Source organism: Microtus oregoni, unplaced genomic scaffold (assembly GCF_018167655.1).
Source record: "Microtus oregoni isolate MIOR12 unplaced genomic scaffold, Mior012 000033F_ref0000390, whole genome shotgun sequence".
Classification (NCBI taxonomy): Eukaryota; Metazoa; Chordata; class Mammalia; order Rodentia; family Cricetidae; genus Microtus; species Microtus oregoni.
The window spans coordinates 18208736-18263995 of NW_024543092.1; the positions used below are offsets into that span (position 1 = coordinate 18208736).

The 55260-nt window shown below is 46.1% G+C and overlaps 1 protein-coding gene across 1 annotated transcript; it reads right to left on the reverse strand.

Moving 5' to 3' along the window:
• Window positions 1-4264: 4264 nt before the first annotated feature.
• On the reverse strand, window positions 4265-45774 carry LOC121466558 (solute carrier family 22 member 2). Its single transcript, XM_041680335.1, has 11 exons — window positions 45361-45774; window positions 43320-43423; window positions 32103-32257; window positions 29072-29240; window positions 26307-26421; window positions 24680-24786; window positions 22054-22268; window positions 20667-20775; window positions 19951-20063; window positions 15446-15545; window positions 4265-4374 (listed from the first exon to the last, which is right to left on the reverse strand). Exons 1-11 carry the CDS (start codon window positions 45772-45774, stop codon window positions 4308-4310), a joined length of 1668 nt encoding a protein of 555 aa, XP_041536269.1. The 3' UTR covers window positions 4265-4307.
• Window positions 45775-55260: the final 9486 nt, after the last annotated feature.

Consider the following 55260-nt stretch of genomic DNA (forward strand, 5'->3'; position numbering starts at 1 on the left):
CTACCTCCAATGATATCACCACTGGACACCCTAACCCCTGACAAATAGTTTTTAAAAATACGTGCATTACAGAAACTTGAAAAAAAACCACCACAGTTACAAAAGTGAAAGTTCAAAATGATCCCTCTCTTCAATTTTAAGCCCATTTCTCTTTAACCATGTGGATGAAATTGCTTCTAAAATGTCTTTTGTTTTTCTTGCTCTCTGTGAGTTTGTTTTGGTGCCTTTAGAACAGTTGGCAAGCCCTCTGCTGCTTTGTGGGCAGATGTTAATATATTGTGCTTGAGATCGGAGAGCTGGTGATGACAGACCAGAAAGGGCATGGGATATTTGCCCCTTACTGAATGTTTCTGGGCAGCAAATGTTTGGGTTTATTTCTGGGTTGTCTCTTGGCAGATGCTGATGAAATCATTCTTACTAGATATTGCTTGCCTTGGAGTCCCCTTTAGCCTCTTCTCACATCTAACCAGCCATCATTCTTTCTCAAACCTCTTCTTTTCTATCTCTCCTGTCCCCTCCATCCACCTGCTCAGGCCTGGGTCCACGCGGCAATTCTTGAGAACTTTTAGCATCTTAGTTGAGGTTCTCTGGGGAGCTTTGTTCCAACTCTGCATGCAGGACTCAGCTCTGACTTTGTGAGCGCTGGGTCCTTCCTTCCTCTCTGATCATAGTGTGTTATCTATTCATTTATTTTCTGTCTCCGTCTCCAGTGGAGACAAAACCCATCCCTAAGTTGTCTGTCTTGTCTCGCTATTCAGTGTAATGCAGGATTATTCTTTAATAGCAAGGTTACTGTATAGGAAAGGTCAACACCACCCACCCCCTGGGATGTGGTTGTGGTTTCCTGTTACACCAGCATTGTGAGGACAGCATAGTTCTGGTCTGGCCTCATGCTGTGCCGGGGCCACGCTGTTCCCTGTGCTTGTGAGACCCGGGAGCTGGGGACTCTGCTTTGCTCCTCTTAGTGATCCCGAGGCTGACATACAGTCATTGAACATCTACTTTTGGGTACTTGCAACCTCTCTGAGGACGGGAGAGAACTTAGAAAACAGGTAAGTAAAATGCAATTGCATATTTTCCCAGTATCTTCTTACCAATATACACGGCAAGGAGACAGCGTCCTCATGGACAGTAAAATTCTAAAGTGGGAACGGTATCGGTAGGAAACTTTCAGGAGGTCCTGGGTTGTAGCCCAGCTGATAGGCTGCTTGCCTAGCATGTACCAAGCCTTGGGGTTCATAAACCAAGTATGCTTATGCTTGTAATTTAGACACTAGGGAGGCGGAGGCAGAAGGATCAGGAGTTCACAGCCGTCCTCAGCTACACAGTGAGTTCAGGGCCAGCCTGGGCTTCAAAAGCAAAACAGAACAAAATGAACCCCCAGGATGCTGGTGAAGTAGGATCCTAGGAGGAGAGTTCTGAGTGTCAGCCATCCACAGCAGGTACCTGGGAATGAATGCTCATTGCTTTTTAGGAGTCCTGGGCACAGGAGCCCACGATAACTCAAGGTGGAGACTGCCAATCAATTTCCACAGCACAGCTGTCTTGGTTTAGAAGGTCAGTGGCCTCATCCTGCGCGTCACTCACAGAGGTCCTCCAGGCCCACACGCCAGTCACAGAGGTCCTCCAGGTCCATACTTCAGTCACAGGGGTGCTCCAGGCCCATACGTCACTTACAACAGAGTCCTCCAGGCCCACACGTCATTCACAGTGATCCTCCAGGTCCATACGTCACTCACAGCAGTGTCTTCCAGGCCCACACGTCATTCACAGCAGACTCCTTAGATTCTGGGTCATGGGTAATGAATTTCTTGATAAGGGGCCAGAGAGAGCTTGGTTGGTGTCCCAGAGAAAAGCCATGGATTACCAGAGGCAGGTGGGAATGGGGCGAGAGGAGAGGTGGCCAGGACAGAGCAGCTGCAGCCAGGAGCAGATATGCCAGTCTTCTGCGACTTGAAGAAGGGTGTTCTGGAGGGAAAGCCCTGAGGTGTGTGGTCTACCATGCCCCAGACAAGCCAGGGAAAGGACAAGGCTAAAGGATGCCCAGATGGAGTGACATTGGCATGATCTTACTGTCCATCCTCCTGCCTTGAAGGAACATGGCAGAGACATTTGGAGGTCCAGGATCAACACAAGACCCAATAGTCTCCTGACCTCAGTGGAGGGACGCAGTCAGAAATCAGTGGCAGTCTCTCAGGCTGACCCAAGTTGTTTCAGTGTCCTTGGGGACTAGGGGGTCTCTGCTCAGACCTACCAACTGTGCAAAGAGAAACAGGTTTAGATATGCTATCTTCATCATCGAGGCTTGCGGATTGTCGATTGTGTTCTGCTTAGAATATTGCCATTGGACTCTATGGAAGCCCACACCACTGAACTCCATTGCTCCCAGGACAGAGATTCTGTAAGATCAGTGGGGTGGGTGAGGTGGCATCTCCCAGGCAGGCAGCCACGTGGTGGCTCTCTTTCCATGCCCAGACCGCCCTGGAAAGATTCTGGGTTCACTGTCTCTCATTGTGTCTGGGAATGTGACCTGGTGACATTCTGTCAGTGACTCCAACATGCATGCAAAACCCAGTTCTCCTTTTGTGACAATTTAAATAATTTAAAACCTCCAATAGATATAAATCGATAGAAATGTGTAGCTAAACGAGGACACACAGAATACCAGCTTTGTTCAGGTCTTTCTCTCACGGTAGATGTGATTGGCTGTGGCGTTCGTCCTACTTGGACTTCCCTCCAGATATGGATGGTGACCTGGATCCTGAACTCAGGGAAAGCGTGCCTGCTGTAAGTTGTTTTTCCTCGGTGTTTCATTGCAGCGGTAGAAATGGAACCAGGGCACACATGAGCACGCAGATGCAGTTATTATGGAGATATATGACATCCTGCCTTGTCTTCTTCTTGGGCCACCAGGGAGGTGAGCATTCTTCACGCCCACCTTTCTGTTGTAATAGGGGCGGCGGGGCTGCGTCCCCAGTACCCCCGGCCGCCTGGCTAGCTTATGCCCCGAAATAATTACACGGAAACTGTATTCTTTTAAGCACTGCTTGGCACACTAGTTTCAGCCTCTTAACCCATTTCTAATAATCTATGTAGCACCACGAGGTGCGCTTACCAGGAAAGATTCTAGCCTACGTCCATCCTGGGTTGGAGCTTCATCGCGTGTGTCTCAGAGAGCAGAGCTATGCGTCTGCCCGGGAGAGGGGAGCATGGCGTCTCTGCTCCAGAGAGCAGAGCTGTCTAGTCTGAGCTCACTTCCTCTTCCTCCCAGCATTCTGTTCTGTTTACTCCACCCACCTATGTTCTAACCTATGAAGGCCAGCTAAGCAGTTTCTTTATTGCTTAACCAATGAAATCAACAGATTGATATATGACACTCCCACATCACCTTTCTTGTCTAACACCCGCCCTTCCTGCTGGAACTTTCTCAACAGGAAGTTCTTTATTGGCTTTGGTTTTTTTGAGACAGGGTTTCTCTGTGTAGCCCTGGCTGTCCTGGACTAGCTCTTGTAGACCAGGCTGACCTCAAACTCATAGAGATCCACCTGCCTCTGCCTCTCAAGTGTTAGGATTAAAGGTGTGCACCACAACACCTGACTCTACTAATACTATTTTTAAAGCCCATTAATCTTGAGGGAAATTTTACTGAAGTGAAAACATTGTCATGGCTAATTCAGTAATGGCGGGAATGCCTCTATTGCAGTCCCCACCAGATCTTTTACAGAAAGAATGTGCGTGCGGTCACCTACTGTAAACTCGTGCAGGCTTGGTGACTGCTCAACTCATATTCCCACTCTTTTGTTTGAGATTCTTTTCAAGTGTGATCCACATAGTAAGCAGCATATTATGAAATTTCATCACATTTGTGATACTGAAAGGTCCCATTCCAAGTTCTTCATGTATGTTCTGTGATATCGCCTTTAGTTTTTTAGTTCTTAAAAAAAAATAAAATTACTTCTCTCAAGTTTATTGTTTTTTCAGATTTTTTTAATATCTTGTTGTCCTGACCCAAAGCTCCCTTGTGTATTTTGGTCTCATGTCATGGTTGAGAAATAAACCAAATAAAGAAATAAAAAGACAAAAAGACAAATCCAATAAAGCAATGGCCATTTTCCTGGGCCTGCTGAGAGCAGGGTGAGGTGGAAGGTCCCGGCTGGTAGGTAGAGTTTGTCACACCAGTGCAGCAAACCATGCAGGCTGCAGCTCCCCACAGATGGAGTGTTAAGGTAAGTGCAATTGGGTTGTGTGGGTTTCTGGTGTGGGAAGAAGCTCTGCCTCTGGTCCAGTAGGGCCCACACTCTTTCTCTTTAGCTTAGCTGAAGACCTGCTTTCTTGCCTTGGAGGTAAATTCTCATCTCTTTCTTTTTTATTGGCCTGCAATAGGAAACCAAATTAGGCAGGTGAGAAAGAAGTTATGAAAGAAGTATCAAGCAGGCAATAAATAAACAAAACAAATCAAAATTTAAGTGTAGGATTCGTCCAAGATCACATATGCTGTCTTCTGAGTGATGGTTTTCATGAAGAAATTGGATGAATAACTTGCAGGAGAAGGTGTTCCTATATCTCCCTCCAAGTGGTTCACCTTCCTCCATAACAGAGAATGTAGTTGAAGGCTAAATATAACTACGCTGGTTAAATATAATGATTGCAAAAATCCATATACTTCAATCAATTCTTGCACAGAATTTAAGAAATTATTTTCCCCAAGTTTGTTTCCACTATTTGATGAGTGAAGGCTGTGACTAAGACATTGCTCAGTTTTCTTACTGTCTTCTCCATGGCTATATGGATGCTGCTGATAATCTTTGGAGGAGGGCTTCTCTCCTTCCTCTACTGCTCCCAGCTCTGCCCTTTGTACATGGGCTTGTTTGTACTGAATCAGGCATGGACTGCCCCAGTTCCATTACCCCACATGGTCTCAGTTTCTAGAGCAGTCCCAGAGGAGATGTGGGTAACAGAATCTCATCAAATCACTCAGCAGCGCTATAGGCTTCCCAGTCTCCAGGTGGAGGGACAAGCAAATACACTGAGCTCCCAGAGTCTCCAGGCCCAACCACAGAGCATCAGTGACAGCAATAGCAATGGTGATGGGAGCACAAACAGCAGCAGCAGGAGCAGCAGGAACAGCAGGAGCAGCAGCAGGAGCAGCAGCAGTGGGAGCAGCAACAGCAGGAGCAGCAGCAGCAACAGCAGGAGCAGCAGCAACAGCAGGAGCAGCAGGAGCGGCAGCAGTGTCAGCAACAGTACCAGCATCAACAACAGCAACAGTGTCAATAGCAGTAACAACAACAACAACATTGAGAGAAGTACCACTGTCAACAGTGACAATAATAATAATGACTGCAGTGACAGCAACAGCAAGAACAGTAACAGCAGCAGCAGCAACAGTGAAAACAGCAACAGCAACAGTAACACTAGCAGCAACAACAGAAACAGCAGCAGTAAGAACAGTAAAAGCAGCAACAGCAACAGAATCAATAACAATGACAGTAGCAACAGCAACAGTGACAGCAGTAAAAGCAATAATAACAGAAACAACAGCAATAGTCACAGCAGCAGCAAGAACAGGAACAGCAGTAGTAGCAACAATGACAGCAGGAACAAGAACAGTAACTGCAGCAACAGATTTAGTAGCAGCAAGATCAGTAACAGCAGCTACAGTGACAGCAGCAACAAGAACAGTAACAGTAGTAACAGTGACAGCTGGAATAGCAACAGTGACAGCAGCAGCAGGAATAGTAACAGCAGCAACAGCAACAGTGACAACATCAGGAGCAGTAACAACACCATCAACAGTGAAGGCAGCAGCAAATACCATAACAGCAGCAATAAGGATAATAACTGCAGCAACAGAAGCAGTGATAGCAGTGACAGCAGCAGCAAGAACAGCAACTACAGCAACAGTTACAGTAACAGCAGCAGCAACAGTGACAGCAGCAGCAAGAACAGCAACAGTAGCAACAGCAGCAATGACAGCAGCAAGAACAGTAACTGCAGCAATAGTGACAGGGACAGCAGCAATAACAGCAACAGCAACAACACCAACAGTGAAGGCAGCAGCAAGAACAGCAACAGCAGCATTAAGAATAATAACTACAGCTATAGCAACAGTAACAACAATAACAACAACAGTGACAGCAACAGCAAGAATAGAAACAGCAGCAACAGCAACAATGACATTAGCCATAACAATAGCAACAGTGACAGCAGTAATGCTAACAGCAACAGTGACAGTAGCAACAAGAACAATAGCAGCGGCAATAGTGACAACAGCAACAAGAAGAGTAACAGCAACATCAAGAACAGTAACTGCATCACCAATAACAGCAGCAACAGTGACAGCAGCAGCAACAACAGAAACAGCAGCAGCAATAGTAATAGCAGCAACAGCAATAGTAACAGTGACAGAAGCACAACCAACAGAAACAGCAGCAGCAGCAACAACAACAACAATAGTAACAAGAGCCACAGCAACAGTCACAGTAGCAGCAAGAACAACGACAGTAGCAATAGTGACTGCAGCAACAACAGTAAGTGCAGAAACAGAAAGAGCAGTAATAACAGTAAAAGCAGCAACAGCAACAGTGACAGCAGCAACAAAAATATTAACTGCATCACCAGCAGCAACAGCAACAGTGATAACCGCAAAAGCAACAGTAACTGCAGCAGCCATAGTAGAAACAGCAGCAGTAAAAACAGTAACATCAGCAACACCAAGAGTAAATGCAGCAACAACAGTAAGCTCTGCAACAACAACAGCAGCAATAGCAACAGTGACAGCAGCAGCAAGAATAGTAACTGCAGCAACAGCAACAGAAGCAACAGCAGCAGTAACAGTGACAGCAGCAAAACCAACAGTGACAGCAACAACAATAGTAACAGCAGCAGCAACAGGGAAAACAGCAACAGCAACAGTAACAGTAGGAGCAACAACAGAAACTGCATCAGGAAGAACAGTAACAGCAGCAACAGTAACAGTAGCAGCACCAAGAGTAACTGCAACAACAACAGTAAGTGCAGAAACAGAAAGAGCAGTAATACCAGTAAAAGCAGCAACAGTGACAGCAGCAGCAAGAGCAGTAACTGCAGCAACAGCGACAATTACAGTGACAGCAACAACAGCAGCAGTGAGAGCAGCAATAGAATCAGTGACAGCAACAACAATAGTAACAGCAGCAGCAACAGGGAAAACAGCAACAGCAACAGTAACAGTGGGAGCAACAACAGAAACTGCATCAGTAAGAACAGTAACAGCAGCAACAGTAACAGTAGCAGCACCAAGAGTAACTGCAACAACAACAGTAAGTGCAGAAACAGAAAGAGCAGTAATACCAGTAAAAGCAGCAACAGTGACAGCAGCAGCAAGAGCAGTAACTGCAGCAACAGCGACAATTACAGTGACAGCAACAACAGCAGCAGTGAGAGCAGCAATAGAATCAGTGACAGCAACAACAATAGTAACAGCAGCAGCAACAGGGAAAACAGCAACAGCAACAGTAACAGTGGGAGCAACAACAGAAACTGCATCAGTAAGAACAGTAACAGCAGCAACAGTAACAGTAGCAGCACCAAGAGTAACTGCAACAACAACAGTAAGTGCAGAAACAGAAAGAGCAGTAATACCAGTAAAAGCAGCAACAGTGACAGCAGCAGCAAGAGCAGTAACTGCAGTAACAGCGACAATTACAGTGACAGCAACAACAGCAGCAGTGAGAGCAGCAATAGAAACAGTGACAGCAACAACAAGAACAGAAACTGCATCACCAGTGACAAAAGCAACAGGAACAGTAACTGTAGCAGCAACAGAAACAGCAGCAGTAATAACAGTAACAGCAGCAATAGCAACAGTAGCAGTACCAAGAGTACCTGCAGCAACAACAGTAAGTTCTGCAACAACAACAGCAGCAATAACAACAGTAAGAGCAGCAGCAATGACAGATTCAATAGCAACAATGGCAGCAGCAACAGCAGCAGTAACAGTGACAACAGCAAAACCGACAGTGACAGGAGCAACACCAACAGTGACAACAGCAACAGAAACAGTAACAGCAACAGTAACAGAAGTAACAGCAACAGTTCCAGCAGCAGCAAGAATAATAACAGCAGCAATAATGACAGCAGCAACAAGAGCAGTGACAGCAGCAGCAGCAACAGTGAGAGTAGCAACAGCAACTGCAGTAGAAACAGCACCAGCAGCAAGAACAATAACGGCATCACCAGTAACAGCAGCAACAGTGACAGCAACAACAGCAGAAATAGCAGCAGCAGTGTCAGCAACAGTACCAGCATCAACAACAGCAACAGTGTCAACAGCAGTAACAACAACCACAACACTGAGAGAAGTACCAACGTCAACAGTGGCAATAATAACAGCATTGAGAGCAGCAGTGTCAGCAACAGCATAGACAATAGCAGTAACAATAACAGCAGTAACCACCACAGCAGTAATACCAACAACTGCATTGATAGCAGTGCCAACACTGATGGTAACAGCAGCAGCAACAGTAAAAACAATAGCAGGAGGAGTCGCAAACATGGCAAAGACAGCAACTGCAGCATCATCAACAGCAGCAGCAATGATAGTAGTGATAACAACAGTGACTGCAGCAGCACCATCAATAGTAGCAGCAGTGGCAGTGTCACCAGAGAAAGCAACAGCAATGATCACAGCCCTAAGGACATTAGCAACAGCAACAATAAGAGCAACAGAACTGATGGTAACGTGAAGAACACTAGGAGCAGCGTTGACAACAATAACAGTACCAGTGACCACAGGAATGACCACAGCAAAAGAAGCAAGGATGGTAACAACAGCGCTACAAGAGATGACAGCCACAGCAACAATAACAGCAGCAACATCAAGAACACAATAAACAATAGCCACTGCATAAAATGTCACAGCAGCTTCAGCAACAGTAGAAGCAGCATTAATGTGAGTGACAGCAGCAACAAGAGCAGTGTAAAGAGCAGCTGTAATAACAAAAAGGAAAATAATAGCAACAAACACATTAATGTCAACAGTAACTGCAACAACAGTAACAGCAGCAGCAACAACAGTAACAGCAGCAACAAGAATAATTACTACAGCAACAGTAACAGCCCTAATAGCAGCAGTGACAGCAGCAACAGAGCCAGTAACAGCAGCAGCAAGAACAGCAACTGCAGCAACAGTGACAGCAGCAACAGAGCCAGTAACAGTGGCAGCAATAAAAATAACAACTGCAGCAGCAGTAGCAGTGACAGCAGTAATAGCAACAGTGATGGCAGCAGCAAGAACAGTAGCTGCAGCAACAATAACAGTGATAGAAGCAGCAAGACGAGTAACTGCAGTAATAGTGACAGTTACCGTGACAGTGGCAACAGCAACAATAAGATGAGTAACTCCAGTAACAGTGACAGTGGGAACAGCAACAATGATAGCAGCAGCAAGAATAGTAACAGCAGCAACAGCAACAAGAACAGTAACTCCAGTAACAGTGACAGTGACAACAGCAACAATGACAGCAACAGCAAGAACAGTAACTGCAGTAACAGTTACAGCGACGGCGACAACAGCAACAGTAACAGCATCGGCAAAAACAGTAACAGCAGCATCAACAATAGAATCAACAGCAACAATAGCATCAGCGAAAGCATCAGCAAGGACAGTAACAGCAACAAAAGTGACAGCTACATCAAGAGCAGTAACTTCAGGAATAATGACAGTGACAGCAGGAATAGCAACAGTGACAGCAGCAAAAACAACAGTGATTGCAGCAACAGTGATAGTGACAGCAGCAGCAGGAACTGCAACAACAGCCATAGTGACAGCAACAAGAACAGTAACTGCAGCAGCAGCAAAACTGACAACAGCAACAAGAATGGTAACTGCAGTGACAGTTACAATGGCAGCTGCAACAGTGACAGCTGCAGCAAGAACAGTGACTGCAGCAAGAAGAACAGTGACTGCAGCAAGAAGAACAGTGACTGCAGCAAGAAGAACAGTGACTGCAGTGACAGCAACAGTGATAGCAGCAGCAGCAAGAACAGTAACAGTGGCAGCAGCAACAGTGACCTCAGCAACAAGAACAGTAACTACAGGGACAGAAACAGTTATAGTGACAGCAGGAGTAGCAATTGTGACAGTAGCAGCAAGAACAGTAACAGCAGCAGCACCAGCAGCAGCAATGACAGCAGCAAGAACAGTAACTGCAGCAACAGTGACAGGGACAGCAGCAAGAACAGCAATAGCAACAACACCAACAGTGAAGGCAGCAGCAAGAACAATAACAGCAACATTAAGAATAATAACTGCGGCTTGAGTAACAGTGACAGCAGGAGCAAGAACAGAAACAGCAGCAACAGCAACAGAATCAACAGCAACGATGACATTAGCCATAACAACAGCAACAGTGAGAGCAGTAATGCCAGCAGTAACAACCACAACAGCAACAGTGAGAGCAGTAATGCCAGCAGTAACAACCACAACAGCAACAGTGACAGCAGCAACAAAAAGAGTAACAGCAACAGCAACAGTGATAGCAGCAACAGCAACAGTAACTGCAGCAGCAACAACAGAAACAACAGCAGTAACAGTAATAGCAGCAAGAGCAACAGTAACTGCAGCAACAATAACAGAAACAGCAGCAGCAACAGTAACAGCAGCAACAGCAATAGTAACAGTGACAGAAGTACAACCAACAGTAACAGCAGCAGCAGCAACAACAACAACAATAGTAACAGAAGCCACAGCAACAGTCACAGTAGCAGCAAGAACAATGACAGAAGCAATAGTGACTGGAGCAACAGCAACAGTAACAACAGTAATAGTGACAACAGCAACAAGAACATTAACTGTATCACCACCACCAGCAGCAACAGTGATAGCAGCAAAAGCAACAGTAACTGCAGCAGCAACAACAGAAACAGCAACAGTAAGAACAGTAACATTAGCAACACCAAGAGTAAATGTAGCAACAACAGTAAGTTCTGCAACAACAACAGCAGCAATAGCAACAGTGACAGCATCAGTAAGAATAGTAACTGCAGCAACAGCAACAGAATCAACAGTATCAACAACAGCAGCAACAGCAGCAGTAACAGTGACAGCAACAAGAAGAGTAACAGCAGCAGCAGCAACAGTAAAGGCAGCAGCAGCAACAGTAACAGTAGCAGCAACAACAGCAACAGCAAGAACAGTAACAACAGCAACAGTAGCAGCACCAAGAGTAATTGCAACAATAGTAAGTGCATAAATAGAAAGAGCAGTAAGAACAGTAACAGCAGCAACAGCAACAATGACAGTAGTGACAGCAACAGTAACAGCAGCAGTAGCAACAATGACAGCAGCAACAAGAACAATAACAGCAGTAACAGCAACAGAATCAATAGCAACAATGACAGTAGCAACAGCAACAGTGACAACAGTAAAAACAATAGTAATAGAAGCAACAGGAACAGTCACAGAATCAGCAAGAGCAGTAACAGCAGCAGTAGCAACAATGACAGCCTCAACAAAAACAGCAACAATAACAGGAGCAACAAGAACAGTAACAGCAGCAACAGTGACAGCTACAGCAAGACTAGTAACTACAGCAACAGTGACAGCAACAACAATGACAGCAGCAACAAGAATAGTAACAGTAGTAACAGTGACAGTTACCGTGACAGCAGCAACAACAACAGTGACAACAACATCAGGAACAGTAACAATATCACCAATAACAGTGAAGGCAGCAGCAACAATCATAACAGCAGCAATAAGGATAATAACTGCAGCAACAGAAACAGTGACAACAGCAGCAATTGTGACAGTAGTAGCAAGAGCAGTAACTACAGTAACAGCGACAGTCACAGTGACAGCAACAACAGCAACAATAGAAATAGTGACAGCAGCAACAAGAACAGAAACTGCATCACCAGCGACAAAAGCAATAGAAACAGTAACTGCAGCAGCAACAGAAAGAGCAGCAGTAAGATCAGTAACAGCAGCAATAGCAGCAGTAGCAATAGCAACAGTAGCAGTACCAAGAGTACATGCAGCAACAACAGTAAGTTCTGCAACAACAACAGCAGCAACAGCAACAGTAAGAGCAGCAATAGCAACAGTGACAGCAGCAGCAAGAACAGTAACTGCAGCAGCAGCTACAGAATCAATAGCAACAATGGCAGCAGCAAAGGCAGCAGTAACAGTGACAGCAGCAGCAAGAACAGTAACAATAATAACAGAAGTAACAGCAACAGTTCCAGCAGCAACAAGAATAATAGTAGCACCAACAATGATAGCAGCAACAAGAGCAGTGACAGAAGCAGCAACAACAGTGAGAGTAGCAACAGCAACAGAAACAGCAGCAGCAAGAACAATAACTGCATTACTAGTAACAGCAGCAACAGTGATAGCAGCAACAAGAGCAGTGACAGTAGCAGCAACAACAGTGAGAGTAGCAACAGCAACAGCAACTGCAGCAGCAAGAACAGTAACTGCAGCAACAGCAACAGAATCAACAGTAATGATGGCATTAGCCATATCAACAGCAACAGTGCCAACAGTAATGCCAACAGTAACAGCCACAACAGCAACAGTGACAGCCACAACAGCAACAGTGACAGCCACAACAGCAACAGTGACAGCCACAACAGCAACAGTGACAGTAGCAACAAGAACAATGGCAGCAGTAACAGTGACAACAGCAAAAAGAAGAGTAACAGCAGCAGCAAGAACAGTAACTGCATCACCAGTAACAGCAGCAGCAAGAACAGTAACTGCATCACCAGTAACGGCAGCAGCAAGAACAGTAACTGCATCACCAGTAACAGCAGCAGCAAGAACAGTAACTGCATCACCAGTAACAGCAGCAGCAAGAACAGTAACTGCATCACCAGTAACGGCAGCAGCAAGAACAGTAACTGCATCACCAGTAACAGCAGCAGCAAGAACAGTAACAACAAGAATAGCAACAGAATCAACAGCGACAGTGACAGCAGCAACTACAGTGGTAACAGTGACAGCCACAACAAGAACAGCAACTGCAGCAACAGCAACAGTAGCAATGACTGCAGCAACACCAATAGTAACAGCAGCAGAGTCACCAAAGAGCAGGCTCCCATTCAGCTCCCACAAATTACCAACAAGAAGAAATGCCTGTTCCAGGTTCCCATATCTGGTTTTGTCACAGATCCTGGGAGTTCAGTTTATGTGGCATTTCTCACCTCAGAAAACATCATGGGGCCAGAAAAAACACTCGGTGTCCCATGGCTGCCAGCATATGACATCCAGGTCAGTTGAGGCTTGTGCCCTCAACAGCAATTCCAGGAAAAGCCTCAGACCCCTGCGCTTCAGCAGCATGCTGCCCTAGGACCAGGTGTGCTACACAATTTTCTCTACCTTTATCAAGTGGACAACTTTCCCCTTCAGATCTAAAGAAAGCCCTTTGCATGAGAGTTTCTCTTTGGTACAATGTCTGAGCTGTCAGCGTCACTGCTCTTATACTCTGGGTCACAATCAAGTTATAGAGAGGTTGTGTGAACACAAGCACAGTTGTAGAGCCCAGCCGTCCAGTCTCTGTAGAGACCACACAGACACCACCCAGGAGCAGACCATCCAAAGAGAAATACCTAACACTCTAACCATTATAGATGGGATCACCTGATGTCCCTTAGCCCAGCACACACCTGTACTATTTCACCAAGACTCTCCTAGACAAATGTCAGCCAATCAGGGGTCCTGAACCTTAGAAACCTTAGAAATCCCCTCACCCCAACCTCTACTATGATAAAACCCCACCCCAACTAGGCTCATGGTGCTCCAGCCTCATGGCTGTGTCGGATGGATGGAATATCCAAGCTTGATCCTGCCTTTTGCTTTTGCATACACGGGCAGACTCCATGGTGGTTTGGTGGACCCCGCGATCTGGGAATAACACACTGAGACCCTGGCAGCCCAACAGGTAACTGAGATGTCTGCTCAGGGACTGATGGGTGGGTGGCATTTACAGTGTGGATACTCCAGGCCAAGGAAAGAGTCCCGTCATGAGCATGACGGAGACAAACATTCAACATTTTACCAAGTCACCGAAAGAAGTGTGCAACATGAAAGAACATATGCATATGAATTTCTTCTTTCTGGATTTTTTCCATTTAATATTTCCAAACTCCAAAGGAAGTTGAGGGATCACGGGTTACTGAAGGATGGAAATAAAAACTGCTGAGAAGGGAGACTACTTGAATATTTCTATAATCGTGCCATTTTATTTTCAATACGGTTTTATATTTGTATGTCTATGTATTTATGTTGCATTTATCCGAATTGTAGAATGGATACTTTTCTATGTTTTGTTTTTTTCTTCCCAATAACAACTTGTTTTTTGAGATCTTTTCTTATCAGTGGATATAAAGCTGTCTCACTTTTAAAAAAGTGGCTATATAGTACTTCGTTGTATGGGAGATAATAATTTATTCAACTGAATTCCCAACTGAAGGGCATTTAGGTTGCTTTTAATCCTTTGTTGCATTAAAAGATGCTTTAACGATTGGTCCTCGCCATACATTTCACACATCTGAGTTTCAAGAAGTGGCGACCGGGTGAAAGGCAGACAGGTATCAGCCTGTTCCTAGGGTGGGGCTGACTGTCATGGAGGTTTCAGTGAATGGTTCACAGCGGCATGGGTGCTGCTGGGTCCCGGAATCTTCTTCCCCAGCACAGTGCATTCCAGCTAGTTTGACCTCTGATGACCCAGAGGGATGCCAGTGCTGCAGCAGCTCACATTCTTCTGGTTGTGAGTGAGGTGGAGGGACTTTCCTTTCTGCTGAGTCAGTTGCCCCTGCCCTTCCTGTCTCCTGTTTTTGGGCAGCTGTTCTCATGGAATTGTAAGAGCTCTCCACATATGTTCAGAAAGCCAGCTCTTTGTATAGACTAAACACTTTATCCAGGTTTCCCAGTGTTTCAGATTAACTTTGAATTTTTGTGAATACAGACAAACTAATATTTCTCCTGTGGGCCATAACACTCCTTCCTTCCTTCCTTCCTTCCTTCCTTCCTTCCTCCTCTCTCTCCTCTTTCTTTCCTTCCTTCTTTCTATCCTTCTTCTTCTTCTTCTTCTTCTTCTTCTTTCTTCTTCTTCTTCTTCTCCTCCTCCTCCTCCTCCTCCTCCTCCTCCTCCTCCTCTTCTTCTTCTTCTTCTTCTTCTTCTTCTTCTTCTTCTTCCTCTCTCTCTCTCTCTCTCTCTCTCTCTCTCTCTCTCTCTGCCTATTTGGACAAACCTCACCTATTATGCAGGTGTGAACTATAACCAGTCCTCCCACAGTGTTTTCATTAATTCTTTTCTCTTCTTGATATCTAACACTTTGATGTAGCTTGCCTTGATCACATGTTATGAGATCTGGGTTCAACCTAATCTTTCTTTCCAGTTGGATCCAGACTTTCCTAAGTGTCTATGGAGGAGTTCCTTCAGGGAGCCCAAGTACCTACCTCTGCATATTCTCGGCATCCTCAATGGTCTCAGGCAGAGCCTTCCCTTTGGTCTCAGGCAGCAGCAGCACAAGTCCCCCAGCAATAAGGCCAACTACAGCTGAAACACAGATGTGAATTGCATCAAAACCCAGGAAGGCAACCTCTATAATTAGGGCTCCCCTTGTTCCCCTTTCTCTTTGGGGGAGTATTTTTTCCCATTCTTATTTATAGACTCGCTTGCCATCTTTAAACACCCTGTTTTCCATCATAAATAAGGTTCCCAATGCCAAACACCATTGGGTTACAATTCCTTTTAGGGAAATGAAATACTTAACATTTTGAGTCAAGGCTATTCTAGGCTACCGGACATCGCCACAGTGTTAAGAAATTTCAGAGTTAGAAAATAACTCCCCCAAAACCCTAGCCATGCGAAGAAGAATGTAACTCTGCCAATAGAAAGTGTTCAGTGTTGGGAGCAAGAGAGAAACTTGGACCATTGCTAGCTAACAAGAATAATTGTATCAGGACTGGCAAGATGGCTCAGTGGGTTAAGCTGCTTTCTGCTAAGCTTGAGGATATGAGTTCAATCCCCAGGACCCACCCATGTGGAGGAAGGAGAGAACTGAACTCCACATGTTGCACCTTGGCACCTTTTACACACACACGCACACACACACAAAATGAATATAATTAAGTAGTCCTTTTAATAAAGGAAGAATGCATTGCGTGTTACTGCATATGCAATACTATCACAAAACATAGTGAAGCCATTTAGTTCAAGTTCAGATGTTCAGAGCTGAGAGTCTCGTGGTACTCACCTGTAATCATTGCCTCTGGGAGACTAAGGGGGGAAGATTGTAAATTCAAGGGCAGTATGACCTACGAAATGAGGCTCTGTCTTTGTACTGTCTAATTAAAAAGACTGAACATTTTATTTTAGGCGTATGGGTGTTTTGCCTGCATATGTCTGTGTACCATATGTATGCAGTGCTGCTGAGCCCACAAGAGGGCATTGGCTTCTCTGGACAGTTGGTAGCTGCTGTCTGGCTCCTGGGAACCAAATCTTGGTCCTCTGTGAGAGCAGTCAGTACCCCAAGCCACTGAATACTCACTGAGCCCCTTGGTTAACTTTTATTGTAAACTTGGAACAACCCATAGTCACGTGGGAAGAGGGAACCTCATTTGAGTAACTGCCTACAGCAGATTGGCCTGTGGCTACATCTGTGAGATTGATTGATGCTCTTGATTGCTAATCGTTGCAGGAGGTCCCAGCCCACTATGGGCAGTACCATTCCTAAGCAGGTGGGCCTGGGCTAAGGTATCAAGGAAGCCAGAGAATGAGCCAGGAAGCAAAGTTCCAGCCCTGACTTCCCCCAGAAGTGTAAGTCAAATAAGTCCTCTTCTCCCTTAAATTGCTTTGGGTCAGAGAGTTTTTAATCACAGCACTGGAAGGCAATCCAGAACAGTCTTACTCCCTCCCACCTCCCATATAACTTAGTGGTAGAGGGCTTGCTGAGCATGTGGGGTTCCATTTCCCCAGCACAGAAAATAACATGGGCCCAACTCAGGGTAGAACGTATGACTGGACACGGCCACTTGGCTTCTTTGGTTCCTTTGTTTTAGTCTCTGGTTATAATATCAATAACAACCATATTAATATTTTGTCATCTTTAAATTCATATTGGAGATATAAAACTTTTAGGGGTGTGCTTTGATTTTTTTTTCCTGTAACAGAGCCTAGGAAATGGGGTGCTAGTTCTTCACTATTTTGGAGTTTCAAAGAACTGCATGCTGGATGCCATTTCTCTTTAGAAACAGCAGAAATGGACCCATGGGCATTGAATACTGGGCATCTGAGTCTGACTCCGACTCCTGACTGGTCTGAGGACCTGAGAGTACTCTGACGTTTTGCCCTTTGTCAAGTGACATCATCCACTTCACATACTGTGGTATGAACGAACTGTGGACATGACAGAGTGTTAACGTCTCTGAATCTTCCCCAATCTCTCAGCGTGACCGTAGTGTAATGAGAAACAAATGTAAGCAAGACTCAGCTACTTCAGCTGAGGCAGAGTTCCTTCCCTCTACAGGGTTTCTCTGCCTAGATGTCAGGGAGCTCCTTCTCCCTACAGGGTTTCTCTGCCTAGAAGTCAGGGAGTTCCTTCTCTCTGCAGGGTTTCTCTGCCTAGATGTCAGGGAGTTCCTTCTCCCTACAGGGTTTCTCTGCCTAGATGTCAAGGAGTTCCTTCCCTCTACAGGGTTTCTCTGCCTAGATGTCAGGGAGTTCCTTCCCTCTACAGGGTTTCTCTGCCTAGAATGTGAGGGTTGCTTTAATTGTCATCTTGACATAACGTAGAATTGGGGAAGAGACTCTCAGAGTGGGTTTTTGTACACTGGGTTGGGCTGTGGGAAGACCCAGTGTGCCCTGTTGGTACCGGTCCCTAAGCAGGGGTTCTCGGTTGCAGAGGAGTTAAAAATTGTATGAGTGTAAACAAGCAAGTGAGAGTGCTGTGTTCCTTTGTCTTAGTCCCGATTGCCCGAGGAAATGTGACAGAGCCTTAAAGTTACTCCCTGACTCCCCGACAGTGAGGATGGTGACCTGGAATTGTAAGCTAGGATAAATCCCTTTCTTCTCTATGTCACTTTTTGTCAGTGTTTTTTGTCACAGCAGCAGAGATGAAACCAGGTCCGAAGCCCAGGTCCTCCTGCACCTGCTTCTCCAGTGCTGGGCTCACAGGAGTGCCCTGCCACACTGCTCTAGCTCCGAGTCTCTGGAGAGGGTGAAGTTCAAAGAATAGTAGGTCACAGATTAGCATTTATCCTGCAAGGATCAGCCTGGCTGACCAGGATAGTGTTACCCGCTTTCCTGTGGTCCTTATCTGTTTTGTCCTGATGTTTTGGATGGAACCAGGGCTTTGCCCATGCTAAGCAAATACAGTGCCACTGGGCCACCCCCAGCCTTCCAGTGGACTCTTAGCCCATACTTTTAGGCTTCTTAGATGAAACAGCTGAGGGAGGGAGAGAGAGAGAGAGAGAGAGAGAGAGAGAGAGAGAGAGAGAGAAGAAGAAGAAGAAGAAGAAGAAGAAGAAGAAGAAGAAGAAGAAGAAGAAGGGGGAAGGTGTTAGAATATTAGTTAGCTTCCTGTCACCAGGTTAAAGATGGGCAAAAGGATATGACAACCCCCAGAGGTAAATTTGGGACAATCTTTAAGTTTGCTGTAATCTTTGATATAAAGCTCTGTCCTTTGTGTCCTCCAGGGGAAGGTGAGGTGGGGCAAGGGACCACACTACTTCACAAAGGCCTAGACTTAGACTTGCTAAGTAGTGGTTGCAGAAACCTGGAACCTGTATTTCTGTCCAGAAATGTCCTGCTGACCCCTTAGACACCACCTACCAAGGATCAGGCATCTTTAAATCCTGCCTGGGGAGAAAGAGTTGGGGTATGGTGGGCACTTTCTGAGGAGGAAGGAGGCTCCAGAACAGGCCCCCTTAGCCAGTGTTTGGGAGTCAGAGATTTGGGGCACGTGCCCCCTGTCTGTGGGCCTGGTAGTTCTGGTTATCCCAGGGTAAAGAGCCCTGGTGTTATCAGCGTTGGCCATCTTGCTAGCATGATGAAATGTGGAGGAACTCATTAGGTCTGTTTTGATGGAAAATTATAGCAACAGCTTGAAACATTCATTGGCAGGTCTTCTGGCAAGGGAAGGAATGGATCAGGGTAAGTGGAGGGGGCAGAATCCAGCTCCAAGAGAGCAGTGTTGGGTGCATGGAGTCCAGGGGAGAAGTCAGTGTGGTGTGCTCTGGGGAAAGGGTGGTTTTAATGAAGTTTGAAAGCCTCTCTGCAGATCTGAAAGCAAACAGAAGTGGTGCCCTGAGTTACCCTGGGCACTCCAGTTACCCTGGGCAGGTGAACAGAAGCCTGAGTCTGTGTCCACAGTCATCCCTGCAGGAGACACAGACAAGCAGTTGCCCGCTAAGCTGCAGTCCGGCCAAGGGCAGTGCCAGTGATTGGGTGGTGACGCCCAGGGTCTTTCAGATTCTGTGATCAACAGCTGATAGAGGCCGGCCTACTCTACCCACCAGCAAGGGAGGCTACAGAGCAGTTGGGTAATCCGGATGAGCTCCTGGCTCCCCTGGCAGTAGCAGAAGGGGCCATGCCATGCCTCATCCTGAACTCTACTGGGAAAGGTGGGTGGGGGCTCCGTCTTGCGGACACGTTTGTATTAGTTGTGAATTCCGTGTTATCTGGGTTTTGAAATTTTAACCGTCTTTGAAGTATGAAGTAAAAGTGCTTTGGGAATGAAGACAGCAAGGATTCGTTCTTTTACAGATCTGAGAGGGATGAATATCTCAGGTCAGGGAGTTGGGGGTGCTTTAGGGAGATGTCTTTCTATCTCATTTTGCCTTTAGTTTATGCTTCTAAGGTATCAGTCCCATAGGCCAGTGTTAGTGCTGACTTGGGAGCATTAAAATAATACTAATAATATTGCTGATCACTAGTAATTAAACCCACAGCGATTTCTCACCAAATACCACCAGTGGGAACTCCAGCCAGATGTCAGTGAGACGGTAGACCAGGAAAGGCGTGATGATGCCACCAATGTCACACATGGAGGAGCAGACAAGGACGCCGAGATTCCTAGGTCACAGAAACCTGATTTAGTCCTCTAACTTCTCGTGGGGCAGCAATCACCTCCCACTGCACCCCTAGATAATTCCTTTCCCCAACCATTAGATGTCTGAGAGCAGAAAAACGTCAGTTCTGTTCATTTCCATGTGCAGAAAGGACACGTGTGCATACCCTCACCCATGGTTGGTTGTTTTTGTTGGTATTAGCCTTCAGACCAGAGAGGGAAGGATTTCCTTCTATCACGTGACTACCCATGCCATGTCTATGGTTCCCATATACCCACTCAGCTGCTCTGGTCATGCTCTGCATGGTACTGCATGGTAATCTTGCTCATGTGCCCTGTGGCTTTGGGGACACTAACTGTGAACTGCTGATTGTACACCTAAGTGTGAACCACTGATTGTATACCTGAGTGTGAACCGCTGATTGTACACCTGAGTGTGAACCGCTGATTGTACACCTGAGTGTGAACCACTGATTGTATACCTGAGTGTGAACCGCTGATTGTATACCTGAGTGTGAACTGCTGGCTGCTGCCTTTGAACACCCACATGTCCCCCTGTGCTTTGAGAAGCCAGACTGTCTAGCCCAAAGCTATGCATTCCCACTCACCTGATGTACGTGGGGTACAGCTCAGCATTGACCAGGCAGACCATTTCATAGGCCATGGTGATGCCCATTCTACCCAGGCACGCGACGGTGACTTTCAGCCACTGGAGATCTGAGGGGAAAGCCAGCACTCAGCCACTCTGCATGCGGTTCCAGAGGGGGCTTGTGAGAACAAACTCTACATTGCAGAATGAAACAGGGAAGCAAGAATAGTCCTCTACAGACATGAGGTAAATGCGGCAACCTCTGCAGGTCTGGATGCGCTAACCTTAGATGCAGTTCTGTTTTGCGTGTGCACACAGACATGTGTGTGTGGATCAGAGGTGGATGTCATGTGTCCTCCTTAGTCAGCCTGTGCCTGCTATACAAGGCAGGACTGTTCCCTTGAACCCAGAGGTCACCAATCCTAGCAGACTATCTAGTCAACTCACTCTAAGGAATCCTATGTCTGTGCCTTTAAGTGCTGAGATGAATCCGAGCCTGCTGACATTTTTGCGGGTTCTGAATTCTGGTCCTCACGCTAGCCCAGGAAGTGTTTTACCCATGGAGCAATCGCTCCAGCACAAATAGTCTCTCTCTCTCTTTTAAACGTGGAGCTGGAGAGATGGTTAAGAACACTTACTGTTCTTACAAAGGCCCCAGGTTTGTTCCCTGCACCAGCATCATCCACAACTCCCTGCAACTCCAGCTCCAGGGAATCAGACACCCTCTATGCCTCCATATGCACACCCTACATACAGACACACATAAAGTACACACATATATAAAAGTCTTAAAGCAAATTTAAAAAGTGTAGCTTAGGTTCACAGCAAAATGAAGAAAGTACAAGTTTGCCACAGTTCCCCGTCCACATACATACTGCCGCCCCCATTCACAGTATTCCTCTCCACTAAAGAATCCGCACTCGTAAGTTGCGGTCATTGCTGACCCAAGGAGCTCTCAGTGGGTCTGGACACATGCATAATGCCATTATGTCACGCAGAGTGTTTTTCCTCCCCTGAAAGTCCTCTGCCCGTGGCCCTTTCCCCTCTGCTCCTGGACAATCCTGATCTTTCTGTTGTCTCCATAGTTCTGCCTCTAAGGTTTTATAACTTTATACCGTCATAGAGGTTGCCCCAGCTAGCCAGCAAAGTGAAGTGTGGATATAACGGAAGTGATTACTGGTCTATGACAGCCTCCAATGAAGCTCCAGGGGGCTAAAAGAATTGTTTCATGGGCTTTTGCCTCTTTCCTCAAATAAACATTTTATGAGGAAAGACAAAATAATTGCTGATGGTGTGAGAATTTTCTCATCTACAGTGAAGGACTAGACAGAGATCAAGGGAATCACTAGAATATTCTAGGGCAAGGCTTTGGTGAGTTCCTCAAGCTGTCTGCTCTCTGAACTTACCATCGGGGATAAAAACCGAAGCTAGACAGGCCGCTCCCGCCACCATATTTGACGCAGCCCAGGGATAGCGGCGACCAACCCGGTCTATCGTAAGGATGATAATGAAGGCAGCTGGGAATTCCACCAGGGCAGAGTAGAAGAAATCCAGGTAGATGTTGGCCCCCGCGAGGCCCATGTGCATGATGAGGCCCTGGTAGAGAACAGAGCTCGTGAACCTGAACAGAAAGGAGAGCCGTGGTCAGGCTGAGCGCAGGGCTCATGCTACTGGGGGGAGGGGCTCGAGGAAGATGAAGAGCTGGCAGTGGGGGGCCTTTTCTCTGGCATCTCATCTGCGCAGTTGTTTTTATACCCACTGTTTTACTGTGGCGGATGGGACGTGGAGACACAGAAACCTGGAAACTGTTGGGGGACAGCTCATTCATGGGTCCAATGAGAAGGTGAGAAGTCTTGGAGTAATTTAGTGGAATAACAGCAATGGCCGTCATAATAGCTCAAGGCTGTCAATCATTTTTCTCTTTGCTTATATTTATATATTATTTGTGTGTGTGTATGTGTGTGTGTGTGTATGTATGTGTGTGTGGTATGTGTGTGTAAGTGTTCCTGTGTAGGTGAAGGTATATGTATAAGTCAGAATTGATACATTTCTCTCTAATTTTTTCCACCTCATTTTTTAGAGATAGGGTCTCTCACTGAACCTGGAGACCCTGATTTTCTAGGCTATCTGTCTATCAAGCCCCTGGGATCCTTCTGTCTACACCTCCCAGGACTAAGATAATAGGCACACGCCTTCAAACTCAGCTTTTTATGTGGTGCCAGGAATCCAGACTCAGGTCCCCAGCTGGCATGGTGGTTTACTCTGAGCCTCCTCCCAACCTCTTTATGGTCTTCTAAAACATTCTGGGTGTAAAGACTTGACCACTTAATTCAAACTTCATGAACCTGAAGACCCAAAATATGCAGCCTCCCTTCTCAAAGGTTTCCTCCCTGGCCTGAGGCAACCAGCCTTCTGAGAGGGTTTCTAATTTTGTTAACTTAACATAATGGAAAATCTGAGGCTGTCAGGCAAGAGTCCGTATTCAGAGAGGGAAAGGGGAACGCGGTCAAAGGTCAAAGCTGCCTGTGCCACGAAAGACGGTGACAAGTGTGGCTTTTGCTAGTGAGGGCAGATTTTCTGCAGCCACTGTGAGGGGCAGTGGTCCCTGTTGGGAGATGACTTCCTCAGAATGGGGGTTCTCACACTGACATGCATGCCAGCCCCGAGAAGCTCCGGTCGCTGTGGTGGAGAGCCAGCGTTGTCTTTCTCATACACCCCTAGATGTATCTTTGTTTGTTTATTTTCTCCTCCCAGGAAAAAGGTGGGGGAGGCCTTTCTTTCCTAGCTCTGGACATCTGTAGAGATCTGTACTCAGGGTCAAATAATCTATACGAATACTTCTCATTTCGGATTATGTATTAGAAACACCTGAAGTGTTCAAACAAACAAAAACCATACTGGTTGCTGGGCCACAGCCAGGGCTACTTAAATATTTTTATACTCTCAACTACTTTTCACCCAAGACACTTTTTTGACACTCTGTGTATACAGGTATATAAAATAGGCATACAAATCAATATTTACTGATAATCATAAAAATTATTTAAAAATAATTCTTCGATCTCTATATAATTTTCAAATTTATTCAGATTAAAGTAAATGTATATATTAATGATATGGATATGCATGCTTATTTTTAAAAATACTTATTTTCAGTTTGTGTGTATGGGTGTTTTGCCTGCATGTAAGTTTACTAGGTGCATGCCTGGTGCTATGGGGGCCAGAAGACGGTGACCAATCTCCTTTTTAAAAATTGTTTTTATTTAACTATATATTTTCCTCTCCTCCCCCCCTCCTACCCTCTCCCATGGTGGCCGATCTCTTGAAACTGGAGTTACAGGCAGCATGAGCTGCAGTGTGGTGCTGGGAACTGAACCTGTGTCTCCTACAAGAACCACAAGTGGTTTAACCGTTGAGCCATCTTTCCAGCCCCATATTTATTTTTATGTAAATAAATAAATACTGAGTATCAGATGCCGCAGTTCAGAGTGCATCTTCAGTATTTTTCAGAACTTTGATACTTTATGCTTTTATATTTTTGTAATTGTCAGTCCAAAGAATGCCACTCCATATAAACACATAGCACAAAACAGCAGGAGCAAGGCTAGGACCACTTCGTAAATTGCTGAAAATTCTGTCCAATCTCAAGCAGGATTCACAGTTGTCTGGAGACAATGTTATTCGTCAATATGCTCTCTGTGAGCTACGTATCAGCATCCTCTGTTGATGCTAGGCTGGGAGAGGTAATAATCTGAAGGTGTGCTTCTTCCCCTCCTTAATATGGGTGACCGTCATCGTAGGAGTGCGGAGGGATTTACATGGGTGACCATCATCGCAGGAGCGTGGAGGGATTTACATGGGTGACCATCATCATAGGAGTGTGGAGGGATTTACGTGGGTGAACGTCATCATAGGAGTGTGGAGGGATTTACGTGGGTGAACGTCGTCATAGGAGTGTGGAGGGATTTACGTGGGTGACCGTCATCGTATGAATGTGAAGGGATTTTAAGTCAGAGCAAAGGGACGTCTTACCAGTTGTACATCAAGATCAAAGTATGTTTCCTTATCTGAGGGGTTCTGACCAAGTCAAGGAATGAAGGGTTCAGTTTCTCACCAGCATCCTCATCTGCTCTTAGTCTCTAAGGAGAACAAGAAGGGCGTTTTCTGTTAGAAGAGGCCTCTGGGTCCTAAAGAGAACAGCAGCTTCACTTAATACTGAGTGTCCATCATGACCTCCATGGAGCACACTGTCTTATTTCGTTTGTACCCTACAAGTTAGGGTCTGTTTTTTCACTCCATTGTATAGAAGAGGACCCGGGTCATGGAGCAGTTAGGTCGCTCACAGCATGTGATTTGTGAGGTACGCTGGGGTACCATGGAGAGACCCAGCTCTGAGGTCCTGAGTGGCCCATCTGGACCAATAGGAAGGAAGTTTAGGTCGGAGACCTTGACACCCAGACCAGCATCAGCATCACTGGGAGATCAGTAGGAATAAAGCACCGGGAGGCTGAGTAGATGCCCAGCAGGTAAAGCACTTGCCATTCAAGTGAGGACTGGAGTTCAGATCCCCAGAACATCTATATGCTGGATGGGTGTGGTTGCTGGCCTGTGATTCCCTGAGCAAGTTGGATAACAAGGCTAGCCTTCTCAGTGTGTTCTGGGTTTGACTGAGTGACCTTGCCTCAAGGAGTAAGGTAGAGGAGTGAGCAAAGATAATTACTGACACCAACTTCAGGTCTAACCCCTCTCCATACTTCACACACACACACATACACACACACACACACACACACACACACACACAGTCTCTGAGTCTCTCGTATCAAAATCACGTAAAAATGTCAAATCATATTGTTAACCTAACCTACGCTGCATTTTCATTCAGAAATTATTTACATCTTGACATCATTCTCTTTTTATTTATTTTCTTTTGAAACAGAGTTTCTGCCTAGGCTAGCCTTGAACTCACTGTGTAGCCAAAGATGACTTCAACTGCTGAGCCTCCTGCCTCCACCACTTCCGAAGTGCTGGAGATTTAGCTATGCAGAGGCGAAGCTTTCGTGCCTCTCTGGGAATTGAACCCAGGGCTTCATGTGTGCTAGGTAAGCACTCTATCACCTGAGCTATAGAGCAACCCTTGACAAACTTTTTTAATACAATCCATTTCTCCTTTCTAGTCCCAACAGATGAAAAGGGTTCAGACTGATGAGATCGACTATAGGCAAAATGTAAAGCGCACAGCAAATGGCTATATCCCCAATGCTTATAATTCTTTGAAGTTATTTGTCTTCAGAACTCTGCTGTGTGGACCTAGAACCTGCCCTGGGAAGCTGGACATGCAGAAACCAGCACAAACCCCTGAGGCAGAGCGACCAACAAAACCTTGAGCTACACGAGATAGAAACAGCTCTTTCCTGACTGTTTTTCAAAAAAAAAAAAAAACCCGTGGTTTATTTTTGAGTCTGATGTTTGCCATCTGCTTATTCTCCCAAGGAACACAAATCCTATGTATGAAATACTCTATTGTATTTTCCTACAGAGAGCCCAAAATGCCTGGGGTGGGCCCCACGCCTCTCTGGCACAATGGCTCGCACACATGGCATATTTTCTGTACCCTCCTGTCACTCCCCCCCAACTGACACCCAAAGCCTCAACTCACCTGAAGAGACGCTGGCACCGATTTTCCATTTTTCTTAGCAATTTGCTTAATAATCTTCATGGCTTTTGCATTTTTGTTCTGGGAGATCAGCCACCTTGGAGATTCTGGTATGCACCTAGGGCGTAAGGGCAGGGGAGGGGTCTCTGGGGGCGTATGGCTCAGGGAGTTTCAGTCAGATCTACCTGGATCTACCTAGGATGCCAAGGCTGCTGAGAGCATGTGAGGCTCTGTCCTCCCTTAAGTGCTGACTTGCCGTCAGCCTGTGTCCAGGAAGCCTTCAGGCCTCCTCCTCAGGCTCCTAACCTGAATGGTAGCAAGTGAGCTGCTGAGTAGGGTGTGACTGTGCCTGTAGCTTGTGTCACCATGAGGAGCGGTGGCCTCTGGGCGAGCCCCGGGTTTTATAAAGACCTGAGAACTAAGATTAGGAATCGAGGTGGGAGTCACAAAGCATCATGGAAGGAAACAAGGGTACATATGACACACACATGTATTATTATTAAATTATGTCATACACAGTTGATACATTATTATATAGCTATATATCACAGATAACACATTACATGTTATTATACTATGTTGTATGATTTTTTAAAAATATATTTCATACTGAAAAAAAATGAGGTAAGCTTCTGAGGTCAGGTAGTGGGCACAATGCAGAAACTGAACTGCATGGTTTGAGCTTGACCTAGCAGGCTTAAGAAGCCCCAGCAAGTCCCAGGGTGCTGCTCTGAGCAAGGGCCCTCTATCTTGACCTAGCAGGCTCAAGCAGCCCATGCAAGTCCCAGCTGGTGTCTTGAAGTGCTCAGAGCCGTCAAGGTCAGGGTGAATGGAGGTGAGGATGGAGGAGGATGGGCAGCTAGCCATGCTAGAAGCTAGAAAGGCCAGGCACACAGGGTTAAAGGCTGAAGGGCTGGAAGCTTTGGTGGCTCACTGCTCTGGGAAAGGTAGGGCCACATGGGCAGGATCTTTCTGTAGAAGGGCCATGTGGAGAAGGCCATGGTGACTCCTTGGTTAAGAAGGGCCAAGACCCAGAGTGTGGTCTGCTCAGAGGTGGCCAACTACTAAGATGCTATAGCACTATTTTCCTAGTAGCCCATGAAAAGGTCTAGTGTGGCTGCTATTGCCTGAGCCTGGGCAGGGGGAGCAGGTAGAAATTGCGAGAATCATGGGCTTGGGAGAAGGTAGGAATCTGGACAACCTACAGTGGATCATGTGGGTGGTCCAGGCTTTCCTGGGAACACCAGGGGAGGAAAGTCTGGCTCAACCCAGGCTGAGATGTGTGGGCTTTGTACTCTTTCTACAGCCTGCTGGATGCATCCATAAGGATTATCTGTGTTCATGTGACATTTGGACAGCCATTCACTGGGGCCTTGTTGTGGGAATGCTTGGGACAGGAAGCTACCACAGAACCTGGTGTCACCTGATCTACAGAAATGCGGCCTCAGGTTTACTGATGGTGGGGGCAGGAACTCCAAGCCTGGGAAGTGACTAACGGAGGTTCCAGGGGAGATGACGGTTGGCCAGAACTCCTGCCTGCGGAGTCCCTACATCTGCACTTGAAGCTGCCCCGTTCTCTATAGTGCTACCAGCTCATGCCCTTTGTTCCAGCCTTTCTGTTTGCTCAGACTGGTGGCTTATGTCCTTCTTTTCTTTTTCCACGTGTGTAGATGTGTGCTTGCATGTGCGTGGGTGTGCATGTGCCTGTGTATGGAGGCCTGAGGATGACTTCCTCCCCTGCTTTCCCCTTGCTCAATGAGGCAGAATGCCAGAACCTCTCAGCTGAACCCAGATGTTGACAATACGGCTAATCCAATGAGCCATTGTGCTCCAAGGACCCCACGGTTCTGCCTTCCAAGTTCTGAAATTCTGGTGGGTTGCCACACCTGTCTGATATTTACATGGGTGCTGAGGATCTGAACTTAGGTCTTTGCACTTGTATGAAAACCACCCATCTCTTCAACACTGAACATTTCTTGAGTTCTGGTTCTCCCATCTCCCATCTCTCTTCACGTGTTCTCACCAATCCTATTTGTCTCTACGTAACCAAGACATACATGCAATTTACTTGAATTCTGGATTGTTATATTTCATTGGTCCTGGATATCTATACATAACCCTCTTTTGGCATCTCAAATTTGGCATATCCAAAGCTCAACTCATAACCTAGAGAGAGTGCTTCTAAATTCCTCTTTCTTGTGAAAGACTCTTTACCACCATGCTGGTCTATATGTGTTTCCCTTGGGTAGGAATGATGAATATAGTTTACTAGTCTGGGTAATTCTGATTTTTCAGTATGGTCTATCTGGAGTGCCATGCTGGACTTATTTGGGAAAATTGCTGTTATGACTGATGGGAGGTGTCTGCTTTGGTCACGCCTATGGGAAAGCAGTGATACAATCATTTGCCGCTCTGCCTGTCCATCTTAGAGTTTTTGAAAAAGGAGGAACAGGATAATGAGTGGCAATCCTGTTGACTTCTTCCTGCCATCCAAACTGGATTCCAGCTGCTGGCAGCAAAACATCAAATAAATCACATGCGATGACAAAAACAGGCCACAGAATTCTTCTGTCCCAAGCTAAAGGACATGTATTTCGAGCGAGGCACTGTGTAGGTTTTATTTTAGCAAATGGAATTGGCTTCCTATAATACAGCCCTGGAGAGCGATGGCAGCCTTGTCATACCCAAGCAGGGTGTTCGTGGGGAAGGGAGACTTAGACAAACTAGATTATTTAAAGGCGTCTTCTTTTCGTTCCCAGCAGACTCACCAGAAATAGAGCAGGAAGCAGAAGTTGGGCAGAGTCACAGCGAATTGCAGCCATCTCCAGTGGGGAAGAGCATAGGCCACTCCTGCCAGTATCAGGAGCCCGAAGGTGAAGGCGACTTGGTAGAAAATCCCCACTGTTCTGCGATAGCCCAGACCAACAAATTCTGTAACTACAGAAAAGAATCCACATGGTCAGCAAGATGAGCTAAAGCTGGCTTCCAACCCTAAGGCAATCACAAATGCCCAGCTCAAAAATACAGGTTTAACATAGGATTTTCTGCACAGCTCTCTGAGCAATTTAAAATGTTTGTGTGTGTGTGTGTGTCTGTGTAGTGGTAGTGGCCATTTTGTTGCAGTTATTGCTATTGTATTAATTATAGACCTGCATTAACTGAACCGTGTTAGCAAAATGAGCAAAACTGTTTGACTTAGAGAATAACATCAGGCATGAGGCTGGGCATGGTACCTCATGCCTGTAATTCTAGTACTTGGGAGGCAGAGGTAAGGCGGGAGGATTCCTTTAAGTTCAAAGCCATTCTGAACTATATACATGGTTTTGTATCAAAAAAATGAAAATAAAAATATCAAAACAAAAGGAGAATTTCAGGGCCTGGAGAGACAGTTCAGTGATTAAAAGCTCGCTGCTTCTGCAGAGGACCTGTGTTTAGTTCCCGACACCCATGTTAGGAGACTCACAACCACCTCAAACTCTAATTCCTGTTTCAGGGGATCTGACACCATCTTCTGGTCTCCATGTGTACTTGCTCATGTGTGGCACATACACATGCACACACATAAATAAAAATAAAATAAAAATATTTTTAAAATTTCAAAGATAGGCCGGGCGGTGGTGGCGCACGCCTTTAATCCCAGCACTCGGGAGGCAGAGGTAGGCGGATCTCTGAGTTCGAGGGCAGCCTGGTCTACAAGAGCTAGTTCCAGGACAGGAACCAAAAAGCTATGGAGAAACCCTGTCTCGAAAAATCAAAAAAAAAAAAATTCAAAGATAAATGTAATCATATTTCATACAAATGCAAGGTTCTGTTCTGTGTTGACCAGGCAATGAAAACTCAAGGCATGAACAAACGAATTAAAAACTGAACTTGTGTTGTAGATGCTTCATATATAAATGAACATTTACATGCAAGCTGTTCTTTGACAGAAATAAATAATTTGCAATTTTGTTTGTTTATGTAAAGAACTTAGAAACCCTGTGGTGGGCTGGGATCAGCTAGTACGAGCTCGCAAAACAATTCATTTAAAATTTTTCAAAAACTTTGCAAATGAGTTGTTTTATTTTGAAATCTTCATGGTGGGAGTAGCTAAGGCTTAGAAAGTGGAAAACATACAACGAGACTTGTCACATCCTTTGGGAAGCAAGTTACCAGCCACCGCTGCAGACAGAGCTTTATTTATGACCCCATGTCTGCATCATGACAAACCTGTAGGGTCTGTAGGCAGGGAGCTAGGTGTTGTGGGACAATGGTTTTACCTCGTAAAGATTTGTTTCTTGTACTTGTTTAATAAAATGCTGATTGGACAGTAGCCAGGCAGGAAGGATAGGCATGGTGACCAGGCAGGAAGTAGAGGCAGGGCAATGAGAACAGGAGAATTCTGGGAGAGGAAAGCTCAGTCTGCTGTTGTGACCCAGCTGCAGTGGACGCAAGATGTGACTGTCTTGCCGAATAAGGTGGCTAACACAGACAAGAATTATGGGTTATAAGAGTTAATAAGAAGCCTGAGATACTAGGTCAATCAGTTTATAATTAATGTAGGCCTCTGTGTGTTTTTTTTTTGGGACTGAATGACTGACTGCAGGACCGTGTGGGACAGAAACCTCTGTCAACAGAATGGCACTCAGTCAACAGCTAGGAGCTGTTTTCATATAACAGACATGCTAGATCGGGAATTTCACATGTCCCACAAGTCACAGTCTTTGCTTTAAATGTCCCACAAACCTGCTAAAGATTTTAATTTTTTCTAGTCCAATGGACACACACACTAAACCTTTATCTATAAGTTACTGTAAACCATCTAAACATATTTTAAAATGGCTGATTTAATTAAACAAAATGGTATGCCTTCCACTAAGGCAAGTGTCTACCTTTCAAAGTGTCCAGGGTCCTGGGTGAGGCTTGAGAGATGTGAGGATGGGGTTGGGGTGGGGAGGAGTCACAAGGCAGGCGTCAGTGACTCAAGGACCTTCACAGGGACTTCGGAAGAAATGAGCGGTAAGAGGTTGCAGTTAATGACAAAATGTATTTCTGCATAACTGAATTCTACTCAGCGTGTTCTAGAAACCAAATTAGTGGTTGAAGAGCGGAATGCATTAAGTCCTTCATCAGCCAATTAGTTATCATTTGTCTCTTCTGGAAGAAATGATGTTCTCCTTCTGCCCTGCAATTGCCCAGATTCCTACCAGGTAAAATAGTGTAAGCACATCTTCTATTTACCTCGTGTGCAATAAAAGTTTCGGTCTTATTCCCTTAATTCCAAACTGCTCAGTGCCCAAGTGCAGCTGAAAGGACACGATGGCAGAGGCTTCTGGATTGAACTAGATGATGGTTTGTCACAACTGCTAGGGAGACACTGTGCTGTGCACTCAAGCGTGCTTTTGCACCTCAAGGACTTTAATTGTCACTCTGGCTGCTAGTGAGTAAACTCCAGCCCTGATCTGACAGCTCAGTCTCTACTTTTGTTTTAGTCCAGGACCCCAGCTCATAGAACAACACTGCCCGCAGGAAGGATGGGTCTTCCCACCTCGGCTAGCCTAATCTAGGTAATCTCTCACAGGCATCCCAAGGCCTTTCTCCTGGGTGGTTCTAGTTCTTGCTGAATAGCCAGGGTCCACCACCATGCTCGTGTCCTTCACTAATCCTTGTGCGTAAGTCCAAATGGTTTACTAGAACAGATGAAGTACAGTAACACATTCCCTTATGTTCTGAACACATCTCTTATTGTTGTCTTTCTGCCCGGGCTCCACCTGACTGAAAGTCCCCATGCGCGCCCAGCAGTATTTCAGGCTTTCTTACTCAGGATGTAGCCGATTAACCAGCCCGCTTTGCTGACCAGTCCCTGGACGAAGCGAAACAGCAACATCCAGACATAGTTAGGGGAAACTGCCATGAGAACCCCAGAGGTAGCGTTGATGAGGATCGTGACCAAGAGACAGAACTTCCTGCCAAACCTATGGAGAGGAACCAAGAAAGGTCATGGGGTTAGTGGGTGTATTAGTTACTTCTCCTAGTGCTAAGACAAACACTGGTAAAAGCAGCTTGTGGAAGGAAGAAGGGGTTTATTGGCTCCTGGTTCTAGGGTAGAACTCATCAGAGAAGGGCGGTCAGGGCAGCTTGGGGCAGCTGGCTGCACTGAATCTGCAATCAGGAAGCAGAGAGCCGGAAATGCTGGCATTTGGCTCACATTCTCCTTCTAGTTAGTCCAGGACCCCAGCTCCTGAGATGGAGATGCCACAGTTAAGGTGGCTCTTCCCTCCCTCCATTATCCCCTCCCAGTGCACCTAGACTTTTGGCTCTAGGTGACCCTAGATCCCAGCAAGTTGACACTATGATCCATCACAGCTGGATTCCTGGAAGTTGGAGAAGATTCATGGATGCTATAAAGATGTGATCAAAACCTGAGGGCCGATCTGGAGGTGTGGATTGATGGATACTCTTTGGTGTGCACATAAAGACCCACGGATGGATGCTCCTTAGCATGCACATAAAGACCCACGGATGGATGCTCCTTGGTACCCGTACATAAAGACTCACGGATTGATACTCCTCGGCATGCACATAAAGACCCACGGATGGATACTCCTCGTTGCACACATAAAAATCCATAACTTCGGTTCTGCTTCGAAAACTTTGTGAGGCTACATGGCTAAGTTAAAGTGCATTGAGCTCCCGTCACCTAGGTGCTGTGGCTGTTCTTCTGGGAGAGATTTGCTCCTTTGAGACAATCCAGGGCTGGTCACACTATAAGTCTTGTCAGGTCATAGAGCCGTCTATGAACTGAGGGCTCGGTACTAAAGTCCCAGCCAACTGCCCATCTGAGAAAGTCTTCACTTTGGTTTCCCTCAGCATCTCACATCCTGCTGGGATGACTTCCATCTTTTCATTTGAAGAACTCAGGCTTCATCAGTCTGGGGAGAGGAAATGCTGTCCAAGAACACAGACTAGAGGAAAAAGCTGTCGCTGGAGTCTAATCACGGCCTTACCACTTATTGCGATGTTGGGAAAGTTATTCTCAATCACTACATCACTTCACATTGAAAACAAACCACAACTACCTGACTCTCTAGAAAGGGGATTCCATGAAGTATTATACAGAGAGAGCGCAGGACATTGCCCTCCTGGCCCACACAGCTGATGCGATGGTCTGTCTTCCAAGGACTTGAATCCAAGGTCTTGGTCCTCAGTGTGGCAATGTTGGAAATTAATGAATTCTCAAGAGATGAAGCCTTAGGTCATTGGAGACACTGCCTTCAGAAGGGAATAAAGTGGCTCTCTGGGGTCCTCAGATAGTTTATTGTATGTGTGCATGCATGCATGTGTGTGTGTGTGCATATCCGTGTATGTGTGCATGTGGAAACTTCAGGCATTATTCCCCAGATGCTCTTCACCTTGCTTTTTGAGATAGGGTCTCTCCCTAGCCTGGATTCACTATGTAGTCGAGGCTGGCTACCGAATCCCAGGATCTCTGCCTTCCCAGTACTGTAATCTAAATATATATAACCATGTTTGGTTTAACATTTTTGGTTTACTTGTTTTATTTTATGCATATGAATAAAATCTACCTGCCTGTATGTTTGTTTACCATATGCATGACCAGAAGTCAGAAATGGGCATCGACTCCCTCAGAATTGGAGTTACGGATGGTTGTGACCCACCATGTGGGTGCTGGGAATTGAACCCGGGTCTTCTTCAAGAGCAAACAGTGCACTTAGCTGCTGATTCACCCCCTTCCCCCCCCCCCCCCAGTTCTCCCCAGCACTGCTTTTTAAACATGTGTTCCGGGTATAGAATTCAGAACTCCACACTTGTAGGGCAATCCCTTTTCCTGCCGAGCTGCTGAAATAGATCTTCAAAGAGCCCGACTCCCAAGGGGCTCTCTCCATCTACAGCTTGTGGTGATCTCTTTCTCCCACACATGTTCATTCACCATGCGCTACCTGTCACAGGAGCCTAGCCAGCGCTGCAGTGATGCCAGTGACAGCCGCTTAGATGACCAGGACTATGAGCTAACACCGCTTCCTTTCCAAAGCTACCCAGCCTCAAGGTTCCATCACAGTAACAGAAAACAGTTGGCTCTCAGAGAATGAACTTGGGGCCTCAGTTACTTCCCCCAAGCCCTCCTGGCTGTGTTCTAAAAGATATTTAATTCTGTTAGTGGATGTTGTTTAATAGCTCATAGGAGACGGTGTTATATCTAACACACACATAATGTTTGTTTAACTAAAGTCAGTATTCATCATCAGGGTCGCACGTTCCCATGGTAACTCAATACGCAGTAGCCACTCCTCCTATTATGGGACAGCTGTGCTCTAGGGAGTGGTTCAGATATTAACTGACCATTTGAAAATGATCCACAACATTAGTAATGATTATTGTAGGGTGTTAATGTTTTCAGTCTGAAATTTGGAGTTCAAGCCGCCTCTTTAGTCATGAGTGTAAATTACTGAACCGAAGATGGCCTTGGCTCTGTCACTTCCTAGTTCTTTATCCATGGCTCCCCACTGTAATATGTAACCCTGCAGCTTCTAGTGCCAGGCTTGCCAAAGGGACATTTCTCTCATCCTCCGATGTTTCTTCCTGTTTCCACCAGTCCTCTCAGCTTCTCTAACCTCCTGATCCTGTGACATGACATGGTGTCATTTATGAAGTTTATGCTTAAGAACCAAGCAGTCAAGATATTTAAAGAAAACCTCGCCATAGTGTAGCATAAATAACAAAACCCAGAGACAGATATTGGGGTTCAAGCTAAAGATCAGAAAAGCAAAACAGTTAACTCACTAGAGAAGTCTTAACCTCTACCAAGGCTGGGTGACTGCAGACTGAGCCCTAAGCCTCTGTCTCTTCCCATCTTAGATTCTTCTCTAGTGCTAGGATTAAAGGCCGTGACTCTCCAGTACTGGGGTTAAAGGTGTGAGCCACCACCACCTGGATCTGTTTCTGCACTGTTGTTGTGTAGCTCAGAGTAACCTTGAACTCACAGAGATTCATCTGTCTCTGTCTCCCAAATCCTGGGATTAAAGGAGTGAGCCACCATGGGCCTGGCCTCTAGTGGCTTAGTTTTGCCCTTTGATCTTCAGGAAAACTTTATTTATTAAAACATAAATAAAATATCACTATACCATAAGGCTGAGGAGACAGTTCAGCAGGTGAAGTTCTTGCTTTGAAGCATGAGCGCCTGAATTTGGATGTCCAGCATCTACACACAAAGCTGGGTGTGGTGGCGTTTGCTGGGAGGTGGGGGGCAAAGGTGGGTGATCTCTAGGGCTTACTGGCCTGCTATTCTAGTTAAAACAGTAAGCCCTAGGTTCAGTGAGAGGCCCCGTCTCAAAAATAAATCAGAGAGCAAAGATGTTCGGTGTTGATCTCTGGCACGCACACACACACACACACACACACACTTCAATGTTGCATAAATTTGTATTCTATACCAGACTGCCTCCTTAGCTGTCCTTGGCTCCATGTGGTATATGGGCCGTGGGCTAGACACAGCTACAACACATTCTCTGAATCTGCGAAATCTGTAAAGGTTTATTCAAGTGACAATTCCTCAGGGCCTAGTGGATTTGGACTCATAGTAAAGCCGCTGTGATGTTGCTGAAGAAGGAGAAAATCTTTTGGTCGGAGGAGGGAAATGCATTATTGAAGACTCCAAGCAGGGAAAGTAAATCCATGTTACAGAGAGACTGCAATGGCCCCAATAGCTTGAGATGCCCTCTTCCACAGACACATACACCATAGGCAGTTAAATTACTTAGTGACATCTAGTCAGAACCAGAGTGACTGGGTACCAGTTTGGAGTGTCCTTTAGCTGTCTATTATCCAGTATAGAGACCAAGGCCTTCTTCATTGGAACAGGGGAAGGGGCTAATGACATTATTTGGGAGCGTGGTAAATATGTAGAGCCTCAGGCTCTCCCAGACAGATGGATCACAGCTTGATTTATAACAAAATCTGGACTGACTTAAATGGTCATTAATACCTGGGAAGAAATGCTTCTCTGTAAACCATAGGTGGTAAAATCTACTTTACATGAAGGGGTGCTGGGTGTTGTTTAATGCTTTTCAGCATCTAATGAGGTAATTGTGTTTTTTTTCCAGTTTATTTATATGGTAGATTACATTGATAGATTTTCATATGTTGAACCAGCCCTGAATCTCTGGGATGAAGCCGACTTGATCATGGTGGATGATTTTTTTTTATGTGTTCTTGGATTCCATTTGCTAGGATTTTATAAGGGAGATTTGTCTGTAGTTCTCTTTCTTAGCTGAGTCTTTCTGTAGTTTGGGTATCAGGGTAACTGTAACCTCGTAAAGAGAGGAGTTTGGCAATGTTCCTTCTCTTTCTATTATGTGGAACCATTTGAGAAGTATAGGTATTAGCTCTTCTTTGAAGTTCTGGTAGAACTCTGCATGGAAACTGTCAGGCCCTGGGCTGTTTTTGGTTGGAAAACTTTTGATGACTGTTTCTATTTCCTTAGGGGTTGTAGGCCTATTTAAATTGTTCATCTGGTCTTGATTTAATTTTGGTATGTGGTGCCTATCCAGAAAATTGTCTATTTATTTTAGATTTTGTCAGTTTTGTGGAGTACACATTTCTAAAGTATGACCTAATGATTCTCTGGATTTCCTTAGAGAGATAAGGATACAAGAAACATATCTAAACATAATCAAAGCAATATATAGCAAGCCAACAGTCAACATCAAATTAAATGCAGAGAAACTCAAAGCAATTCTACTAAAGTCAAGAACAAGACAAGGCTGTACAATCTCTTGATATCTATTCAACATAATACTCGAAGTTCTAGCTAGAGCAATAAGACAACAAAAGGAGATCAAGGGGACACAAATTGGAAAGAAGGAGTCAAACTTTCACTATTTGCAGATGATATGGTAGTATACATAAGTGACTTCCAAAATTCAACCCTCTACAGCTGATAAACACCTCCAGTAATATGGCAGGATACAAGATCAACTCAAAAAACCAGTAGTCCTCCTATATACAAATGATAAAGGGGCTGAGAAAGAAATCACAGAAACATCGTCATTTACAATAGCCACAAATAACATAAAATATCTTGGGGTAACACTCCCCAAAGAAGTGAAAGACCTGTATGACAAGAATTTTAAGTCTTTGAAGAAAGAAATTGAAGAAGACAGCAGAAAATGAAAAGATCTCCCATGCTCTTGGATAGGTAGGATCAACATAGTAAAAATGGCAATCCTACAAAAAGTAATCTACAGATCCAATGCAATCCCCATCAAAATCCCAACACAATTCTCCACAGACCCTGAAAGAACTTCATATGGAAAAACAAAATACCCAGGATAGCCAAAACAATCCTGTATAATAAAGGAACTTCCGGAGGCATCACAATCCCTGACATCACGCTCTTTTATAGAGCTACAGTAATGAAAACAATTTGGAATTGGCATAAAACTAGACAGGTGGACCAATGGAATCAAATTGAAGAGCCTGATATTAATCCACACAACTATGAACACATGATTTTTAACAAAGAAACTAAAATTATACTATGGAAAAAAGAAAGCATTTTCAAGAAATGGTGCTAGTGTAACTGGATGTCAGCATGTAGAAGAATGCAAATAGACCCTTATCTATTCTCATGCACAGAACTTAAGTCCAAATGGATCAAAGACATCAACATAAAACCAACCACACTGACCCTCACAGAAGAGAAAGTGGGAAGTACACTTGAATGCATTGGCACAGGAGATCACTTCCTAAATATAACACCAGTAGCACAGACACTGAGAGCAACAATTAATAAATGGGACCTTCTGAAACTGAGAATCTTCTGTAAAGCAAATGACACAGACAATAAGACAAAACGGCAGCCTACTGAATGGGCAAAGATCTTTACTAACCCCACATCAGACAGAGGACTGATCTCCAAAATATATAAGGAATTCAAGATTCTAGACATCAAAATACTAAATAATCCAATTTAAAAATGGGGTACAGATCTAAACAGAGAATTCTCAACAGAAGAATTTCAAATGACTAAAAGACACTTAAGGAAATGCTCAACATCCTTAGCCATCAGAGAAATGCAAATCAAAATGACTCTGAGATACCATCTCACACCTGTCAGAATAGCTAAGATAAAAATCACTAATGACAGCTTATGCTGGAGAAGATATGGAGTAAGGGGAATACTCCTCCACTGCTGGTGGGAGTGCAAATTTGTATAACCACTTTGGAAATCAGTATGGTGGTTTCTCAGAAAACTGGGAACCAATCTAAGTCAAGACCCAGCAATATCACTCTTGGGCATATACCCAAAGAATGTTCAATCATACTACAAACACATGTGCCCAACACTGTTTATAGCAGTGTTATTTGTAATAACTAGAACCTGAAAACAACCTAGTTGCCCCTCAACTGAAGATGAATAAAGAAAATGTGGTACATTTACATAATGGAGTACTACTCAGCAGTAAAAAACAATGCCATCTTGAAATTTGCAGGCAAATGGATAGAACCAGAAAGAATCATCCTGAGTGAGGTAACCCAGACCCAGAAAGACAAACATGGTATATACTCCCTCATAAGTGTTTATTAGACATAAAGCAAAGAATAACCAGCCTATAGTCCATGACCCCAGAGAAGATAGGTAACAAGGAGAAACCCTAAGAGAAAGATACATGGATCCCTTGGGAAGGGGAAATAGACAAGATCTCCTGAGAAAATTGAGAGTGTGGGGGTGGAGGTGAGAAGGGAGGGTGGAAGAGGAGGAGGAGGGGTGAAGGGTATGGGAGGAGGAGAACATGAGATTGGGAACATGAGGTTGGCCGAGATGGGGGAAGGACAGAGAGGGAGCACAAGGAAAGTGATATCTTGATTGAGGGAGCCATTGTGGGGCTAGTAAGAAACCTGACACTAGGGAAATTCCCAGGAATCCACACGGATGACCCCAGCTAAGACCCTAAGCAATAGTGGAAAGGGTGCCTAAACAGGCCTTCCCCTGTAATCAGATTGATGACTACCTTAATATGGTGATAGAACCTTCATCTAGCAACAGACGGAATCAGATACAGAGATCCACAGCAGAGTACTGGGCTGAGCTCCCAAAGTCCAACCCAAGAGAGGGAGGAGTGAGAATATGAGCGAAGGGGTCAAGACCATCACGGGGACACCCACTGAAACAGCTTACCTGAGCTAGTGGGAGCTCACTGACTCTGGACTGACAGTAGGGAAACCTGCATAGGACCAAATTAGGTCCTCTGAATGTGGGTGACAGATGTCTGGTTGGTACAGTCTGTGGGGTCACAGGCAGTGAGACCAGGATTTATCCCTAATGCTTGTACTGGCTTTTTGAAGCCCATTCTCTTGCTCAGCCTAGATATAGTAGGGAGAGCCTTCGTCAGGCCTCAAAGTGATATGCTAATGTTTGTTGACTCCCCCTGGAAAGCCTTACCCTCTCTGAGGAGTGGATTGGGGGTGGGGTAGGTGGGAAGATGGAGGGATTGGGAAGAGGGGAGTGAGTAGGAACTGGGATTGGTATGAAAAATGAGAAAAGATTGTTTTTAAGAATAAATAAGTAAATTTAAAAATATCTACTTTACGAGGCTGTCATGGTCCTAAGTGAGATCAAATGAGGGTCCCTAGTAAAACAGCTGGCCTATGTGGTTGCTGGAGAGTATGTTTCCAGTGATTCTCAACATCTGGTAACAGTTGGCCTCAGCCCACTGCAGCTCTGCTTTGAGCTGCTTCTCTTGGGACAGCAGGCGCTGACTCCCAAGAGGAAGAGGGGCAAATTAATTGTTAAACACAACCATTATTAAAAGTCAAGCGACACCCACTTACAATTTAAACATTACTCTAAAAACAAGGGTAAGCAGGCACAAACCATGCTACTCCCCACTGACTACAACCGATCACCTGAGCCTCTGAGGTCATTTGTCCTTGCGCTTATGCTGAGCAAATGCTGTCCCCAGACACCTCTGAGTACAGTGGCCTCGCTTTGATGGACGTGTCCCCTCCAGAAAGCTTGCGTGAAATGCCCGCAAGCATGCCACTAGATCAACACTCGTTATTCCTCATTAGAATACAATATGCAAAATGCTTGGAGCTAATGAAAGACTGCTTTCCTGTGTGTCAGCTGACAGAAAACCCTTCTCGGGAAGCTGGGAGTGCAGGAACAAACTGGACATTTTAGTAGACAACTCAGTTCACAACTGTGGCACAGGCTAAATTCCTGCAAGCAATTTCCGCCCCTTCTCCATTCCTTCCTCCTCACTACCTTTCTTTTCTCCCTGTCTTTTCCTTCATTCCTCTTTCGCTCCTTTTCCTTACTTTGCTTTTTTCCCCCTTCAGTGTTCTTATCCGGATAATTTCAAATATCCTGACTTTCTTCTAAACACCGTGCCCAAATCAGCTATTAGGGCATGTTTAACATTTTGTTTGTGAAAAACAATATTTTGTTACAATGTTGGTTACAATTTGTGGATGAAAATAGGTTTCCCTGCCCTTCTTAACTTATTGCATGATGTCTAAAGCTTGTAGTGGGCGTTAAGTATTCAGAAGAGAAGTGGCGTGTCTTTTCCTTGCCCTGCTTCGCCCTCCTGCATGCGTGTGGGACAGAAAAAAGAGCAAAGCTTCAGGTTGGTTGGAGAAAGAACTAGAGACACATCGAAAGCCTCCAGAGGAGCAGAAGGAACTAGGAACTTTCTAGAGCTTGCCGGCATAGGGACGGAAGGATGAGCTCACTTGAGGAGGAGGGGAGCTGGCGGGTCGTTCTCTGGACCTCGCCTACTTGAGTGGGCTGACAATAGTTAACTGGCTTCTGCAGCCTACAGGTGTCACCTGTGTGCACGGCACTTCCTGGAAATGTGGTGTTAATGTCCACCTTGGTCTACCAGGGAGTGGGTGAACCAGGAGCTGCCTAGCCAGTGGCCAGCGAGGGTGATTGGGCCGTGGATCACCTCATTAACGTGTCTGTCTTCACTCCACGGGCAGCCTGCAAAGAGCTACCTTCAGTTCTGTGTAATCAGATAGAAATGAAATCACCCCCACCTCACAACCGCCCACAGCCCTTTGGGAAGAGCCTAGCCAGGGAGGCTGAGCAGACAGTTACAAATGCATTGTGACTTTTGGCACAGCGCCTCCACCTCCACCTCCTCCACCCATACTCCCTCCTGCTGCCAACGGGGCCTCAGGCTCTTGTAAAGTCAGTACATTCTTATAAACCTTTAATTCTTTTGCGATTTCAATGCCAGCTTGATGAATAACTAAAGAAAGCTGCCTTACATTTAGATTATAGTCAGAGTAGATAGCTGGGGACGCCTGAAAAGGCAGTGTGTGAGCACAGGACTCAACTGCTAGATATTTCTGGGTCAAACATTTATTTTCGCAGGCTGATTGTTTAATACAGTCATTCTTAAGAGCTATGCATGCTTATAATTAAATCTCATTAAAAGCAAGTTCAATAAACATGTAAAGCGTATTGTTTCCTCCTTGCATTATTACATCTGATTATCTGGGGCTGTTTGCACCCACCGGATTTATGTGACACAGAAATGTTATGTCTAACCATGTCTCTGTGCATACACATACATATACAGACTATATGGATGTATCATCATAGTACATATATTACGCATGTTAATACACAGGTACATATTACCGTGCTGTTAGGTGACTGGCGGTAGGAGTGGTACCAGCCAGGTCATAGAGTTTCAGTGCCTGGCTTACGACAGGCACTCTGCAACTGGGGGCGTTAGGAGTATCTGATGACCCAGGTATCTACAGTCCTCTCTCTGTTGAGGATTCCTTTTCCTAGCTAATGGTCATCTACTGAGCAAAGGTGCATTGCAATAAACAACTCCCTTAATTGCATTCTAAGCCTTAGCCTTGTACCTGATGGGCAAATGTAGCCATTACCCCTCATCAGAAAGGAAGCATCTCTCTATAGCAAAGGGAGAACTTCACAGGAAAACTTCAACTGGACACAATGCAAAGATCGACGGGGTACAGGGTGCCCAGCTCTGGCATCTGAGGCTGGGGAATATCACGGAAGAGGCCGGCAAAGATTGCAAGAGCCAGAGAATCTGGAAGTCTATAGTCTTTTAGAAATGGCTGCATAAACAATCCTTGGACACTGACAATATCAATAGAATGCTAACTCGGAAAGGGAAATTCTCACAGGGCCCCACCCCTAGACAAGATCTCCAGGCGGCTAGTGACTGCTAAGGGAGTGAGACCCAGCCTTTCCCAGGTTATCCTGGTCAGTCTTGAAACCATATACACACAACAACAATAAAAAGACACAGCAGGTTATAGTTACATATTTGTTTATATATACAGGTGTGTAGCAATAATAATCAAAAAAAAGAGGGTATCAACTCAAGAGTTGAGGGGATATCAGAGAGATTGGACGGAGGAAAGGGAAGGGGTGATGAAATCATATTTTAATTAAAAAGGTAAAAATAAAAAAACAAATAAAATACAAAGAATATTAACATTAAAAAAATCTTTTGTACAGTGAGCAGAAGTCCCCAATGATGGGCGACCAGAGTCAGAGCACAGCCCACAGACACTGAATATGGACAGTCAAACAGGCATAGAGCCTAGGGATGGGCTTCTGGTCTGTGAGGATTAGCTGGTCTGGATGGTGTTCACAGCTCCTGATGGCTCATGACCATGTGGGAGACAGTGAGGCCAAAGAGTAAACTGAGAAACACAAAAGGCATTAAATCATTTGTTGCCTCTGCCAGCCCTGAACTGGTAGATAGTCCATAAGAAAAAAGTCCTGCCTGGTGGTCGAAACCTCCTTCCCTGACCTCCAGAGGATCCGAGAGTAAAACATGAGTCATTATTCTCAAAGCAGCTGAGAAACCTCCAAGAGCATAAAAGCAGTCACCATTAAGGTGGGTGGGAGTGAGTGGTCCGCCTGTGTGTTTGGGGCAAAGAGGGATTCATGCAGGGTGGGTGAGCCCAAGAGCTGTCTGAACTTGCAGGTTATTTAAAAAGCCCTGCAGGTGTCTCACCTACCTGTCTGCTAGGTAGCCAATCCCTATGGCACCGATGAAAAACCCCACATTCACTACCGACTGAAACAGGTCCAGCATCCAGGAGTGAGCACACACTAGGTTAAACTGTCCAGATGTGAGGTGTGGTCCAAGGCGGGGGAGGAGCAGGAGGGAAAGAGGGAGAAAATGCTGTTATAATCTTGTTAGACACAGTTCAGCTCAGAGAGTTCTTTGAATATTCCCAACTGGGCGTCCTGGGAGCTCAGGGGTTCAGCTAATTAGCACGTGCTACTTACTTACTATTTCTTGAACTGAGTGCCAACAGCCCAGCTGTTTCCTAACCCATGCTAATTTTCTATAGACCAGCAAAAGATTTCCCCTGGAATCCATTTAGCATTCCATCTGGCAGTGGGAGTTGGGCATTTGGCTAAAGCGTTGGCTCTATCGACTGAACGCAGGCAGCGACTTGATTTATAGACAAGCCCATTTTCTCCCTTCTAGCCCTAAGACACAGATGTGATACATCTGTATAGCCAGGGAGTGTGAGATTTAAGATCTCTCAGTTGTCTGTTATATTAAACAACTGGGGGATTCACAGAGTCCTGCCAATGAACGGGTATATTTGGTCTGTTGTGCTCGGAAGGCAGGTGGAGGATGACCAGTGCTGGCCTGGCAGGCAGGAGAGACGGTCTTCTAACCTCACCCTGCCTTCTTATTCTGCAGTCTAGAGCACATCCGAGCTTTCCTGCTCTGGCCTCAGTTTCCTGAGCTCTGTACAAAGAGATGAGGTGAGTCTCTGCAGAGCTATTTCAGAGTGGTATCCTGGAGCCTTGATGTGACGTGGAGCCTGTTTCAAATCTCCCAGACGAGGCTCTCCCGCTGAAGGCCAGGAGACCCTCCGAGGACCCAGGCGGTCCTTTCTAACTAGCTGCTGAACAGCTTCCTCTATGTCTGCAGGACAGTTCCGCAGTAAGTGTCCATGCTTGATCTTCCTCTTCAGGGAATGAGGCCTCACACTTAGATCATATGTAAGTGTGTGTATGCATACATGTGAGTGTTCCTAAGTGTGCACAAGTGCAGAGGGGGGGGGTCAGGGAGAGCCCCAGTTGCCGTTTCTTGGGCACCGTCCTCATTTTTTTATTGCTATGGGGCCTCTCATTGGCCTGGATCTGGCCAACTAGGTTCAGCTGGCTGGCTAGCAAGGCTCACGAGTTCAACTGTCTTTGCCTCCCTGATACTGGAACTATTATCACGTGCCCACACCTGGCTTTCTCTGCGGGTTCTGGGCATTAAACTCAGGTTCTCAAGCTTACAAGGCAGGGCGCTTTACCTAGCGAACCATACCCCCAGCCACGACTGTATCTTTTAAATCACTTTTGTCACCACTGTGTGTGTGTACATGATGTCTGTGGGTAGGTGCGCACCTGTCCCTGAATGTACGTGAAAGTCAGAGAACAACTTTGTGAAGCTGGCCTCTTTCTACTTTCTCAGGGGTCTGGGATTGACCTTGAATTGTCAGACTTGCGTGGCGAGTGCTTGACCCTAAGTCACCTTGCCTGCCCTTGTGACTAGACTTTTTTTTTTTTTAAATAAAAATAGTTGTAGCATAGTCTAACCCCAAGCCCCAAAATTTCCTGTGGGCATTTTGACCACACTAAAGAGGAACACATATCTCTGGAGAAAATAAAAAAAGCACATCTTATAACACCCATTAGCAGAGCAGATATCAGAGGAGGGCCACACTCTGTGTGGTGGGATAGGCGGCTTCTGGCAAATGTGAATTCTAGAAGCATGCCCACATCTGACATCACTTTTAGGCATCTCGATGTGGGTTTGCTTGTTGCTTACTGCCGAGACCTGCACATGCCAGAATCACGCCTGGCAGCATGAAGGAGTTCTCGATAACCACCTCAGAGGAGGGAGAGGCTGCTTGTTTTAGCCAGGAAACTAGGATTTTACAAGGCATATGAGTCCAAAAAGCATGTCTGGGCAAGCATAAGAACCATGTGTTTCCTAGTTCAATCATTTGCTTCGTTTGCATCCTGATCCCTGAACTCACTTACCTCGGTGACGATGGAGGAGCCAGGAGTGTCGTACACCCAGCCGTGCTGGCAGGGGCTCAGAGGCAGGTGGCTCCTGTTGGTAGTCAGACTGGACACTGGGTCCCCGCAGTCAACGGTGCTCTGGTTCCAGTCCACCTCATACTGCATGCACTGGCTGAGGAAGGAGGCCTCCTCTGCAGACCCCAGGCCTGGCACCGTGTAGTTCAGCTCCTCTACTAGGCTCCAGCCACATCTCTGGCTCAATTCGGCCACCCCGGGATTCCAGCAGCGGTGGTTAGGGGTGAAGCCCAGGAAAACGATGCCCACATAGATGGGAGTGAAGACACCCGAGAGCAGAGCTAAGAGGAAAAATGTTTGCTTCTGGAAAAGGTGGAACTCCCCTATATGTTCTAGAATGTCATCCACCGTCGGCATGGCTCTCGGAGGCAGCTGATTCTGAGGTTTCGCCTGCCGGACTCCAAATGCTGCTGAAGGCGGCCACGGTCAGCTCAGGATGACTCTTGACCAAGAGTCAAAGGGTGAGCATTAGTTTACTTTAAAGAGGGACCAGCCTTCGGGTCAGACTTTCCTTGGGCAGGACAACTTCCAACCGCACCTCTCCAATGGGGGAAGATCTTGCTGCCCGGAAATGCCCAGAGCAGGCCCTGGAGTGTGATGTGTTTACTGTAACCTCATTCTCTGTGAGTCCGTCTCTGCTAACACCGACTCTACAAACAATCCCTTCTCTGTATCCCACAGGGAGAAATCCGAGTCCCTTAGCATATCACAGCTGGTTAATCTTTCTTCAGCACATTAACTGGGCAGAAAAATTAATACATCCTCTGTCACCTACACAGCCAGCCTCTCCTACAAGGTGGGACAGAGATAGCATATGCATTCGGTTGTGCCTGCCCAGTGCAGTGTGCACCAGGGTCATCTCCAAGTACTTTTTGCAGGTTATGGATCTTTCTTGAGCGACATGCTGTGGCGGCTTGCTTTGATGTCCCTTGGACTGTCTCATTCTGCCTTTTCAAAGGCTTCACTCCAATTGGGCATTTTTGCCTTTCAGACCTGATGTGTCCTTCCTCTTTGTCCACTTGCGAGGAAAGAATAACACATTCATCTCACATCTAGGTCACGCACTAATACAGGGCCTTGGTGTATCTGCTCCATTGTCACTTTGTTGTTCTAGGTCACCCATCTGTGTTGTTAGGGAAGGTCCTTTAGGATGCTGGTGAGGACATCTAAATGCAATGGATTTAGGCTGTCTTTCCTACTGGACAGAAGGATCCCAGGGCACTGTGATGCTGCCAAGCAAAGTAGGGAAAGAAGTATGCCTGCTGACAAACCTGATAAAAATAGGAATGTAACCTCTATTTGTCCGTCTGTCTGTCTGTCTGCCTGCCTGTCTCCCCTTTCTCTGGTCCACACTCCCTGTCTCTCACTCTCTTTCCCTCTTTTTGCTTTCCTACCTTCTTTCTCCTCTTCCTCCGCCTCAACCTCTTCTGTTAAATGATCAGTGGGTATAACTGCTCAGTCCAAAGGCAGTGACCCGTGATAGTCCTCCTCCCTGCAGTGTCGGGGACTGGACACTGGTGAGGATATCTGTGACCGTCTTGTCCGCCTCCCAGAGGTATTCCACTGCCTGGGCCCCTGCAGCCCCTTGGCCATCTGCTGAGGGAGAGACATTTAGGGATTTCTTCAGAGGTGTCCAGACATCTTAGGGAGTATGTTAGGAGCTGAGACCATGTCTGTTATTCACTGGGCAGGCTGTGGGAATGGGCTAGTTCAAAATGTGACTATGATTGGCAAGCCTCCCTCGTCATCCAGGGACCGGACATGGTCCTGGCGGCCTCCTACTTGGCAATTCACAAGCCCTCACACCTGTGATTGACTCATGGTTACAGCCCCTATCAGGACGCCAGATCTTCATGCCCATGAGCAAGAGGCCTCCAGGTGAGAGTCAAGGAAAGCAGCCTGTGCCAAGGAGCGATGTTGAAATCCATGAACTAAAAAGAACGATCAGATAAGGCAAAGGCAGGTGCTCGGATCCTTTACAGTGTTGGCTCCACAGTCACATGACATGTCCATTGAGCCGGTAACACAGACATGAAGCCCAGAGCTGAACAGCTGTAAAATCAATGCTATTGATGACAGCCTGGAGGACAGCCGAGCCACACGGGCAAGCAGCAGCTCCACGGTGCCCCATAGGGAAACCACAGGAGCTACCTCAGTGCTGGGCATTTTGTGTCCTTGTCACTTTATTTGTGGGCAATTTCCACATTCAGAAATGTGACCCGAGGGCAATCTGGGGTGTTGATCATTTAATCCACACAAATGGATAATTTATTGTAATCAATGGCAGAAGTATATCTCAATCTTCTATCAGGTTCCTTGTAACATAAATAAAATGTCCCCAGGTTTCTATTTTCTGTTCAGTACTGTAGGTGAACACCTACAATCATGCCAACCTTAATTTCCCCAGATTCCACACCAGAAGGCAGGGCTAGTCAAAGAAAGATGTTGGAATAGATGCGGCCTTTTCAATGTCCAGCCAGGCACATTTGAGACAAAGGGCAGAGCAGAGCGAGGAGGGCTTGGAGTCATTTGTCACACAGGCTTCAGGAGATGGTGTCTGATATCTTGGGGTCAGGGCATCCCTTAGCCGCATGGAGCCAACCTGAAACAAGAATGACCGAAGCGAATGGCTTTACAGAGACAGATTGTGCGTTGTCATCGCAGTGAACAGGGTTGATCGCAGATGGCCAAGTAGGTCAGGAAGGACATGATCCACATGAGGTCCTAGCCATGTCACCAGGCATCCTTGGTAGTCAGAGCTGATGTGTGTCACCACACAGGACTAAGCAGGTCCACCCTTCCTCCCTTTTCTTCCTCTCTACCCCACCCTACCTCTCCAGGACTATCACAGCCAGGTGGGCCCTCAGATGGACACAGCCCCTCTGACTTAGAGCTATGGACTCATTACGCTATTGGATGGGACTGCTTACTTGAGAAAGCTTCTTTGTGGTATATCAGATGTATCTTCTGGAACTTCCCTCTCATTGGGACATTATTCTCCCAATGCAGGCTGAGTAAGAAGCTTTCCTATGTAGAAGTTCCAGTAGCTGAAGACTTCAGAATCTTGTTTTTCTGAATTAGGCATTGCTGCTTCTCCACAGCCCTGTGGCAGCCCTGGGGCAGCTGTAGGCTGGATTCTGCCTGTCTCTGCCCCTCTAGTGTTGGGATTAACAAGAGAGCACCACATCTGACTTTTCGTGTGAGTTCTAAAGCTTGAAGTTAGGCCTTCACGCTTGTACAGAAAGCATGTGACTTGGCCACTCCCATGTCCCTAACATGCTTTTTACAAAGTGGATCCAGATTGAATTTGATTAACAAAATAAAAACCACAAAACCCAAGACACCTACGAATTATTCAGGGCCTCCTGCCACCTCTGGCAGTTTCCTTGTCCATCTTTCAATGGCTTTTTATTAATTTCAAGAGATAAGTTCAGTCAGTTCTCTTTATTACCATCTTTTTATAGCCTAACCGCTCCTATGATGCAAGTTGGCACACATGAAATCAGATTTGTTAGGATGACCTTGGCTCACAGATACCAGTAGTTTGGGAAAGAGAAAGATGAAAGAATGGGGACAAAGGACTTCAGGTCCATGGGTGGCCACAGTGTCACTGTAAAACAAAGAAGAAAATTGAGAAAACAAACTACCCTGGTGGGCTGCATTGTATGTTCAAGAATTCAGCATTGGTAAACCTTCCGCATTCATTGGGTTTTACAGCCTCACGGGCAGAGACTAGGGGCCAATGGATAATTTAATGAGAGCTATTCATATGGAACACAACTTTATGGGAATTATCATGGGAATTTCGGGGGTATGTTAAAACAGAGTATGTTTGTGCCCATCACAAGAACCCCCTTCCAGGCTCAAAAGGTACCTGTGACGCACAGCAGGCACCATTGTGTGTTCACTTATGGTGACCACCTAGGCCCCTGAGAGGAGTGGACACAGATTGACTGGGAACACATTGTTCTTGTATCCTCTGGGTCAGACAACGCGAACAAGAACTCTACTGTCTGCTACCAAAAGACAGGGACTTTTGATGGCTCTGTGACATAGTGCCTGTGGGTAAGACACTGGACAGACTTAGCAAGTTAGAGAGATGCTGGTCACCCCAGGGGCTACAAGTGAGCCTTGTCAGGAGTGGACCCTGGCTCTGGGCTGCACTTCATGTGCCTTGAAGAAGATACAGGCACTCAGAATGTCACTGAGAAACCAGAATGGGAGTCAACGCTCCAGTTTGAGAAGTTTGTCATCATTTATTCAGACTAAGAAATGCAACCTGCGGTGCCCAACAGTGGGGGAGAAGCCGATCCTCCTGTGAGTGAAGAAGCTGAACAGGCGATTGAGATGCTGATTGTTTCAAATAGGCAGATAAAACATGAAGGGCTGGCTCACACCTTCGCAGTGTGTGTTCACATACAGCATGAGTGAAACTGATGGGCAGTCCCCACTAGCTCACCCTGGTTCTCTGGGGGGTCTGAGGCAGGGCTGGGGAGGATGCTAACATGGCTGTTGTTGCTTTAGGAAGGAGTATGCTGATGGAATGACCACACTGTCAGTTTCCTTTCTCCCTCACATCACTTCCACATTCTCCTATGTAAAGCAGTAGTCTTAGAATGAGGGCTATGATTGTGAGCGCTGAAAGCAAACATGATTCCTAAGCAAGAAACCACTGTTGAGGGCAGAATTCCTCAGGGCCTGGTGGGGTGGGCTGTGCTGTGCCTTCAACCCCATGTGGCAAAGTCTGTGCCAATGCTGAACATACCTAGGGGCCTGTGGTACACACAGCTCATGCTGGCCCTCACGTCAGAAAGGGAGTGGATGGAAGGCAAGCCCCTGCTAGACCAGGATCACTGCCTACTGTCCAGACCAGCATGCAGCCTCATTGTCCCTTCCCAGGTGGGAAAGTTTGGGGATTTAAAAAGTGATATGTGGGATTGTTGCTAGCAGTACTGTTTGCCTAGTATGTGCAAAGTTCTGGGTTAAATCACAAGTACTGAAAATAAAATGAAACTAAGAGTCAAAAAGCAAATGTCCATAGCAACTGCAGGCAAAGGAATTAGTAAATAGATCTTGCAAAGGAGAGTCATGCTCTGTCAACGCCTCAAAAAACGGCCCAGGGCGGGAGCTAACAGGCTCAGTGTCCCACGCCTGGCTGCTGCTGTGGGACAATGGTCTTTTATCCTGTCACTTGTATTATTCTTAATAAAATGCTGATTGGCCAGTAGCCAGGCAGGAAGTATAGGCGTGGTGACCAGGCAGGAAGTAGAAGCAGGGCAATGAGAACAGGAGAATTCTGGGAGAAGAAAAGCTCAGTCTGCAATCATCATCCAGACACAGAGGAAGCAAGATGTGACTGCCTTTCTGATAAAGGTACCGAGCCACGTGGCTAACACAGACAAGAACTATGGGCTAATGTAAGCTATATGAGTTACTAAGAAGCCTGAGATACTAGGCCAATCAGTTTATAGTTAATGTAGACCTCTGTGGGACTTCTTTGGTACTTAACAACTGTGGGAACCAGGCAGGACAGAAAACTCAGTCAACAGGCTGCTCTTCCAGAGGACCCAAGTTCGATTCTCAACACCCACATGGTGACTGTCAACCATTTGTAACTCCTGTTATAGGGGACCCAATGTCCTTTTCTGACTCCATCCTTGTCAGAACCACATCGTGGAAAGTGTTGTGGGGTCAGAGAGTGGAGCAGGAGAAAAAAGCGCATCCTCCTACCACCCACCTTGTTACTGGGGATTCCCCTCTCTTTTAAACCTGATGGGCAAGGAGTAATCCATCTTCCTCGATGCTCCCTTCTAAAGAAAGCTTTCTGTTAGACCGTGTTTAAACATAATCACCATTAAAAGAAAAGGTGGAAGGATAGAAGGTTGCTATTACATTCCCTCCAAATATTCACTGAAGCCCTGACCTCCAGCATTTCAGGATGTGACCTCACTTAGAAACACGGATGGCACAGATGTAATTAGTTAAGATGAACTCATGCTAGAGTAGGTGGTCCCTGTCCAACGGGACTGGCATCCCTCCCAGAAGAGGAGAAGACGCACAGATGGAGGCAGAGACTACGTGCTGTGGCTCCAAGCCAAGGAAAACCAGGGGATCACAGCCATGACCAGGAGCTGGCAGAAGCAGTGCAGGATCCCCCTGCAGGTGTGGGATGTCTTGCCGGCCTGCCAGCCATGACCTCAGACTGCCCTGTAGAACTGCAGGAAGGCGCTTCTGTTGGCTTAAGCTGCCCAGCTGCAGCGTATTGTTACAGCAGCCACAGGAATCTAACACACCCACTGGAAGGGAGTCAGTGGGTCCGCAGCGCTCAGTCTTGGGTCTCTGCTGTGCAAATGAAGGGGGCTCCTTTCTGATGGTCTTGTGAGAGTTTCCCGGGTGTCCACAGTCTCAGCTCTCTACTTTTGAGGGTATAGCCTGCCATGGTTGGAACGTTGGTATCCTCCGAAGCGTCACCTGTTGGAACCCATGGGTACTTGGGATGGGGTTACACCTGGGGTGGCAAATTTTGATTATATATAACTACAGCCTGGCTGAGTCTGTTCAGTGTTAGGTTAGAGATGCTCAGTTGGTACATGAAGACCTGACTTTCATTTCTAGCACCGCGTGAAGAGGCCGATACAGTGGCTTATAGTTACAGCAGGCAGGAGGGTCCCTGGGGCTTCGAAGCCGGCCAGTCTAAGTTTATCAATGACTCCGGGTCTTAGGGATAGACCTTGCCTCTCAACAACAACTGCAAACTAGAACAGCCCCCACCCCCAACAAGTTGGATGGTGCCTGTCCTCTGGTCTACACGCACAGGGGCAAACATCTGCGAACTCCCGCCTTCCCCCGCCCGGAAGTGCATTTGCTACTCCGATAAACCCATCAGAAAACTGAAACGCTGTAAGATGGGGGCATCGTAAGCCAGGGACTGCTCAGTTTGAGAGGCGAGAGCTTCGGGAATCTTTCCAGTCCTGAGGACTCCATTCTGGTGACAATCACATAACAGTACTATGGAGATTCTCATGCGTGTTCTTGCTCCTGCCTCGTGAGCCTCTCAGCAGGAAAGTTCATCTGTGGAGCTCTCCTGATACTGACTCTGTCAGCACCTTAAGCTCTGGCATCTTGGCCTCTAGACCCGTAGGCAATAAATTTGATTTTATTTGTCTTGTAATGTACCTGACCGTGGACAGCTTGTTATAGGAGCAGAAAGTGGACCTCTATTTTTCTTTTAAACTTTTCTGTGTTTTTCCCGTCTCCATGTTTCTGTGTTGAAGGCTGTGCATGTTTTCAACTCACTGGTTTTCTGGCTTGTGGGCTGAGCCTGCGGCCTCGCTTGCCCAGGGCATTTTACTTAGTGACTGAATTTGTATTTGGGGACTTTCCCATTCCCATTTACCCTTTTTTTCTTTAATTTTACATTTTAAACCTTACTTCCTACTTTTGAGACACTCCCATCATGTTAATTGGTTGCCTTGTAAATTCGACAGAATCAATAACAATGGAGCTTAAATAAAGAGAGGCTGATTTGGGCTCACAGTCGGAGGGGGCAGCCAGGCATGGGGGTCAAGTCACAGCGGCAGGAGCTTGAGATGGTCACAGCATCTGCAGAAACACAGAGAGATGAATGTGGCGCTAGTGTGCTGTCCTTTTTCATCTGGGACCACAGCCCATATGCATGCTACCACCCACATTTAGGGTGGATTGTCCCATCTCAGCTAACCCAGCCTAGAGACTCCCCGCTAGACAAGCCCACAGATTTGTGTCTGGTGGTTCCTGGTTCTGTCGAGATGACAGTTGAGGTTAACCATCACACTCACAAAGATATTTTCAAATCCTCTTACTTCTGGTTTCCTGGGTTGAGGGGCAGAATCATCTGGCTCCTTGGTTTTGTCTGGGGATTCAGTTGCAGCTATTCACGACTTACAGGTTTGAGGGTACACCTCTGTCCCCACCCCCACCCCTGGTCATTAAACTCCAGCACCAAGAAACTACCACACCCATGAGTCAGAACCCAAGAGCCACCTATCCAATTCCAAGTTCTTCTAGGAGCCTGGCTTCTAGGAGCCTCTTCGGCACTGGAGGTCTCTATCCCATGATGCTCTATCCAGCGTTTTTCTGTCTGCTACGGACACCGGTGTCAGCTGGCATTTATAATGTGTCTACTGTATGCTCACTGTGGCTAGACACTGAGGGTGCAGAAAACACAAGACACAGCCTCTCCCCGCAGGAAAGTCCAGCGAGCTAAAGAGAAGCGAAGTGGAGTGTGTGGTAAACATAACCATGGTGAGGTCCTGAGGACGCCTGGGGGAGGAGCTTCCCGCTCAGGCTTCAGGAGAGGCAGCGGATGAGAAGCAGGAGGTAGAGAAAACAAAATCTTCCAGGCCTAGCTTCTGGAAAAGACACAAGAGCGTTTTGTAGGGAACCGATTTCCACTCTGGCGTTCTTTTGAAGGAGTGTGCAGCTACCTAACCTCACACAGACATTCTCGCAGCCTCCTTCCCACGGGATGGGGCTTTCCCAAGCTGAGTGTTTACTTCCAGCGCCAATGAAGTTATTATTTGATGAGCCACGTCTTTGGGAGGCATAATCCCAACAACCATCAAGGTAGCTTCCCAAAGATTAATGTTACTGTCAGTATGGGTTCTGCAAAAGGCCAAGTGGAGGCACCCCCCACTGTAAATGTTTCTTAGGGTTCTGCTCCCAAAGTCTTAGGAAGTTTGATTTTTTAAATTAAAATTGAGTGTTTTAGTCACATATTTTTGGTATGGTATAAAATTATTATTTATAATGAAAAGAAATAATTTGGGACAACTTCAAACAAGGGACCTAGAAGAGAAGACACACTGGGTACTCTGGAGGACCTTCAGGTGTCTGGGTCGGATGTCACCTCATGAAAATAGCATCTGATATGGTTGAAACCAGTTTTTTTTAACCACAGCGTGGTTTGAACTTGTGGCTGGGAACATTCTGCATGCTGTAGAGTGTTTTGTAGTTTCTCTGCTTCCAATTAAGAGGTACTAAAAGCCTCTTTTCTTGAGTCAGAACACGTGTCTCTAGGTGAGGACTATTAGGCTCAACCCTTATTGTAGAGAAAACAAGTGAAGGCCCAGAGAGGTCATGCGACTTAGATGGCTTAGCACCTCTATGCGCGCCCCAATGCTAGGTAGCATTTAGTCCTCTTTGAATGGCGCCCTGGTGTTGGGGCACTCTGGAGCCCCAGACCCTGAATTTCCTGTGACCCCCTGCCTGCCACAGTAAACAACTTGTCTTCCTATGCTTGCAGCTGCTCTGAGCAAACAGCTTGTTTTGCAGCTGCTCTGAGCACGAGACCCTCAGGAGTTCCTGATGGCAGGGGAGTGGTTTCTGGTGGGCTTGAGGCTCAGAGTTAGGGCTTGGAAGGAGACCCTATATAAGATGCCCTGGAATACAATAAAGGGGGCATTCTTTGTTGCACCATCACATGCGTGCATGCATGTGTTTCAATCTCCAGACCCTTGCCCGACGTGCGAACCGTACAGTAGTGTGTGGCTTGTAGAACAGGCTTTGCGCTACACCCTGGGCTCAGAGTCGGAGTAACGAGTAAGGAAGCCTGTCTTGGAAGGCTGAATGCAGCCAGCTTGTGCTGTTTGCCTCTAGCAGGAGTTCATCTCCAGCTTGCTGAAGAACTGAGACTTCTTGATATTTCAGTTCTTTTTTTTTTCTTTTGCTTTTAAATTGATTCAATGGCACCCACACAGTCCTCCTGGGCTCACCCTTTCTTTTAGGACAGTGTCTGCTTACCTTGCAATCTTGTGAAAACATAACCCCTTGGGCCAGGCCCAGAGGGCTTTTGTGCACTTGCTG

Coding starts and splice junctions, on each gene's coding strand:
- LOC121466558 (XM_041680335.1), bottom strand. CDS start 45,774: ATGCCGACGGTGGATGACATTCTAGAACATATAGGGGAGTTCCACCTT. Junction 29,241..32,102: donor GTTAATCGGCTACATCCTGA/GTAAGAAAGCCT, acceptor TCTTTTCTGTAG/TTACAGAATTTGTTGGTCTG. Junction 22,269..24,679: donor TTGATCTTGATGTACAACTG/GTAAGACGTCCC, acceptor CTTTCTGTTCAG/GTTCACGAGCTCTGTTCTCT.